At 44.3% G+C, this 72,089-nt stretch overlaps 1 long non-coding RNA gene and 2 pseudogenes across 2 annotated transcripts; 2 read left to right on the top strand and 1 right to left on the bottom strand.

The window, feature by feature from the left end:
- Window positions 1-8,205: 8,205 nt before the first annotated feature.
- Window positions 8,206-8,917, top strand: LOC131911127 (basigin-like; annotated as a pseudogene).
- Window positions 8,918-13,925: 5,008 nt separating this feature from the next.
- LOC131910747 (core histone macro-H2A.2-like) lies at window positions 13,926-15,556 on the top strand (annotated as a pseudogene).
- A 20,622-nt stretch (window positions 15,557-36,178) lies between these two features.
- On the bottom strand, window positions 36,179-62,664 carry LOC131910746 (uncharacterized). Of its 2 annotated transcripts, XR_009379211.1 has the most exons (3): window positions 62,462-62,664; window positions 58,942-59,034; window positions 36,179-36,528 (listed from the first exon to the last, which is right to left on the bottom strand). It is a non-coding gene; the product is annotated as an uncharacterized LOC131910746 (long non-coding RNA). The 2 variants fall into 2 exon arrangements; XR_009379210.1 differs by lacking the exons at window positions 58,942-59,034; window positions 62,462-62,664 and adding an exon at window positions 41,199-41,563.
- Between the last annotated feature and the right edge of the window lie 9,425 nt (window positions 62,665-72,089).

Genomic DNA, 72,089 nt, shown 5'->3' with positions numbered 1-72,089 from the left:
GGCAGATGGGGGGAGTTGGCTGTTTTCCTTAGATAAGGTATTTTGAGGTGCAGGGTCTGTGCTCTCCTTGTATCACTGTGTGTGTGTGTGTGTGTGTGTGTGTGTGTGTGTGTGTGTGTGTGTGTTGGTGGTGGTGGTGGTGGTGATGGGGGAGCTGCTTTTCATCTTCAGTCCCCAAATAGCTGCTTCCTGGAGCTATGAGGTCAGTTAGGGCCTTAGCTTTTTTGGGGATTGGGTAGGGGGCGGGGATGTTGTTCCTTTAATATCAACTGCATGATTTGATGTGATTGGCTAAGTGGTACCATGAAGGGGGGAGGGGAGTTCAGGAAATTTGGGCCCTTGTCAGGCTGACTACCTTGGGGTGGGGAGGGAACGTGTTTCACACCTGCAAGCCATATTATCTAGAATTCCATTACACATGCCACTTCATTTTAAACATTCCATTTCATTTAAAATTATCTCTGATGAAAAACATCTATTTTGTCAAAATTCTTCTTTCTTTCTTTCTTTTGAGACAGGGTTTCTCTGTGTATTTTTGGTGCCTGTACTGGATCTCGCTCTATAACCTAGGCTGGCCTTGAACTCACAGAGATCCACCTGGCTCTGCCTCCCGAGTGCTGGCACTAAAGGCGTGTGCCACCACTGCCCGGCTGCCATTTCTTTGTTTAATGCATGTAACGATCTCCAGAAATCGTTCATTTCCCCCCTCTCCCCCTCCCCGCCCCCCGAGAGTGAAGAGGTCACCAGTGCTAACTCCCCCTTCAAGCTGCAAGACCTGTTTACGACCTACCCAGAACCTGGCTCCCCGTTACATAGGCTAAGCCAGACTAAATCACGTGGGGTGGAATTTACCACTAACCCTCTAAACTATAAAAGCAGAAAACCCCCTTTGTTTAGGGTATCCTAAGACTTTTCCATCAGGACTTCCCCATCACACTGTGCATAGTGACTTCCCTCCCGCTCTCCCACATCAAGCTCTCTCCTCCTTCAGGTCCTCTGGTGTGGTGTTCATGCTAATGTTCCCGAGACGTTCTGTCCTCCCCAGCCCGCTCACCACCTCACAGGGCTCTCTCCTACTGTAGTTCACTCTGAAGGTAATGTCCCGGCAGCTCTTTACAAAGTAACCTCCTGTTCCCATCTGATAGAGGGGCTGACACGAAACGACCCTTCAAGAGCGAGTCTTAGCACGAGAGAGGGCGGGAATCCTGATTGAACTTTAAGGTGGGAGAGCATTACAGGAGGGCAGCGCATCCTGCCGGAGACAGCGTGGTGGGGCTTTAAAGGGGCGAGAGGTTTCCCTTTAAGACTCGGAGAGGAACATAACTAAGAGGAATAGTTGAGAGAGATCAAGAGCGCTGCTATGGACGGCATGGTGATGGGAGCCCCCGAGGAGGAGCCGCCAGAGAAATCTTCTGAATAAAGGAAAACCTCTAACTTTTAAATCCTCCTATGGGGTGGTGAGAAGATTCCCCGCCATGTGATTTAGTTAAGATCTCCTGATGTGAAGAGGAATATGGAGGAGCCAGGTAAGGGGTAGGACCATAATCAGGCCTGTAAAGCCACAGCACAGTGTGGCTTCTTAACTCTCTGCTCGGAGAGAAAAAGGGAGGGGGAAGGAGGAGGAGAGGAGAGGAGAAGACAGAAAGAGTGAGCTGCATGGACTCATGACCTGGTTACCTCAGGCTGTGAAACCTGGCTACTTAGAGTGACCAGCATTTTAAAGGGACAGGTCCTCTATCTAACAGAATTCACAAGTGTGTTTCACCAGACTCTTTCAGAGAACTGGATATTCTTGTTTTTCCGATCCTGTAGAAATACTGGGATAGGCCAGGATGATGATTCAAGCTTGTGACCCCAGGACTTGGGAGGTATCTGCAGAAGGGATATCTTTGGCTACACTGTGAGTTTAAGACTGGGCTATACGAGACCCCATTGGGGGTGGGGAGAGAGTATGAATATGTCCGGACAGTAGGAAGGGTTTAGGATCGTGTGACCTGGGGCTCAGCTGTTTTTCTAGCACCTGGTATGACAGTGGGGAACCTCACGGAGGGACCGTTCCTGAAGAGGCAAGACTAAAGTTCAGGCTGCAGGGCTGAGAGGGACTGAATACACACCAGCTCTGCATTCGCCAGAGTTTCCTCCTGGTGCTAGGCGCATGGGCTAAACCCTGCCCCTTGGCACTCCGGTTGACACAGGAGTTGACGGTTCTTCTGAAAGTGTTACTTAAGGTGCAACATCCCCCGTGTGGCCTTTTCTTTGCGTAGTGCCTTGAGTTGGGCTGAGACTTCACACATGATTGGTTAGCACCCCCACTACTAAGCTACATTTCTATGCCCAATCACAGATTTTATTCTGAGATAGGGTCTTGCTGTCCAGGCTGGTTTTGAACTTGTGATCTTTATGTCTCAGCCTCCTAGTGTAGCTGGGACTATAGGTGTGTACCATCACACCAGGTTACTTCCATGTGTAGAGGTAAGTGACAGGGAGGGCCAGTGTGCCTTGGGATTTGGCAGTCCTTGGCCTTTTATCTGCAAGGACAGCTTGCCTAGGGTGGTGTGTGTGTGTGTGTGTGTGTGTGTGTGTGTGTGTGTGTGTGTATGTGTGTGTGTGTTTACTTGAAATAGCAACTCTTGGAACTGAAGTTGTAGTTCAGTGTTAGAGCAGCTGCTAAAAATGCATGAGACCCTGGCTTGGATCCTCAGTACCAAAACAGAGAGCCATACTTGTATACCTACATAGTGTACCATAGCTCACTGCTTGCTGCCCTTGCAGAGGACAGGAATTCTGCTCTCAACACCCACGTTAGTCATGTCACAACCTTTTGTAATCCTAGTCCTTGGGGATCTGATGCCCTCTTCTGGTTTCCGAGGGCACCCATATAATTAAAGATAAATCTTAACGAAGCATTACAACTAACAGGATTTCTAAGTGAATGGGCATAGAAATGTGTACAGCTGGCTGTAGTGGGTGGAAGAGGCTAGCTCTGCCAGGAGATGCTCTCTGTACCAAATGCTACCCCTATCCCCAGGAGGTGGGTCTTAGGGAAACTTTTAGCCTTTTTAAAACTTGTCTGCAGGCTTCTTCGGCGGTTTGTAGCGTCTGTAGGCCGAGGCTGCCATCTGGTGGTCATATTTCAGGTTGCACCCTACAAGGACTCCAGGCTTTTCACCTAACTTTCTCAGCAGGGATGTCAGGCAGTCCTGCAGCTCAGGTTAACCTTCAACATTGTATGTCTTAAGTTAATTGTGGCGATAGTTGCATAAATTTGTGAATAAGCTAAAAATTTAAATTGTAAATCATCATCATCATCATCATCATCATCATCATCATCATCATCATCTTGGTTTTTTTGAGACAGGGTTTCTCTGTGTAGCTCTGGCTGTCCTGGAACTCACTCTGTAGACCAGGCTGCCTTGAACTCACAGAGAACTGTCAGCCTCTGCCTCCTGAGTTCTGGGATTAAAGGCGTGTGCCACCACTGCCTGGCAAATGGTTAAGCATTTTCTGGTAGTGAGGAATTGAGTCTAGCACCTTCTGTATGCTAGCAAGTGCTCTACCATGTGCTATGGTCTCAGCTATGGAGATGTTTTCTTTTTTTTGTTTTTTGTTTTTTGTTTTTTTTGTTTTTCTTTTGTTTTTCGAGACAGGGTTTCTCTGTGTAGCTTTGCGCCTTTCCTGAACTCACTTGGTAGCCAGGCTGGCCTCGAACTCACAGAGATCCGCCTGGCTCTGCCTCCCGAGTGCTGGGATTAAAGGCGTGCGCCACCACCGCCCGGCGGAGATGTTTTCTTAATTGAGTTCCCCTCTTCCCATATTACCCAAACTCCTGTCAAGTTGAAAACAAATAAACAAACAAAACCAAACCACCACCACCACCAACAACAAAAATACAAACCCAAAAACTAACCAACACAGGAGAAAACAATAAAAATCACATCTTCAAGCTTCCTGAGATAGTGTTATTGATAGCAATCAAAAGTCCTTGATCTTGTAACTTAGTGCCCATAGATCAATCTTCCCCTCCTCCCTTCCCCTTTCCCTCCTCCCTTTCCCCTCCTCCCTTCCCCTCCTCCCTTTTTCCCTCCTCCCTTTCCCCTCCTCCCTTTCCCCTCCTCCTTTCCCCCCTCCTCCCTTTCCCCTCCTCCCTTTCCCCTCCTCCCTTTCCCCTCCTCCCTTTCCCCTCCTCCCTTTCCCCTCCTCCTTTCCCTCCTCCCTTTCCCCTTCCTCCCTTTCCCCTTCCTCCTTTCCCCTCCTCCCTTTCCCTCCTCCCTTTCCCCTCCTCCCTTCCCCTCCTCCTTTCCCCTCCTCCCTTCCCCTCCTCCCTTCCCCCTCCTCCCTTCCCCCTCCTCCCTTCCCCCCTCCTCCCTGTTCCCCTCCTCCCTTTCCCCTCCTCCCTTTCCCCTCCTCCCTTTCCCCTCCTCCCTTTCCCCTCCTCCCTTCCCCCTCCTCCCTTTCCCCTCCTCCCTTCCCCCTTCCTCCCTTCCCCCTTCCTCCCTTCCCCCTCCTCCCTTCCCCCTTCCTCCCTTCCCCCTCCTCCCTTTCCCCTCCTCCCTTTCCCCTCCTCCCTTTCCCTCCTCCCTTTCCCCTCCTCCCTTTCCCCTCCCCTTCCCCTCCTCCCTTTCCCCTCCTCCCTTTCCCCTCCTCCCTTCCCCCTCCTCCCTTTCCCCTCCTCCTTCCCCCTTCCTCCCTTCCCCCTTCCTCCCTTCCCCCTCCTCCCTTCCCCCTTCCTCCTTCCCCCTCCTCCCTTTCCCCTCCTCCCTTTCCCCTCCTCCCTTTCCCTCCTCCCTTTCCCTTCCTTCCTCCTTTCCCCTCCTCCCTTTCCCTCCTCCTTTCCCCTTCCTCCCTTTCCCCTCCTCCCTTTCCCCTTCCTCCCTTTCCCCTCCTCCCTTCCCCTCCTCCCTTTCCCCTCCTCCCTTTCCCCTCCTCCCTTTCCCCTCCTCCCTTCCCCTCCTCCCTTTCCCCTCCTCCCTTCCCCCTCCTCCCTTTCCCCTCCTCCCTTCCCCTCCTCCCTTTCCCTCCTCCCTTTCCCCTCCTCCCTTTCCCTCCTCCCTTTCCCCTCCTCCCTTTCCCCTCCTCCCTTTCCCTCCTCCCTTCCCCTCCTCCCTTCCCCCTCCTCCCTTCCCCCTCCTCCCTTCCCCCTCCTCCCTTTCCCCTCCTCCCTTTCCCCTCCTCCCTTCCCCTCCTCCCTTTCCCCTCCTCCCTTTCCCCTCCTCCCTTTCCCCTCCTCTCTTTCCCCTCCTCCCTTCCCCTCCTCCCTTTCCCCTCCTCCTTTTCCCCTCCTCCCTTTCCCCTCCTCCCTTTCCCTCCTCCCTTTCCCCTCCTCCCTTTCCCTCCTCCCTTTCCCCTCCTCCCTTTCCCTCCTCCCTTTCCCTCCTCCCTTTCCCCTCCTCCCTTTCCCCTCCTCCCTTCCCCTCCTCCCTTTCCCCTTCTCCCTTCCCCTCCTCCCTTTCCCCTCCTCCCTTTTCCCTCCTCCCTTTCCCCTCCTCCCTTTCCCCTCCTCCCTTCTTTCCCTAACTTCTGGTAACCACTATTCTGTTCTCCACTTTGTAAGGACGTTTTTCTTATAACCATGTGAGAGTGGATGGTATGTGTCTTTTCATGCTTGGCCTGTCTCTCTTAACATGATGGTCATCAGTTGCACCGATGCTGTCATAAGGAATGGAGTTTCATCTTTTTTTTCTGGATGGGGAGTGTGCGGCTGTGCATGCATTTACTCTTCCATCAGTTCATGGACACTTACGTTGCCTCTGTGTCTCGGCTGTTGTGAAGTAGGGATGCGATGGACATGGATGTCTCTTCAACATCCTTTCTTCATCTCATGGCCCTTTCACTGTATACCCAGCAGAGGAATTGCTGAATCACATGATATTTCTAATTTTAGTTCTTTCTTTCTTGACAGGATCTCACTGTGTATCTCTGGCTGTCCTGGAACTCACTGGGGAGAAGAGGCTGGCCTCTAACTCACAGAGATCTGCCTGTCTTTGCCTCTCAAGTGCTAGGATTAAAGGCATGTGCTACTATACCCAGCTTATTTTTAATTTTTTAAGGTGCCTCAATACTGTTTTAGATGATGGCTCTATTAACTCCCTCTCAACATTCATTTTTATGTGTATGGGTGTTTTGCCTACATGCATATCTTTACACTATGTGTATTCCTGGTGCCCATGGAGGTCAGAACAGGGGGTTGGTCACCTGGAACTGGAGTTACAGATACTTGTGAGCTGTCATGTGGATGCTGGGAATTGAACCCAGGTCTTCTGGAAGAGCAGCCAGTGCTTTAACCACTGAGCCATCTCTCCAGCCCTGTGCAGAAGCTTTTAAGGTGGATGTCATCCCACATCTGTTTCTGTTGCCTGAGCTTTTGAGGTCGTGTCTAAAAATCCCACAGCCATTCCTGTGTCCGGTGGCCTCCGTCCATTTCCTCCCAGTAGTTTCAAGTTTCACTTAAGTCTTTGATCCACCTCAAGTTGATTTTTGTAACTCTCGAGAGAGGGAGGTGTAGTCTCATTCTTCCATGCTTGGATATCCAAAGTTCTCAGCCCCGCTTACCGAAAAGCCTCTTTTCTCCAACCTTAACACCTGTGGGCACCTTTTAATTGCAGTTTCAATTCGCTTCTCAGACAGGGCTTTTTAGGTTATCTACTTTTTCCTTAATGAACTTTGGTAATTTGTGTCTTATAAGGATGTTTTCCATTTCATTTTCAATTTTATGTTATTTATATTTAAAATATATTTTTAAAAAAACTTAAAAAAATTTAGGCATTTTTCTATGTTTGTCCATGCATAAGAAGGAGCTTGGCTGTGAGCCACCGTGTGGGTGCTGGGAACCAAACTCAGTCCCTCTGGAAGAGAAACAAGTGCTCTTAACTGCCGAGCCATCTCTCCCTCCTTCTATTGTTGATTTCTGGTTTAATTTCTTTCTAGTCAGAGCATCACACGAGTAAAATCCTTTTCATATAATTGAGATTTGATTGATTGCTGAGACTTTTGTTTTGGTACCCATCCTGTGTGCACTGGAGAACATTATCCTGCTGCTGTTGGCTTGAGTATTGCACGAGGTTAAGTTAATCAGTGGTTGCTCTATTTTTGGTGATTTCCCATCCACTTGTTCTATGAGTTATTGAGAGAGAGAGAGAGAGAGAGAGAGAGAGAGAGAGAGAGAGAGAGAGAGAGAGAGAGAGAGAGAGAGAGAGAGAGATATTAAAGTTTCTAGTAGAAACAGTGAATTTATCTCTTCTCTTTCTCTTTTGAGACAGGATTTCTCTGAGTAGCCCTGGAACTCATTCTGTAGACCAGGCTGGCCTGGAACTCTGAGATCTTCCTGCCTCTGTCTCACTGGAGTGCCAAGATTAAAGCACGCACCACCATGCCTGGTGGATTTGCCTGTTTTCGTGACTACACCTTCAGCGCAAAGATCTGGCGCCATTGCTTCTTTCTTGTCTTTGAAGCATTTTTCACTTCCCAGGTCGATCCACAAGGAGGCGCTCTGCAGCACACCTGCTTTCCCCCGCCGCAAACTTAACACAGTGTTAAGTTTCGGTCAGCTTTTCTGTCTCTTTTCTGATACAGCATTAAGTCCTCGGCTACAGTGACTGCATTTTGTCACATATTTGAGGGGCTAGGAACTAACTGATGATGTGAGAAAGACAGTTGAGACGCAGTAAACAGTTGCCATAGTTAAAATCTGGAACAAGGCCGGGAGGGACGTCTCAGTGGTGAGAAGCACGGGCTGCTTTTGCAGAGGGTCTGAATTTGGTTCTCAGCACCCACATTGGGCAGCTCACAACCACTAGTAACTCCAGCTCCCGGGGCACCCAATGCCCTTTCTGGCCTCTGAGGCTACTTGCATTCACACACACACACACACACACACACACACACACACACACTCACATTAAAAAAGTAAAAAAACCAAAAACAAAAACCAAAAAACCAAAAACCTTAGCCAGTCATCACAGTGCAGCACACCCTTAATCCCAGCACTTGGGAAGCAGAGGCAGGAGAATCTCTCTAAGTGTAAGGCCAACTGGTCTACACAGCGAGTTCCAGACCAGTCAGGGCTACACAGTGAGACCCACCCATATGTAACATATAAATCTTAAAAAACAAACAAACAGAGGTGACAGGGCGGCGGCGCTGGGCTTCGAGCTCCTGGGTGGCTAAGGCGCCTGCGCAGCGGCAGGCACCTCGTAACCTGCATGAGCAATGACGGGCCCCAGGACACACCTTACGTGCTCTCTGAACAGCGGTGGCGTCGACATCATTGGCCACCACTGGAGGAGAGGTGGCAAGGTACCGCAGGAGGACATGCTACCTGACCTGCAGACGCAGGACACGGTGGACACAGATGACCGCTCTGGGGAGTATTCCTTCATCTTCCTTCCTGAGCCTGCGGGCATGGGCAACATCCATGTGGAAGGGCCACCATGGTCGGAAAAAAGTGGGAGCATTCCAGTGAGGGAGAGAAGGTGAGACTGGTCTGCAAATGCGATTCATTCCACCCTCCTGTCCCTCAGTGAACTGGTTTAAGACCTCTGACTCTGGGGAACTAGCTGATCATCAATGGCTCCAAGAGCAAGTACGTCGTGGTATCCACCGCAGAGAGATCTAAGCTGACCGTCAGCAACCTCGACACAGATAGTGACCCTGGCACCTACATGTGTAACACCACCAATTCCCAGGGCACTGTCCAGGAGCGGATGACACTGTGTGTACTAAGTTGCCTGGCCTCCCTCTGGCCCTTCCTGGGCATCGAGGCTGAGGTCCTGGTGTTGGTCCCTATCATCTTCATTTAGGAGAAGGATGGAAGCCCGACTAGACCCTGGACGGGGATGACCCTGGTGCTGCCCAACTGAAGGGTAGCGGGCATCACATGAATGAAAAGGAAAAGAATGTACGCCAGAGGAATACCACCTGAATAGCGGAGCGGGGGTGGGGGTGGGCGGGGGTGGCGTTGGGGAAGCTCCTGACCCCAGCCAAGCCTCTACCTCCACTCCCTGTCCCATCTGTCCCATCTCATCCACCTGAGCCTACCCACCCCCCGACCTCCTATCCCAACCCGGCTGAAGACAGAGCCTCGCCTTGCAGAAAGCCCTCCTGGAAGAAGCAAGCCGCTCACAGCATCCCTGTTTCTAGTTTAAACTAAACGAGGTTTCTATGCAGAGAATCCGTTCCTTAGGGGTTTCTGTTGTTTGATTTTTTTTCCTTACCCTTTTAAGCATGTCACTATAACCCTGTGGAGTGGGGGAGTGGGGCCTTGTCCTTGGCTGGGAGGGAGAGGCCAGGGCAAGCTCTGACTTCTTGATGGAGGGGGCCCCTGCCTGCTCCCCTGTATGGGACTGCCCACCCCCATCATGGGCAACATGGCTGGGGCTGCTGGTACCCTGCAAATAAAGACCTACCCCACCAAACCAACCAACCAACCAACCAACCAAGCAACTCAAATCCAATGAGGAACAAGAATTTAGCGCAGTCAGGGAAGTACAGCAAGGACCTGCAGAGAGAATGCATGGACTTTAGAAATCCAGTTCCCAGGGAGGACGTGACTTCTCACATGATAGAAAAAAGGCAGAGTGAAAATTGATGACCACATCTGACCTTTACTAGGGCAACCCTATCTGGAGCCCGTGGATGCACATGAAAGATTCTAAACAGCAGAGATGTGAAAAATCAAAGTAAGAGGGAGATGGTCCAGAACGTGGCTTTGAGAAGGAGTAAAAATAGCCAGAGATGTTTTCTTTTAAGGCTTTCTGATATGAACATGGGCCAAAGGCTTAAAGGGACCGAGCTTGGTTCTAACAGATAAGGCACAATCTTAAGAGGTGGCACACTTGCTGTCACTCCACAGGAGTGACATAAGGGTGCTCTTCGGATGCTGACAGACCCAGCTTGACATAGCCAAGGCAGATGGTGAGCAGCATCACCGGGTGAAGGGGAGGGAGATGTAAACTCCATCCTGCTTTTATCACCCAGCTGTCTCCCTCTGTGTTCTCAACCTGATCCAAATTCTCCACGTCCCATTTCACGTCACCCGGGCTCTCTCTGTCTTAGAAGTTGACAGGCAGCAAGAATAGTTTGCGGGATATAACGGATTCAAGATGTTCAGTTCTGACTTCGCAAAGAAGGAGTCCCCTTGCTCATGTTGTTATGCTAATGTTTTCCTGCACTGGACTTCAATTTGGTGTGTTTGGTATTCTTATACGGAGACAGGAGAGCATTTATTCAATAGCTTTGTGTTCATGTTTCACCCATAAGCTCAGCTCCACTAATGCACTGATATATAAATATATTCAGAGCCTGGTAATAGAACAATTTGATGTAATCTTTGTCTTAAAGGAGCTCATGGCTTTATAGGAAAGAAAGTAGATATTTAGATATCTATACGGCAATTAATGACTTCCCATAGATGTGTGGGCCTTTTAAGGTTTAGTTGAGAGGCTCTTATGATATTCTTTCTTTTTTCTTTCTTCAAGTCAGATTTCTCTGTGTAGCCCTGGCTGTCCTGGAACTCGTTCTGTAGATCAGGCTGACCCCAAACTCACAGAGATCCGTCTGCCTCTGCCTCCCAAGTGCTGAGATCAAAGGTGCATTCCACCACCGCCTGGCTCTTCTGATTTTCTTACATGGTCTCTGTGCTGTGGGATGGTCTGTATGTCAAACGTGTTGCTGATTGGTCAATAAATCACTGATTGGCCAGTGGCCAGGCAGGAAGTATAGGCGGGACTAACAGAGGAGAATTGAGAGAACAGGAAGCTGGGTGAGGGAGACACTGCCAGCTGCCACCATGACAAGCCGCATGTGAAGATTCCAGTAAGCCACGAGCCATGTGGCAAGGTATAGATTTATGGAAATGGATTAATTTAAGCTGTAAGAACAGTTAGCAAGAAGCCTGCCACGGCCATACAGTTTGTAACCAATATAAGTCTCTGTGTTTACTTGGTTGGGTCTGAGCAGCTGTGAGACTGGCGGGTGACAAAGATTTGTCCTGACTGTGGGCAAGGCAGGAAAACTCTAGCTACATCTCTGTCTTAGTTAGGACTCTATTGTCGTGAAGAGATACCCAGACAATGGTAATGCTTATAAAGGAAAACATTTAATGGGGGCTGGCTTCCAGTTTCAGAGGTTTAGTTCATATCGTCATGGTGGGAAGCATGGCAGCATGCAGGCGGACATGGTGCTGGAGAAGGAGCTGAGAGTTCTGCATCTTAGTCCACAGGCAGCAAGGCAGCAGAAGGAGACTGTGTCACTAGGCTTAGCTTGAGCATATGAGACCTCAAAGCCCACCCCCACAGTGACACACTTCCTCCAACAAGGCCACACCTCCTAATAGTGCCACTCCCTATGGGACAAGCATTCAAACACACGAGTCTATGGGGGCCATTCCTATTCAAACCACCACAGTCTCTCTCTCCTTCCATTTTAAAGGAGTGCTTCATATACCCCAGGCTGGGCATAAACTCATTATGTGGCTGAGGATGACCTTGAACTTCTGGTCCTCCTGCCTCCATCTCCTGGGTGCTGGGATTACAGGCATACACCATTACACCCAGCTCATGTGATGCTGGAGACAGAACCCGAAGCCTCATGAATGCTACACGAGTACTCCACCAGCTAAGTTACAACCCCAGCTCATGCATCGTGGTCTCCGAAGCAGATGTGTTCAGCTGCAGTTGGGTTCAACTGGAAGACTGGTAGGGCTTCTTCCACCTGTCTCAGCGTTTCCCCACATATCTCAGCATTTCCCATGTATCTCGGCGTTTCCCCACGTATCTCAGTGTTTCCCCAAATATTTCAGTGTTTTCCCACGTATCTCAGCATTTCCCCATGTATCTCAGTGTTTCCCCATGTATCACAGCGTTTCCCCATGTATCTCAGCGTTTCCCACGTATCTCAGGGTTTCCCCACGTATCTCAGTGTTTCCCCACATATTTCAGGGTTTTCCCATGTATCTCAGCATTTCCCCATGCACTGTCTTGTTGTCCCATCACTTCAGTAGTGTTTTAGGCACTTTCCTTGCTGCTGAGGCAAAATACCTGCAAGGAGGAACTTAGGTGAGGGGGGTTCGCTTTAACTCAGGTATCGGGGCTGCCGCTCCTCTGTCATGACAGGGAGACTGGCAGCTGGCCCCGCTCTGACCCTATGAGCTTGGAGCACTGTTTATTTACATCTTGGCGGAGCAGGAAGCAGAAGAGCTGGAATAGAACCCTCAAAGGCCTGCTCCCAGGGACCCAACTCCACCAACCAGTGGCCCCCTCACAAAAGGTTTCATTACTTTCTAAAACAGTTCCACCATCCGGGACCAAGTATTTGAACACATGAGCCTGGGGAGAACACCCCACACCCAAACCCTAAAAGGAGCCTAAGGTTCTTCCTTTCTTAGATTTTTTTTTTTTTTAAAGACAAGGTCTCACATACTGCAGGGATCCTGGAACTCACCACGTAGCTGAAGCTGGTCTTGAATTCCTGTCTCTACCTCCCAGGTACTCAGATTTTAGGCCTGTACTACTTTATCCAGCTTCTCTTTAGATTTTTGAGGTAGTGTCTCATGGTGCAGCCCACGGTGGCTCCCACCACCAGGTAGTCCAATTTGCCTTTATAGAGAGATAAACAACGTTTTACCAGAGAGCAATTGTGAGTTGGCAGGATTCTCAGGAGAGGGCCAGACATGGCATCGCTTCTGCTACATTTGATTGAGAAGTAGCGTCACAATGCCAGCCTGGACTCAAGAGGATAGGAAGTGCGCTCAGTGGGTGAGTGGCATGCACTTAGGTGGATGAGGGACTCGATAGTGACCTTTTTTGAGGAGTGTTCACCACTGATGCAGCTAGCTAAGAGCCAGAGCTAAAATGTAGTGAGCACTTCTGAGTCAGATGGCAGGCCACATATCTGACACATGTCATGTAGCTGGAGAATTTCTCTCCAGCTCCCACCAAGTCCCGCCAGTCCCAGAGCCCACTTATAAAATAAACACACAGACTCTTACACTATTTAAACTGCTTGGCCATTAGCTCAGGCCTATCATTGTCTAGCTCTTACTCTTATATTTAGCCCATTTTTATTAATCTATACTTTGCCACGTGGCTTTTGGCTTACTGGTACCTTACATCTTGCTTGTCCTGGCGGCGGCTGCAGCCCATCTCCTTTTCCCTCTTCCTGTTCCCTCAATTCTCCTCTCTGTTAGTCCCGCCTATACTTCCTGTCTGGCTACCGGCCAATCAGTGTTTATTTATACAGAGCGATATCCACAGCAATGCCATCTCATGGAATCCCTCTATATGAAATCTCCATGCCCAGTTGAATTCAAGACCAGCCTCAGCTAGCTCAGGTGAAGGTTTCGTGAACTCCCCACCCCTCCATGAGAGCATGTACACAGCCTAGCAAGTGGGAAAAGCTAACTGCCTCAAGATAGCAGTTGTTTGGCTGTGAGCGAAGTCCTATATAACAGTACAATAGTCATATCAAGTCCAGAAGACAGCATTTCCCGACTCTTCCCCATCTACCTCTATTCCCAGCACACAGGAAACTGAAATGAACGGTTGTTAGTTTGAGTCCAGCATGGCTATTGTTGAGCTCCTAGTGTAAAAGATAAATAAATCCCTTGGAGTTGAGGATATGCTCAGTGTTAAGAGTCTGTGCTTATCAATGTACAGGCTCTTGGTACCATAATAAAAATACATTTTTTTTGGCTTAAGATCTAGGTGTAGCTGTGCATACCTTTAATTTCAACCCTCAAGAACCACCATCCAAGCCCTTCCTGCTGCTGTCCGTCAATCTGGATGTAGAACTCTCAGCTACGTCTCCAGCATCGTGCCTGCCTGCATGCCACCATGTTTCCTGCTACAATGATAATGGACTAAACCTCTGAATTACTGTGTAAGTGCCAGGAGGCCATCGTGTTAGCAAGCTGAGAGAGAAACTGAGGCAAGATGTCAGGCCGGAGCCGGAAGAAGAAATTGTCCAGGTTGTCCCGGTCAGTCACGGCCAATGTCTTCTTTCAAGTAGGGCGGTTGTTGCATTACCTAGAAAAAGGGACGTTCATGTATCAGATCAGCGTGGAGCTACACGGCGGCCGTCATTGAATGCCTGGCAGTGGAAATCCTAGAATTGGCTGGGAACTCTGCCAGGGACAGCAAGAAGGACCCAACAACCCCCAGACATACCCTGCTGCCCACTGCCAATGATGAGGAGCTCAACCAGCTGCTGAAAGGAGTAACTACCCCCCAGTGAGGGTGTCCTGCCTGGAATTCACCCCGAACTGCTGACCAAAGAGCGAGGAAACAAAGGTAAGCCAGAAACGATCCTCTTCCCACCCACAGAGAAAAGAGGAAGGCAACGACATCAAGCAAGAAGCGGGGTAAGAAATCCAAGGCCACCAAGCCATGGACATCCAAGATGCCCAAAACAGATGACAATGATAAAGGCAGAACATGAAATTCCACCTTGGGAGACCAGCCAGGGGATGGATTCACCGTAAGGTGAAAAGGGCCAAGAAAAAACACCCTGACCCTGACTTGAAATCACACCAACCCCTGAGCTTGCCACAGAGTCAGGCTGCAGAATCCCACCAATCCCTGAGGTCCCTGAGCTCAAAATGCCACCAATCTCTGAGCTTGCCCCAGAATCAGACCATCAAAACTCACCAATCCCAAGCCACCCTGGAAAGATCTCCCCGCCTCCAAGAAATCCTATATAAGATCTGTATGCGGTTCAGTTTGCTGCTTCTCAGCCGAGGCACCCACCCTCCTAGATTTTTTCCTTCCCAACAAATCTCTTGAGTGAGGTTTGTTGTGTGATGTGAGCAGAGCCCAGCTGTACCAACTTTTGCTGGAGCAGAGCAGAGCAGAGAACTTCTAACACTTTCTCTGGGGAAACCCTCCCCTGTAGGACCAGAGCTGTTGCTCTTGCATTGGGGAAGCCTTTTCCTGGAGCAGAGCTGTAAGTTGCTATGCTTACAGTGACTTTGTGGTATTCCTGGACTCCCGACTGCCAGGATACCTTTCCGAATCTGAGCTGTAATGCTTACATTCACCATCCTGTCTTTGAAGAGCCTTGGTTTGGGGCAGAAGCTATCCCTGACCCAAAGTAATGTCAGCCGTATCGGCTCCACGAGGGTGGAGTCCACCCGACCGCAGCTGAAATTGACCTCAAAGAAGACATAGATGGGTAAAGAAAGGGAGCTCCGCAAATCCCAACGGCCCTTTGAAAGCTGCTTGAAGCGGCCGTCAGCCAGTTCGGTGGACTTGCAGCCAAATTTGTTATCCACTGTCACATCCCCCAACTGGGTTCTGACAAATGTGAAGAATAACTGGAAGAGACCATCAAAACCTGCTTGTCGGCAGCGGAGGACAAGAAGCTTAAGTCTGTCACCTTTCCACCTTTCCCCCATGGAAAAAACTGCTGTCCCAAACAGACAGCAGTCCAGGTGACCCTCAAGGCTATCTCAGCCCATGTCAACTACTGGAGCACGTCCTCTCTGAAGAACGTGTATTTCCTGATCTTCGACAGCGAGAGCATCAGCATCTACGTACAGGAGGTGGCCAAACTGGACACCAAGTAGCTCTCCAGCGGGGATGGAGAAGGATCAATGTCACATCACAAGAGTAGGGATGGGGTGGGGTGGGGTGATGGGGTGGGGTTGGGGTTATTTTTTAAAAGAATTGGGGAAGGGTGACATGGTAGGGAGGCAGAGGGCATCTACGAGGCATTGGGAACAGGTCCTGCCTGCCTGGAGAAGGGGCCCAGCACATTTTGTATTCTTTACAAAGGCCTCTTCTGCAATTAACCAGGTCTTCACCAGAGTTTTCCTATTGCTTTAGAACTTTTAAAAACAAACTAACGGGTTGAGGATTTAGCTCAGTGGTAGAGTGCTTGCCTAGCAAGCGCAAGGCCCTGGGTTTGGTCCTCAGCTCCCAGAGGGGGGAAAAACACAACAAAAAAAACTAACATAAAAATAGACCCCGTTTAGATTTATAACATTGACTTTTACACACTCTCACACACACGACAACCCTTTCAAATTTCTCAAGTCTTTGGTTCCTCTTTTTTCCAAGTGAAGAGCATATGGCTGTCTCCCTCAGTGAATAGAAGATAGGAAGACGTCGTGGGGTGCTTTTCTCTTCTGTTGCAGGGTCTCCTTCCCGATCCCTAAAGCATTTGTAGCCACACCTAAAGAAGTCTGCTTCTGGATTTTTGCTTGCTTGTTCAGTTTTGTTTTCAAAGAAAAAGAGAAATGAAAGAAAAAAAAATCACCTACGTCCCTCTCTGCCCTTGGCCATCACTGACCTGTTTCCTGCTTCTGTGAATTTTACTATTTTATATTTCACATTCAAGCAAGAGCTTGTAATATTTCTTTTTCTGATAATATTCTTTAAAAAACTTTAAATTTATTTATTTTTTATGTGTGTGAGTGTTTTGTCTGTGGGTATGTCTGTGGACCACATGCATGTCTGGTACCTTTGGAGGCCAGAAGAGGTTATCAGATCCCCTGGGACTAGAGTTACAGATGGTTGTGAGCCTCCTTATGGGTGCTGAGAATTCAATCCAGATCCTCTGGAAGAGCAGTCAGTGCTCTTAACCACTGAGCCATCTCTCCAGCCCTGTAACATTTTTTTTTTTTTAATGCCAGGGTTTGGTGACTGGATCAAGGTGGATGGGTAGGAAAGCAGAGAAACTGTACCTTTAACAGTATCTCAGATGTGTGTGTGTGGACCCAAGGAAGAAGAGAAAGCATGGGAAGCTATGTAAATTTGTAGGGAGAGAGGGAGAAGACGGCACAGACAATCTGAGTTGTGGGACTTCTGGATCACTTAAGGAGAGATGCCCTTGAGTAGTGTATATAGGATTCATGACTCTGAAGATCGGGGACATTAGCTTTTATTTCACACTTAGAAAATTTGAGATTCAGAAGAGGAATCCTTTGCCCAGGGTTCACAGATCTTGCCCATCTGCCTGGTGCTTGTTTATTCTTCACACATTATATTTGCCTTCTCGTGGGTAAAGAGATTAATGAAGAATTCATCAGCAGAGTACAGCAGTCCTCCAGACTGCGCTCAGTGTGCAGCTCAGCTCTCCTTCTGGTCACCCTCGACTCTTAAGAAAGAATGGAAGCTATATTCAAGCGACTGTTCATTTTCCTCCATTATTTGTGATGCTGGAAATTGAACACCAAACCTGGAAGGTGCTGGGTAAGCATTCTTATATTCCTAGCCCTAAGACAATATTACTTTAAAAATTTTAAAATCATAGGCCGGGTATGGCGGTGCATGCCTTTAATTCCAGCACTTGGGAGGCAGAGGGCTGGCAGATTTCCATGTGTTTGAGGCCAGCCTGGTCTACACAGTGAGTTTTAGGATAGCCAAGACACATATATTTAAATTAATTAGTGCATGTGCTTGTGCATGTGCATGTGTGTGTGAGTGTGTGGCAGTCAGGGAAACTCGTAGGAATTGATTCTCTCCTTCCGTTATGTGGGTCCCTGGAACTTATACAGGCAGGTTCTGTGTCAAGAACCTTTACCCTCCGAGGCCTCTTCCTGGGTTAACAATATTATTTTATTTTAGATTTCTTTATTTTAGTTTACGTCTATGTATATTTTGCCTGCATGTGTCTATGTGTACCTCATGTGGGCCTGGTGCCCACAGAGGTCAGAAGAGGGGGTTCTAGGCTCCTCTAGATCAAGAGTCAGGAGTAGTTGTGAGCCACCAGGCGGGTGCTGGGAAACAAACCTGGGTCCTCTGCAAGAGGTTCTTAACCGCTGAGCCATCTCTCCAGCTCTGACAAATACTATTATAAAAACGTAGAACCCTTTGGCTGCATATGGTCATTTAGTGCCACCTCTCCCTTTTTATGTGTCCTAGGGTGACCTCGGATTGGCCATGTAGCCAAGGACGATCTTGTACTTCGATATTCCTGCTTCTGTCTCCTGAGTGCTAGGATTATAGGTTTGAACCACTATGACTGGCTTTCTGTGGGGCTGGGTATTGAACCCTGGGCTTTGTGCGTGCTGGGCAAACACTCAGCCTCCCTGTGCCCCAGCCCCTTTGCTGCTGTTTACACAGGACAAGTCAAATGAAGAGAAGTCAGATAAATATTAAATACACAAAAAGTAAAAACATAAAAATCCCAGCACACCTGAGGGGACACAGAAATGGAAATGGTAAGACGCGGCCACCGGGCACACTTTCTCCATGCTGCCTGCTTCCACCGGGCACACCTTCTTCACGCTGCCTGCTTCCACCAGGGCACACCTCCTCCACGCTGCCTGCTTCCACCGGGCACACCTTCTTCACGCTGCCTGCTTCCACCGGGCACACCTTCTTCACGCTGCCTGCTTCCACCGGGCACACCTTCTTCATGCTGCCTGCTTCCACCGGGCACACCTTCTCCATGCTGCCTGCTTCCACCGGGCACACCTTCTCCACGCTGCCTGCTTAGCTGAGCCTTGTGTCGTGGCACATGCTCGTAAATCCCAGTGCTTGGGAGACAGAGGTGGGAGGATCAGGAGTTCAAGGCCAGCCTTAGCTACATTGCTAATTCAAGGCCAGCCTTGGCTACACTGCTAATTCAAGGCCGGTTTGGGTTACATGAGACCCTGTTTCAAAAACCTGAAGATGGGGCTGGGGATAAAGTGCTCACCATGCAACCCCATGACCAGAGTTCAGACCCCCCAGAACACACATGAAAGCTGGGCAGGCATGGCAGCTCTCTGTAGTCACAGCGCTTGGGAGGCAGAGAGGAGGGATCCCTGTGACGAGCTGGTCGACAAGCTGGAATTGGTGACCTGTGGGTTCAGCAAGAGCCTGCCTGAATCAATAAAGCAGAAAGCAATTGAGGAAGACTCCCGACGTCAACTCCTCATATATCCTCTGCATATGTGCACACCTGTGATACACGTGCAATGTGTGTACATATACACATACATATGCAAATCCGCACCAAACCCACAAACAAGCAACCTCCCCAGCCCCCAAACAACACAATATGTTCTGCCTAGCCCTACTGTCTGCTCCTTGTCTCTTATGAGATCCATTTGTCTAGTAATGGTTTAAAACTTAATTCCTGCAAAGCCAAATAAACTCACTTGTTGGATGCAGGGAACTCGGGGGGACAAGGCAGCATCTCCCAGATGAGGGGAGGCATGTGGCATGGGGACCGCCTATACTCAGGAGGCCAAAGATTATGCCCATTCACACATATCTCTTTCTCCACCATGGCTGACATGTTACTGACTACACATGTGCATGACCATGTGCACAGCATACATGGACACTCATATGCTAAACAGAGCAGTCCACTGTGAATCATTGAACATCATGCACTTGCTCTCTTGGGACCTAGTTTTTCTTCTTGGGGCAAGCACACACTTCACTTTTTTTTCTTAAAGAAATACAATTTTTTTTTTTTTTTTGAGACAGGGTTTCTCTGTGTAGCTTTGTGCCTTTCCTGGATCTCGCTCTGTAGACCAGGCTGGCCTTGAACTCACAAAGATCCGCCTGCCTCTGCCTCCTGAGTGCTGGGATTAAAGGCGTGCACCACCACCACCTGGCAAGAAATATAAATGTTGTGGTAAGATTTGTGCTATCTCTCTTGAGTCTCCTTAAATACTTTAAATTCAGTCAATTACTTAGAACTTTTCCATTTTGGTACCTTTAAAAAACTTAAAATTTCATTTTATTCATTTTTATGTACACACACAAAGACACATGCATGCAGAAACTCATCAAGTCAATAAAATGTAGTTAGGACAATATAAAGGTGCCATGGTAAAGACCAGAGGACAGATTTCAGGAGCTGATTCTCTCCGTCCACCGTGTGGGTCCTGGGGACCAAACCCAGGTGCTCTGGTTTGACAGCAAGCCTTTTCCCACTAAGACACCTCTTCATCCCAACATTTTGGTGCTTTTCCCCCGAGGCACAGCTTTCCAGAATTCAATTCATTTATTTATTCGCTCATTCATTCTTTTTCCTGGGGCTTGAACCTAGGGCCTTAGACATGCCAGACAAGCCCTCTTCCTGAACTATATCCCCTGGCCTCTGCTTAGAGTTTTTTTTTTTTTTTTAAAGAGTCTATGATGGATTTTAGTATATAAACATGAAACGAAATCTTAGTCAAATGTATTCTAACTCCTCTGTTGGCTCTGTCACTTGCTGTGTGGGACTCGAGGATGCTGTCTATCTGTCTGTCTGTCTATCTATCCATGTAGTAGAAAGTCTATCTATCTACCTAGTAGAAAGTCTTGGATTAAAGTTTCCCTATGTCCCCTTGTGGCTTATGAGTAGACCCAGTGAGTATGGAGAATGAACATTAAAAATTATAATGATTCCATAGAGGATTATAGAAAATGATTACAAAGGACTTAATCCAACACTCCCTTGTTTTACATATAAGGAGTTACGAGATTTTAAAAAGCACCATTAAATGTAAAATCAAAAGTAGAAACTTCCTCTCTAGACTGTGTTCTGAGCCTGTCTCCCAGACATTTTAGAGTCACAGTTACGTGTTTCTTTCTCCATCTTACCTACCTTGTCATAAAAAAGCAGAGCATATCAACTCTGTTTCTTTTCTATTTTTTTTTCCAGTGCTGGGGATAGAACCCCAGGCTTCATGTATGAGAGGCAAGCCTTCTACCACTGAACTACATCCCCCATGCTTGACACTTTGAGACAGAGTCTTGGTCTACCGCCCAGACTAACCTCAAACTCATCCTCCTCCTGCCTGAGTGGTGGGATGACTGGTGTGGTCCACTATGCCCACTTTGAGAACAGCTTTTGAAACAAGACCATGAATGTTCAAAACTGTCTCTTTCTTTATGGTGTCGGAGAGGGGTTGCATGGATACACACACAGTCCTTCCCTGAAAGGACTCAGTCAGGGAAGCCTCTCATGATTGTCGTGGTTTGGTTTGCAACCTTGAGTGCTAAAAACAGAGTCTTGAGGCTTGGAAATGGAGATTTCACTGGGATGGTAGCCTTCATGTAGATAATGGCACCTGGTGAAATGATCTACGGGAATCCTTACGATTGGGATGCACTTAGTAATTGACACATCACCAAGGGGCGCTATCTACTGGGATAACCATTTCCTACCCCCAGTGTGTGAGTTTGAAGGAGCCTAGTTTTAGTGTTTCATCCTCTCACAAAAAGAGCTGTTCTGCAGATGGTTGAAATAAGCCTTCTGAAGTCTTGCAGATTTTCATTCTAGATTTTAATTGTTAATTCTTACAAGGCAAATGGGCAACTATCACTAGCTATGGTCTGATCCTTAAGCTCAGCATGAATTACCCACACTGCCTTAAGAAAAGCTTTATATGTAAAGAGTTTTAAAAAGGTATTGTAACACATTGTCATTGTGTTGGATTTTAAGTTTCCTTTTCATTGCTGGGAATTGAACCAAGTGCTCTACCACTGAGCTATACCCTCAGCTCCATGTGAGATTTTTAGATTGATATCACATAGGAAAAGAAAATTCCACCTTCTCTAAAATGTTTTGCCTGAATACCTAAAACAGTATTTTTACAACCTGAACTTGTCTTTTCTCAACCTGCCCCACCCCTACTGCTGATAGTCTCCTGAATCACAGACTGGCCTGGGGATGACCTTGAATTTTTGATCCCTATGCCTGCACCTTCCAAGGGTGGATATGCTACCACACTAGGTTTTGTAAGGTATCTTAGTTACTTTTCTATTGCTATGATAAGTCACAGTGACCGGGGCAACTTACAGAAGAAAGAGTTTTTTGGGACTTGAGTTTTCAGAAAGTGTGTCTTTGCCCATCATGATGGGGAGCACGGCAGCAGGCAGGCAGGCATGGTGCTGGAGCAGTAGCTGAGAGCTTACATTCTTATTTGTGAGCACAAGGCAGAGAGCGAAGTGGGGATGGTGTGGACTTTTGAAACCTTAAAGTCCACCCCCCATGACACACTTCGTCCAACAAGGCCACACCTCCTAATCCTTCCTGAACAATTCAATTAACTGGGGATCAAGCATTCAAGTATATGAGTCTATGATAAACCATTCTCGTTCAAACCACCATATACGGTGTTGGGGATCTAACCCAGAGCCTTTTGAATGCTAGGGAAGCATTCTATTAACTGATCTACATTCCCAGCCTGTCTTAGTTAGGGTTTCTATTGCTGTGAAGAGACACCGTGACCACGGCAACTCTTATAAAGGAAAACATTTAATTGGGGCTGGCTTACAGTTCAGAGGTTGAGTCCATTAGCATCATGGCAGAAAACATGGCCATGTGCAGGCAGAATGGTGCTCGAGAAGGAGCTGAGAGTTTTACATCTGGATTTGTAGGCAGCAGAATGAGATTGTAAGCCACACTGTGCATAGCTTGAGCATATGAGACCTCAAAAATCTGCTTCCTCAGTGACACACTTCCTCCAACAAGGTTACACCTACTCCAACTAGGCCTCACCTCCTAATAGTACCACTCTCTGTGGGACAAGCATTCAAACATGAGTCTATGGGGGCCATTCCTATTCAAACCATCACACATTCCTAAGAATCTGATATAATCTGTAGTTGGAATTTTCTTTGGGCTGCCAGCCAGCTCCCAAATAAAAGCATGGAGACTTATTATTAATTATGAATACTTATTATTAATTATGAATACTCAGCTTTAGCTTAGGCTTGTCACACTAGCTCTTTTAACTTAATTTAAGCTGTTTCTATTAATCTATATTTTGTCTTGAGGCTTTTTACCTTTATGCCATTTTATATGTCCTGCTTCCTCTATGTCTGTCTGTCTATCTGGCTCCTGGTATCTCTTTTTCTTTTTTCTTTCCTTGAGCCTAAATTCTCCTCCTACTTACTCTCCCTGCCCAGAAGTCCTGCCTATACCTCCTCCCTCATTATTGGCTGCTCAGCCTTTTATTAGACCAATCAGGCAGGCAAAGTAAAACAGCAACACACCTTTACATAGTTAAATGTTCTGCAACATAAACAAATGCAACACATATTTACATAGTTAAAGGAATGCAACACATCTTTGCATCGTTAAACAAATATTCTGCAACAATATCCTTTTAAAATATGTATTGTTTTAGGTGGTGCTAGAGACTGAACCCAGAGCCACTGGCTCACTGGGGTAGGGCTCTACCATTGAGCTACACCCCAGCTCTACCATGACTTTAGATATTTCTTTAGATTTATTAGCATATGCTTTAATGTTTAAATATGATTTATCTATTTTTTTAAATTGTGTGGGTATTTTGCAACATGTGTGCGCGTGTGCCATCTGCATGCAGTTCCTAAGGGGACCAGAAGAGGGAGACAGATTATCTAGGAGTTAACAGACTATTGTGAGTAGCCATGTGGATGCTGGAAATCGCACCTGAGTCCTCTGAAGAGTAGTTTAATACTTTTTGATTATAAGATAATATGTGTGGCCAGCTAAATGGAGTTAGAGGTAGAGGTGACCTGAGTTCTGATCCCTGGAACCTGCAAGAAGCAGTTCCTACAAGTGGCCCTTTGGTCTCTGCCTGTGCATGTTGGCATGTGTGCACCCATATGCACACCTTCCAACCCACACACAGACAGCAAATAAATAAATAAATGCAAAGTGCCCATTTTTTTGTTGAGTTATAATTCATATAAACTATGTAATCTAATAAACTTACAAATAATTTTTATCTAAGCAGTTACCACTTCTAATGTTCTTTCTCTAGAAAGAATTTCTACATATTAATTCTTTCTTGTTGAAGGAATATTCTACATATTTCCACCTAACATCATTTTCCTTTGCTTGAAGGAATGCTGGTAACTATTTTTAGCTTTTGTATTTCTGAATTTTTTTAAAAGTTTTTGGTTTGTTTATTTCTTTGTATGTGTGTACACATGTGTGGATGTTCATGTGCCACAATGTGCATTTGGAGGTCAGAGGATAACGTGCTGGAGTCTGTTCTCTTCTACCATGCGGGTTCTGGGGATCAAGCTCAGGCTTGGCGGCAAGCACCTTTACCTGCTAAGCCGTCTTGCAGGCTCTTTACTTCTTTAATTAAAAAAAGCATATTGACGCCGGGCGGTGGTGGCGCACGCCTTTAATCCCAGCACTCGGGAGGCAGAGCCAGGCGGATCTCTGTGAGTTTGAGGCCAGCCTGGGCTACCAAGTGAGTTCCAGGAAAGGCGCAAAGCTACACAGAGAAACCCTGTCTCGAAAAACCAAAAAAAAAAAAAAAAAAAAAAAAAAAAAAGCATATTGAGACACAATGCACATATTATATCATTTCACTTCTTTGAAGTATACAATTCATTTTTAGTTTATTCGGTGCAATCGCCATCCTAGTTAATTTCAGACTTTTTAAGTCTGAAGTTGTAAGTTGTATTTATTATTATTATTTTGTGTGTGCATTTGCACACGTGTGTGGGTGTGTGCACATGCATGGCATGCATGGATGTTGGAGGATTAATTTGCTGAGTCGGCTCTTTCCTTCCATCTTTACTTGGGTTCTGGGAGTTGAACCCAGGATTTCAGGCTTTCGCAGTGAGTGTTTTTTACTGGCGGAACCATCTCACGTTCATCACCTCAAAAAGAAACCCGTAAATAACCCTTGGTTACCAGCCCCGCCCCCTTGGCCCCCTTGACCTGAGACACCACCGTCCACTTGCCCCTGTGGTTTCTCTCTCTCGGACGCTCCCGTCTTCACCGCTGTCTCCCTTCGCTTTGAAGCTTTCACGGTTGTCTTCGCTGACTTCCACTCATTTTCAGCAAGATGCTCTTCCTTGGTACAGAATTCCACACGGGCATTTTTCTCTTAGTGCTTTACAGATTTTGATTTATTGTTTTTTTCTCTTGCATTTATTACCAGTGAGGAATATGCTGTCACAGTTATCTTTGTTTCTTTCAACACAGCATACATTTTTTTCTCCGATTGAACTTAGTTGTCTTTTCACTACTGGTGGGAATTATCTGATTACATATGACTTGATTTCAATTAAAAAATTAAGATCAACATTAATGAATGAGTGAACATGTATGCTTGTACAGACATCTACACAGGCCAGAGGACAACTTTCAAGAGTTGGGGTTCTCATTTTTCAGCTCGTGGAGGCAGGGTCTCTCTCGTTTCTGTGACTGCCACACTTCCTGCTCTGAGCTAATTGGCCCTAGGGCTTTCCATCCTGCAGCAGGAGTGCTAGATTAAGATGCACCACTGACCTGTTTCTTACACAGTTCTGGGCTTGGAACCAGTCAGTCAGGCTTGCGTGGCCAGCACTTCTGCTTGCTGATCTATTTTATACTACCTTGCTGCCTGCCCCTCTTAAAATTCATGTGTTTTTTGTGTTTGGGGTTATTTGAATTGCTTGATATGTGAGTTTGTGGTTTTTACTTAATTTGGAAGCAGTTTAACCATGATTTCCTCATATAGTAATGAAAGTTTGAGGCCAGACTGGACTACATAGTAACTTCCAAGCCAACCTGGGCTACGTATTGAATATTTGAATTCATACTCTTCTACTTTGAATATTCCAACATTATACACACACACACACACATATACACATATATGTGCATATACACACATATACACATATTATATACACACAAATCCACATTCACACACATACACATATATGTACATTTACACATATACATATATATCCACACACATATTTATACACATACATACTCAGATAAATACATATACATGCATATACACACATATGCATATACATACTTATGCAAATATATACATACACATATTCACACATATATACATATAATTAAATATATATGCTATACACATATATGCACACACATATGTACATATACAGATATACACATGTAAGCATATACATACATGTATAAATGCATATACACATAGCACAAATGCATATGCATATATATATACACACATACATATCAACACATATGCTCACACATACATATACATACACAGGTACATATACTCATTTAACTACCTGAAGTTGTCCTACAGCCCACTGACACTCCTAATTTTCTGGACTCTGTCTTTTCTCTCACTGTGTTGCTCTGAATCCTCTGTTGCTCCCAATTCACTGACATTCTCTCTGCCATGTTCAGTCTGTTCCTCCTCCCGCCTAACACTGTTTTCCCCCAATATATTCTGTCTTTTTCTTTTTTTTTTAAAGATTTATTTATTTATTATTATGTATACAGAAGAGGGTGCCAGATCTCATTACAGATGGTTGTGAGCCACAATGTGGGTGCTGGGCATTGAACTCAGGACCTCTGGAAGAGCAGTCAGTGCTCTTAACCCCTGAGCCATCTCTCCAGCCCCCAATATATTCTGTCTTGTTGTTTCTCAATGTGTGATTTGGATTTTTTTTTTTTAAATTGACTTCAGTTTGGAAGGACATGGAATGCAGGCATAATAACCATTCTGTGTCTGTTAATTCTCTTTCTTTTCTTTTGAGATAAGGTCTTAATATGTAGCCCAAGTTGGCTTGGATGTTACTGTGCAGTCCAGCCTGGCCTCAAACTCATGGTGATCCTCCTGTCTCAGTCTCTCCAGTTCTCAGATTACAAGTGTGTGCCACCACACCGGGCCTTGTCTGATAATTCTAACACATTGTGGCTCTTGGTTATTTTTTTTTAAATAATGATTTATTTTTATGTGCATGTACATCTGTGTGAAGGTGCTAGATCCCCTAGAATGGGAGTGACAGACTGTTGTGAGCCATCATGTGGGTGCTGGGAATTGAACTCAGGTCCTCTGGAAGAACAGCCAGTGCTCTTAACTGCTAAGCTGTCTCTCCAGCCCCCTCTAGGTTAGTTTTGATTGGTTGTTTTTTCCCTCTTTCTCTGGTGGTTCAGGTTTTACTTTAAAATCTATTCATTTATGTGTGTGTGTGTGTGTGTGTGTGTGTGTGTGTGTGTGTGTGTATGGTATGTATGTGCTTGGTGTGTAATGTGCATGATGTGTGTGTGTATATGTGCATGGTGTGTATGTACTTGGTGTGTGTGTATATATTTGTATGTGCACAGTGTTTGTGTGCATGATGTGCATGTGTGTGTGTATGTGTGTGGTGTGTATGTATTTGGTGTGTGTATGTATTTGTATGTGCACAGTGTTTGTGTATGTGCATGGTGTGTATGTGCATAATGTGTATGTGTGCGCATGTGTGTACACATGTATGCAGTGGTGCACATGTGAAGCTCAGAGAACAATTTTGTGGGGTCAGTTCTCTCCTTCTACCTTTGAGTGGGTTCTGGGGATCAAACTCAGATTTGCACAGGAAGTGCCTTTACCCACTGTGCCACCTCCCTGGCCTTCTGGTCTTACTTTTAAAATAGTCTTTTCTGTGTGCTTCTATTAATTTCTAATCTGATGCCAGATATGAAATTTACCTTATTGAGCACCTCAGTCTGTCTGGACTGCTATAATAAAGTTCCTTAGCCTGGATAGTTTACAAGCAACAGAATTTTGTTCCTGGTGTTTCTGGATGCCGAGAAGTCCAAGGTGAAGGCGCCAGCAGATTGTCCGGTGAGGGCTCCCTGCTCAAAGAAAGCATCTCCTTGCCTAGTCTTCACATGGGGAAAGAGGAAGGGGCTCCCTCACATCTGAGTGGCATCACAGATCCTTCCAAGGGTTCCCCAGTCAGCTTCCTAAGTGTTCCATCTCTTATTAGCAAGTGGTAATGGAGTTGTGGCCTGAGTGTGGAGAGACGCAATCATTCAGAGCATTGCATTGCATTCTGGATACAGCTGTTATTTCGTTTTTTTGTGTCTCTAGAAATATTTAGATAAATGTTTGTTTGGGAATACATGTAAGTTACTTGTAATTAGTATAGTCCTTTTGAGTATTTCTTTTTAAGAATTATTAAGTGGCTTTGGATCAGAGCTCAGCTTGGGATAATTATTTTCAGTTTGTGAGGCAAGGCTGTTTACTCTACTCAATGGCCTGTGAGTCCTATGGTCTTCTGGTCTGCATGGTGGGGATTAGGCTTTATTCCCAGACCAGGCTGAACCTCTTTAACCCTGTCTGGTGGTTCTTTAGCTAGGCCAACTACCTTCCTGCCTCACACATGCTGATGGGCTCTTGTCCAGGTCCCTGTGAGGCTCCCTGGAGTCATCTCTCTGTACTTCCCAAGTCACTGGTACTTTGTGTGGTAACTTCTAGTCTCCCGAGTCTTCACTGCATTCAGATTTTACTCTTCCCTTTCAGAGAGTCTGCAACAAAGCACTCACTTCCAAAACAAACCCAGAAACAAGGCTGGCAGACTGGATCACGAAGCCCGTGGATCCAAAGACACACACCTCAAACCACCGTGGTGCAAATTTGGCAATGGTAGTTTTTGCCATTTACAACCTTGGCACTTGGATTTGGTGGCAGTTCTGACAAATGTGTAGTTGGCTTGCATGGGAAGTGCAGTTGGGTGGAGGAGCCCAGCAATCAGCCCTGAAGACATGTGGGAATGGGTGTCAGCCTGCCAGAATGACTGTCCCAGAAAGAGACATCAGAGGCTGAGTATAGTGCTACATTCTGAGTCCCAAAATCCAGGGAAGACATCAGGCGTGATGTCCACATCTGTAATCTCTGTCCAAACGGGTGAACTGCGGGCTTATTGGCCAGCTAGTCTAGCTGCAACAGCCAGCTCCCACTCCAGTGAGACGTCCTATCTTTTTTTATTTATTTATTTATTCATTATGTATACAGTGTTCTGTGTGCATATACACCTGCAGGCCAGAAGAAGGCGCCAGATCTCATTAGAGATGGTTGTGAGCCACCATGTGGTTGCTGGGAATTGAACTCAGGACCTCTGGAAGAACAACCAGTGCTCTTAACCGCTGAGCCATCTCTCCAGCCCGAGACGTCCTATCTTGAAAACTGAAGTGGAAGGCTGGAGAGACAATGGTTCAGTGGTTAAGAACATGCGATTGCTGCTCTTCTAGGGGACCCAGGTTCAGACCCAGCAATCTTGTTGGGTGGCTGTAACTCCAGCCTCATGGGATCTGATGCTCTCTTCTGGCTCCCATGGGCACTCTCACATAAACAAAAATAATAAATCTTAAAAGAAACAAATTGGAGAGAGATAGAAGACACTTGATGTTGACTCTGACCTCTGTGTGTGCACATATATAGCACATGTGGAGGTAGGAAGGGAAGGAGAGTATAAGACAGAGGGAGAGAGAGAGACAGACAGACAGACAAAGAGAGAGATAGAGACACAGAGACAGAGACACAGAGACAGAGACAGAGACACAGAGACAGAGACAGAGACACAGAGACAGAGACAGAGACACAGAGACACAAGAACAGAGAAAAAATACAGAGAGAGACAGAGACAGAGAGAGAGGAGGAGGAGGAAGGTCAGAGCTTGGAGGGATGATGTAAAGTTTTCTCTAAGCATCTCTAAAAATAAAACCCATTCAGTTTCACACACAGGTAAAAGCCAAGCCCATTCAGACATCCTGGCTCCACTGGACCTGTTCTTCGGTTCTGGAGTTGCTGGTTCTCTGGACAGAAGGGAAAGGGGAAAGGTTGTTTCTAATGTGAAAGGACCAAGCAGACAGCAAATGCAAGTGCCTTTTAAGCTCTAAGAGCCGTATGAATAATACGATTTAGCTTTTTTTTTTTTTTATTACCCTTGACTGGCTTCTTTTTATCATCAGATCATAATTGCTGTTGCTACTAGTGACAACTTCAACTTCCTATCTTGGCCGGGCCAGTCCTGGTACAGAAGGTGACTCAAGGTCAGCCATTCGGTCTGTGGCTCCTAAGCTATCGCTGTGTGGTCTTTCTTCTGTAGATAAAAGGGGCCCCAGAGCATTGTCGTGTGTTGAGTGACTTTCATTTATGACTTTGAAAGAGGTTGTCTGAAGGCTTGAAAGTTTCCCAAGATGGAGATTTTAATATTCAGAGATGCAGCCTGCTTCTGCAAAGCTGAATTCTTTTGTTGCTGATAAAAATCCTTTAAAAGCTCTAGACGTTGGCAGAAAAGATTCCTGTTTTTAAAATTTAAAATTCCCGAGTTTAAAATAAAATTTTGAACTCATGTGTTATTGTCAGGAAAATGTTGACATGGTGGATAATGGGGGTAGAATTTCCATCCCCCAACTTGCCCTGTCCCCAGGGGCTCCCACCTTGTGTTTCCAGAAGTGATGGGATCTTTGTATCATCTTTCTGAGATAGGGTCAGGCATACCCAAATCTCTCTTTTTATTCAACTCAGTTGCCCTGTGATATATCTTTAAAAATTATCTGATCACCACCCTAAACTCCTAAAAGACAAAAATCAGACACATGGAAGCCTCCCTCAGGCTTTAGGATCAGGACAGGCATGCCACCAAGAGTAAGGCCTGAACAAAGCAAAATGGCGCCTCATCTTGGAACCTTTCCTCCACACCTCCTGGTCGTATGGCATCACGCGGGGTTAGGTAAGTTTGGTAACGTTGACACGTCTGCTAAGGCCCTTATTTTTATTTCTCATGCTGAATATCTATTTCTGAAGACATATCATTTATGTCAAAATAACAGAGAAACATTTCAACATGAATACAATGATCTATAGTAAATTGTTCTAATACAACCAGAGGCTTTGGAGATACACAAGAGCATGAAGAAAAAAGTTATGCAAGAAACTGATGTGAAAATATAAAATCTAATAGTATACATTGACAAAAACATGAAAAACAAACCATTTTACTAAAAGATACTGTCATGGTTAGAGTTTCTATTGCTGCGAAGAAACACCATAACCAAAAGCAAGTTGGGGAGGAAAGGGTTTATTTGACTTACCCTTCCACATCATAGTCCATCATTGGAGGAAGTCAGGACAGGAAATCTAACAGGTCAGGAACCTGGAGGCAGAAGCTGATGCAGAGGCCGTGGAGGGGTGCTGTTTATGGGTTTGCTACTCATGGCTTGTTCAGCCTGCTTTCTTATAGAATGCAGGGCCATCAGCTCAGGAATGGCACTACCCACAATGGACTGGGCCCTCCCACATAAATCACTAATCAATAAAATGTCTTACAGCCAGGTCTTGTGGAGGCATTTTCTCAACTGAATTCCCTCCTTTCCAGTGTGTCAAGTTGACATAAAAGTAGCCAGTACAGCCCTGAGGTCATAAGAGCGGGAGAGCTGCCCCTGTTCTCAACCAGCTGCAATATTGGGAAAGCAGGCCCTGCACCTCGTCTGGACAGCACAATAGAGCCACCTCATTGGAGGAGGTGTGGGTTAGCCAGCCCGGAAGTTGTAAGCATGGGAGAACTGTCCCCACTACTCATCTGTCATGTGGTGGCATGGGCAGGGGAGAAATACAGCACTTGGGAGAGTGGCCCCTACACCTCACCTGGACAACACAGTAGAACTGGCCTTGAATGTGTAGGTGTGGAAGAACTGACCCTGAAGACATGAAAGCAGGAGAACTGACCCTGCCCCTTGCTCTTCCCTGCAAAGGGTGAACTCGCCAGGACAATGCAGGAGGGCTCACCCTGATGGTGAGGACAAGGGAGAGCTGGCGGGCTGATCAACCCTGCAACTACCCAGGCCCAGAGCCAGAGGTTTGAGTTGAGCCACCCCAACACCCACTCCATTTTGATCTGCTGGAGCACATGAAGGGATGGATCCTGCAGATCCAAAGCTGCAGAATCTCCACGACACAGAGCAGTAACAGGATGACCAATAGGAGTTCCTGTGAGGGCCCAGCATCGATAGTGTAGTAGAAACCAGAGGCCTCAAAGCAGACCAATGACTCTTTGCAATGAACACTTGGAAATAATATATATATATATACACATGGATAAAAGGGTTTCCATACTACAGCTTCTACGACGAGGTTGATTTTTCTTTTTCTCTTTTTTCCCTCTTAAATTTTATTTTATTTTATTTTTTTTTTGGGGGGGAGGTTACAAGGGCAGAAGGCAGATATGAAGGGACAGGGAAATGAATGGGATGGAGATGCATGATGTGAAAGATACGAAGAATAAATAAAAAAGAAAGTTAAAAAATTAGCCATCACAGACACTCTAGCTAGTGATGCCTCTTCATTTCACATAAGAGTGGGTTTCGCAGATGTTTTCCTCCAAGTGCTTTGACCATATTCACCTTCCCATAACCTCTTCTTTCTCCCCCCTCCACTAGTCTCTTTGTCAACATTTTATTCTAGAGAATTTCATACATGGACACAGTGAAATATGATCACAGCTACCTTTGTTTCCCTCCACTGTATGAATGCTCCCTCTGTAATATTGCTTCGGTTCCCTCCCTTGATCTCTAACAACGTCCGTCAACTTCTGCTGCCCCACTCTTAAAGCACTCAGAATATGTTGATTTGTTCACTAAGATGTGATCTTTTCTTTCTTCTCTCTTTTGGCTTTCAGAGATGTTCTCAGTTTGTTAGCCTAAGCTGGCCTTGAACTTGTGATCTTCTGCCTTAGCCTTCAGAGTTCTGGGATTATGAGCATGTGCCACCATGCTCAGCCTGATGTCAGTTTTGGTTGGCATCGTTTCTGGCCTATGACATCTCAGCTGGTAGCTACTTTATTCCACTGACAGGATTTGGGCATGAGAAGACCCGGATAGCATTTGTGAAGGCCTGCTTAAGTTATCCAAGCTACCCTCTCCATCTCTTAGAGTCCCTTGTATTCCAAGGACTAGGCACGCACATGGAAAAACGTCAGGAGGACAAGAACAAAACATTCAGTTTCCTTCCTTCCCAATAAGACTATGAGAAAATCTGTCTGGAGCAAGTTTTGAATAGGAGTAGTGAGTTCCACTCCAGAGTCAGCATTAGAACCCAGTATGAGCTCCACAGTCAGCAGGGGAGTGAGCAGTGGAGAAGAATCTGACTCATCGCCTCCCCAATGTGTGCTTCTGACTTTGTTGCGGCATTCCTGGCTTGTGGCTGTCACCTCTTCCTGAATACTTTCATAGCTGTGGCTATTGCCATGTTCTCTGTTCATTTCATACCAAGGCTTGTGGGATGCTTCAAATGCGACGAGGGACCAAGACAGACTTGCTATGAACCACCACCTCATGGACCGTCATCGTCTCTGGAATTGCATTAGACTAAATCTCAGAGCGATGACTCCCTGTGGTCAGTGTCTTTTCAACAAATCAAATCTCCCTTCAGACCTTTCTAGGGTAGTCAGTGTTCTCAGGACATAGTCCTTCCAGATGTGGAGGTCATATTCCAGCTGTCTGAACAGCTGAGAGTGCCTTCAGAAATGAAACCTGCAACTTAATTGATTGTCCCACAGACAAAGTACAAGACTACATTAAAATGACCTCATATATTTAGCTCTTCCCTGCTGAGAGCTTTTGGGCTTCTTTCCAGTTTGGGGCAAGATGATAGAAGCTGTGCAAACATTTGTGTGTTTGGCTTTTGTGTGATCACAGGCTTCCGTCTCGTTTGGGTAAACTCCTCTAAGTAGGAGTTCTGTCACCTGAGAGTACACGGCTAAATTGATAAAAAAAAACTACTAAATTTCATGCCAAAATTCCAGTGCCATTTTGCATGTCCATCAGCAGTAGAAGACTTTTAGGTGCTCCACGTTCTCAGCCACTCTGGTACCATCACATTTTCTTTCCTCTCTAGATGTTCCAAGAGAAGTGTGGCAGTTTCTCACCGTGGTGTTGATTTGCATGTACTCATTGGGCCTTCTTCCATAAAGCATCTGCTAAAATATTTTCCCGTCTCTTTAATTTCATTGAGGTCTTTTGGGCTGTAACAACCTATCACAGACTGGCTCACTGTGTGAGCTTCTGGTTGCTGTGACAAAATACTTAGGGAAAACAGTTTAGAGGGGAAAGATTTATTTGGAGCATGGTTTCAATTTCATTGCCTTGTCACTCGGCGCTGATGATCTGTGGTGAGGCAGAACATTGTGGCTGTGGCACAGCAGAGATGCATCATAGAGTCATGAAGGAGAGGAAAGGAGAAAAGAGGGAAGGGGAGAAAAGGGGAGGAAAGAGGAGGAGAGGGAGCGGGGAGAGGAAAAAAGAGAATATGGGATTAGGAACAAAACATATTCTTCAGGAGCATGCCACCATTACTTGCAACTGGACCCTACCTCCCAAAGTTTCTGCCACTTCTAATAGCCTTTTAAGTTGGGAATCCATCAATGAATGAGACAGTTTATGAAATCAGAGCCGTCAGGATTTATGTATCTCCCAAAAGCCTCGACTGAGAACATGAGCTTCCTGGGGATACTTCAGATGCACAGGCCCTGTAGCTTCTGGACGTTGGTAGTTTAGTGGATGAAGGCTGCTTTCTGGTCCACAGTACCTTACAGGGGTGCCCTTACAAGGCAAAAGGAGCAAGACCTGGGTCTCTGTTGTTGGTTTACTAGAGACTGCTCTTCCTTTGTTGCCCAGACTGGCTTCAGACTCATTCTCTTCCCTTAGCCTACCAAGTGCTAGATTATAGGTATGCACCTTCATGCTGGATTATTTATTTATTTGTGCATTTAAAATTACATGTGTGTATGCCATACCTGTGGGTATGTGTGCATGTGTATGGGAATGCAGGTATCTGTGGAGGCCAACAGAAGGCATCAGAATGCCTGGATCTGGAGTCACAGGTGGTTGTGACTGTCCAATATGGGTGCTGGCAACTGAACTCAGGTCCTCTGGAAGAACAGCAAGTGCTCTTAACCTCTGAAGCATATTGATAGTGCCTGGTGATAGATACATCTTTTACCCAATCTGTATTTTTAATGTAAACTTGCTCCGGAACTTGCTCTGTAGGCCAGGCTGGCCTTGAACTCACAGAGATACTCCTGCCTCTGCCTCCCAAGTGCTGGGATTAAAGGTATGCACCACCACGCCTGGCTTGTAAAGTCAGTTTCTTATGGAAAGCATACTATAGGTTTTACTTTTAAATCTTGTATTATTAGCCAGGCATGCTGGCTCACACCTTTAATTCCAGCCCTCAGGAGGCCGAAGCAGGTGGATCTCTGTGAGTTCAAGGCCAGCCAGGGCTATGTAGAGAGACCCTGTCTCAAACAAAACAAAAAACAAAACAAAATAAAAAACAAAAAAAGAAATCATATATTACTATCTCTATCTTATAGCTGGTGTTAAGACTTTTCATATGATCGCCCCACACCTGTGTGCATGGGATGCATGTGTACTGCAATGTGTGTGTAGGTTTGAGAGTCTCTTCGGCTGTTGCTTGCCTTGTTTGAGTTGGGGGGGAGGGGTCAAACCTTGTTGGGGTCTCTGTGTTTGCTGCACACTCCAGTCTGGTTGGCCTGTGAGCATCCACAATTTCTCTTATCTTGCTACCAGAACACTGTGATGATAGATGCATACTTCTCTGAGGCTTCCCATGGTCCTGGGGATACAGCTCAGGTCCTCCACTAGCAAGACAAGCTACTTTATGGACTGAGCTATCTTCCTAGACCCCAGATATGTTGCTAAATACTATAATATTGTTTCATGTGTAAAAATCTTAAAATGATCTATGCTGATCCCGCCTCCCATCCTTTATCAACAAGCATTTTAGTTTGACACATACTGTTTTATAATATTACTTTTGCTTTAGGCAATCTGTTTTCATCTGGACAGTGAAAACAGAACCCTAATTACATATTTACCTTTATTTATTTGATTTCTGTCGGTATCACATTTATTCTGCCTGAACAACGTCCCTTGAAAAGTCTTGCAGTGCACGTCTGTGAGCAATGAAGTTCTTTTGGTTTTTGTCTGAGAAAACTTTCCCCTTCATATTTTGAAACGTTTTTTTTTCTTGGAGTATAGAATTTGGTGGGTGTCTCCCCCACCCAGAAGCCCCTTAAAATGTTATATCACTGTCCTCTAGCTTGCGTGGTTCCTGTCAGGAAGTTTGCCAGAGTTCTTATTTGTGTTCCTGCCTGTGTGATGTGCCTTTTTCTACCAGCTGCCGTACTGTATTTCCTCTGTGCTCACTTGAGTAATTTGTATACTGTGTATGTAGATTTGCTTTGCTTCATGTTTATCTTGTCAAACAACAGGTATTATAATGAATTCTGGAATATTCTGCACCATTATTACTATTATTATTATTTTGGATTTTCAAAACAGGGTTTCTCTGTGTAGTCCTGGCTGTCCTGGAACTCACTCTGTATACCTCGAACTCATGGAGATCCAACTGTCTCTACCTCTCGAGCACCAGGATTAAAGGCATGCACCACCACTGCCTGGTTTACAGTATTATTTTATGACTATTTTTCTATCTTATTTTCTCTTCTCCAGGAAAGGAAATCGAATCTCTTTCTGGGATTACATGTTTATTAGACTGTTGCCTTTCAGCTTTTGGTGTTTCATTCTGCTTTCTTCTCCTCATGCTGAGTTTGGGTAATTCCTATTGACTGTATTCCAGACTTACAGACAGCCCCCACTCTAGGACCATGGGAAAGACAGGCACACCTATTCCCAAAGATGAGGCTGTTGTTCATAGTTAGTTTCCACCATTCCCTTCTGTGATGATCAGTCTTCATTGTTAGTTTGCCCGGATTTGAATCACTAGAAGACAACTCTGGGTGTATGTGTGATGTTTAACTGGGGTGGGACGCACCTTGAATGTGGACAGCACCATCCATGGCCGGGTTAGGTTGTAGGCTGAGGAAAACAGAGAAAGCAAACTAATAAGCATTTAACTTTGTGCTTCCTGACCACGGGTACAATGTGACTACCTGTCCCTGCTCCTGCTGCCATGCCTTCTTTGCCGTGGTGGAGTACCTCCTCTGGAGCTGTGCCAAAACAGACCTCTCCCATCTTAGGCTGCTATAGTCAAGTCCTTTGTCATAGCAACAAGAAGAGTGGCTTTCCCCCTGTGTTCTGTGAGTGCCACAGACAGGCCGTGGCAGTAACACTAGCGGCTCTACAGGAAGTCTTATAATGAAATGGTATGATTTGATTTTAAAGCACCATACTCATAATCGAACAGACTGTTCTTACTGCACGTCACTCAATAGTTCTGTCCCTCTGTGTTCACGCCATTTATAAAGGCTGAGTTCCTACTTTCACAGTTCCATCCAAGTCACTACAGGTGCTGAACATAATGGCACGTAAGTAATTTTCAGACAAAACCAAATCATCTTATTGAATATTCTACTCCATTGAAATTCTCTTTAGCATTAAGTAATTTGGAGTGAATGTTCCAGAAAGCTTTTCATGGTGGCAATTCTCAAGAGCAATTTTGGATCTAGTGGAATATTTATAAGGGAAGTGAAACCGGGAAAATCCAAATTACAGTTTAGAGTAGAGGTCATAAGTAGGAAGCCGGATCGCAAGGCTGGAGGCTATTGAAATAAAAATTCTCCAACTGCAGGCAGCACACATAGGAAAACCAATAGCGTTAAAAAAACATGTCTTGAACGTTTTGATGATCCTGTGACTGATTTAGTTGAAACGTGTGGTGTTAGGTGGTAAGGGAAAGTCATTCTGATGGTAACAGAGAAGAGTGACTATCTACCATGATCTATGCTTAGAAATTTTGGGTCCTATCATGTCTACTTCAAGGATATGAGCAAACCCAACGTGACTCCATGTTTTTTTCCCCCCTTAGTACTGTGGACTGGTGTACAGAATGGGGGCCTGAAGAGGAATGGGAAGGGCATGGTGCACAGTGAGGGAGAGGGCATCTTTCTCTACTATGATGCATGAAAGCATCAGGCTGCCTTAGTGACGTTCTCCATCACTATGACAAAACACACCACAAAAGCAACCCCAGGGAGAAAAAGCTCAGCCCAGCTCAAATTCCAAGGCATAGCCAGTATGGCAGGCAAGCTGGGGCAGCAAGAGCTTGGAACGGCTGGTCACCCCTCCTCAACAATCAGGAAATCAGGATAGAGGGTGGGATGAATTCATTCTGCTGTTTGGTTTTCTTAATTTTATACAATACAATCCAGGATCCCCCACCCAGGGAACAGTGCCACCCACAGTGGGCAGATCTTTGCCCCTCAATGAATACAATTAAGATAATCCCCCACAGGCATACCTAGAGGGTCAGCTCCCAGGATCTAGATTCTGTCAAGGTGACTTTCAACTCTAAGCACCACAGAGATCTACCTCTTGATTGCCTAAATCCCTACTGGAAAAGGAGATTAATCATTTCTAGGTAATTAATAGGAGCACTGAACCCTTTGTTCACATGTATACATGTCATTAACAGAGCAAAGTACCAGCTGGAGGCAGGTGATTTTTTTCTAATTTCTCTGGAGGATTCTTTGGGTATGAATAATTTTCAGAATTTCAAGCTTCACCGTTACTAAAAAGGAAGGTAACTGTAACACCTATATTTGGTTACCTCTGGTGTTATACTGGTGTCTTACTACAGTGTCCAAGTGATGTCTTTCATGGATTATATGAGTCTATTCATTCTTTAGGGCATGTCAATCCTTTCTTTTTAAAGATTTATTTTTATTTTTAAATTATGTATGTCTACGCGTCTTAGTGTGCATGTGTGCATGTATAATTACAGTTGCCTGTGGAGTCTAGAAGAGGGCGTTAGATCCCTTGGAGCTGGAATTACAGGTGATTGTGAACCACCCGATGTGATTGCTGGGAACTGAACTCAGCCTATGTTCTTAGTCACAGGGTTGCCTAAAGCCATCAGAAAACGCAGACATTTACATTACAATTTATAACAGTAGAACAATTACAGTTATGAAGTAGCAATGAAAATGATGTTACGGTTGGGGGTCATCACAACCCGAGGAACTGTATTAAAGGGTTGCAGCATTGCGAAGGTTGAGAACCCTGCTCTCACTGCTCTAAGCCACCACTCCAGCACTGCTGCTTCAATTATTCTGCTGCCCATTTCACAGATTTTCCTCTCTATTATATCTCTCTACTATTTCCCACAAACACCGTGGTGAGGATGGCCAGCTTAGTTCCTTTATCTTTTTCCATATCAGATTCACGCTCCTGGCAATGAGGTCATCCCTTGGGAACAAATGTGCTCTCCCATACTTTGGGCCCTCTTTCCTTTATGTTTCTGCTGGTCTCCAGGTCTGGTTTGATTGAGAAAAACGCTGTTGAACACTTGAGTCAGTTGCTTGTTAAAACTTCACCTATAGATATTAAGACTGTTTGTAAAACATTATTTCTATAGATTATAATTTGAGACTACAGGTCCACATACTATATACAGTGTCTATATAGGCTCTTTATGAACTTGTGGCCTAACTTATAGAAAGAACTGTTCTGAATGAGGTGGTCTCCACTGCAATCTAGCCTTTCTATGGTGAATGGTAAAGTGTAGGTGTTTTTCAGTAGTGCCCTGGTGACTGCACTTGGCCATAAGTGGGTCACCACCTATGAGGTTCAGTTAAATGGCCTAAAACATTCTCTCCAGCTCTTTCTGTTGTTCCTTGGTGAATGTCCTAGCTTCCCATCATGCGGTCAATGCTGTTGTAGACGACACATAAACAGCTCCTCTTTGCCTTTGTTCCGTGAACTGAGAATTTATTTACTCACATTTCAGTCTATTGGAATCCCCCCCCCCCAGTGTTTGTTTGTTTGTTTGTTTGTTTTTTGAGACAAGATCTTAGGGTTGAGGGTGATTTTGAACTTCTGACCCTCATTTCTCTGTCTTTTGAGTGTTGGAATCACAGGTGTATGTGAATAATTCCAGTTTATGTGGTGCTGGGGATGGAACCTAGGGCTTCATGCATGCTAGGCAAGCACCTCCCAGGTGAGGTACAACCCCAGCTACTGACCTTTTAATTTACCTTCATCTGTAAGACTTTTCTTCATCTATTTCGGGAGGCTCTGACAGAATATTACAGACTGGGTGTTTTATAAAAACAAATTTAATTCTCACAGACCAGAGGGTGGGGAGTCTAAGATCATTGCCTTGGCAGGGTTGGAGTTTGGTAAAGGCCTTTTCTCTGTTCCTAAGACCGCGGTGGCCTTGAATGTGTTATCTTGCAGAGGGGAGGGACAATGTCCCTTACACAGCAGAAAGACAGAAGAGCCAAGGAACAAAAGGGGCTCAGTTCATCTTTTTGTAACAGCAGCAAAGTCACCATTGAGAGCAGAGCCCTCCTGGGTTAGTCATCGCTCAGAGATCCTGCCTCTTAAAAGTGTAACAATGAAAACTAAAATTCCATTTCTGTTTTAGGAAGGACATGCAAACCAGAGCAAAAAACCATCTCAGAACCTTTTGTAGCGTGTCGTACTTTTCCCTCTGAGACAACTGAGCTTCCTAGTGCCTTCATTTCCTCCTCTTCTCGTAGCTCTCATTAGGAGCCTCCTACATGCTGCAGAGACTACAGACATGAACTTGCGTCTTCCCTAAAGGATCCCACTGTCTTCTCTCAAAGACACATCACTCACTGTTACAGTTAGGAGCATTTAGTATTTATTATCTTTCCTCGCAGACCATAGGGATCTTGATACCATAACTCACACTCTAATCACCTTTGAGTCCTTTCTCAACACTTAATACATCAATCATCTTAGAGCAGGTGCTAAAATATTCAACAAATGGATGAAAACAGTAGCTAATGCTGCATACTCAGGAAGCCAAGGTTCCTAGGTTAGATATGGGGTGGAGCTCACAAAAGAAAGATAAGATGAGGTCCTTAGTGTTAGGCAATCACTTCTGTTTTGTCTTGTTGCAGACTGCTACAGAGTACTTTAATATTCCAAGGCTTTATTGTTCCCTAGATGCATGTATAGGATGGGGATGGGGGTGCCAAGAGGGATGCAAGACTTTGCAGGGTGACTACTTCAAAAGTAGCAAGGCTCCTTCAGATGCCAGCTCTGGTCTACTTGTCGTATTTCCAAGGGTGGCATGCTACAGTTCTAAAGGATTCGTGCGGGTGAGGATAGGGCTTAGTTGGGGACGATGTTTATATAAATAACCAGTTTCTGTTACTTCAGAAGACAATGCTAAATAGTCTGAGGAACAAAGCAGAATTACAGACTAAGGCGAGTGCAGTCTTAAAGCACAGTCAACACTCGATAAGTAGGCTATGGTAAGACAAAAACAAGTATCACTTGTCTGAATAACAGAAGTCACAAAGTAGGAGCGAGACCACAAAGGGGTCCACCAACGCGGGACAGAACGGGAGCCCAGCAAAGCAAATGAGATATTGCTCTTATAATGGTTATCTTATTAACAATACTATAACAACTTAATGTGTTTTTCTCCTTGCACTAGGCACCTCACATATATTAACACATTTATTATTCAGAAGAGCACTTAATTATAGCTACCATTATTATTACTTTATGGATGAAGAAATCAGAGTTCAGTGAGAAAAGCTGCCAAAACTCACCAGCTAGCAAGTAGCAAATGTACTGTGTCCCCTTTAGAGCAAGGCGTCTCCAAATTATTCGCCACGAGAGCCTCCTTTGAAGTTAGAGTCCTGCTGGAGCCACTTCCCCCGGATGTGTCTTTCCAACTTAGTTTGAGGTGGACTTTAAACGTCGGCTCCATGGTTTCTTAGGTGTCTTTCTCATTTCCTGCTTCCAGACTTTTCTAAAGCCGTGAAGGGAGACAGCTGCTTCTTAAAAGCTCAGACCAGGTGCCGAAAAGAACGGTCCTTAACCAAGGCGGAATGAGAGCTGGCTGAACAATGCACCAAATTTCTGCCCTGCAGACAGACACTTCCGAGATGCCGGGCGGATTCTCAGAAGCCCTCTGGGGCCGGGGCTCCAGGCACCACACGAACCCATCCCTGGACCCCTTTGCTTTTTTTTATTCCGACCCTATCCACTCCTGCTTCCTCTCCTGCTCCTCCCCAGACCCTCCCCTCCTTTCATTTTTTTCCACTTTTTTTTTTTGAGATAGGGTCTTCGTATCTTGCTAAGTACCCCAGGATGGCTTGGAACTCACTGGATACTGCAGGCTAGACCACCTGGGAATATCCCGTCAGCTGCTGCAGTGCTTGGGATTCTGGCGTGCCCCACCTGGCCACACTTCTGCTTCCTGACATTATTTTCACTCAACTCCTTGCCTCAGGTTCTGATCTCAGGGGGGTCTGACATCCAGACACTGGGTAATCAGCTTCATGGGTCACATTCATAGCAAGATCACGCTCCCCTGGGCCCCTAGAGGAACAGCAAGTCTCTGAGTCCATGAAGCTGTCAACCTGGGCATTGTGATAAGAGACAGCCCTGCTCGAGATGCTTGGTCAGAAAGAGCGTATTTTATGTAAAATATATAAGGCAAACCTGGATAGAAATAGCAACCATTTTAATAATTGTAGTGATGTATGTAAAAACCGAAACACCAGCAACCAAACAAAAAGAAAATAAACTCAAGAACAAAAACAAGCAATCGAACACAAGCTCTTTGAGGTGGAGTCACTATGTGGCTCAGGTTGGCCTCGAACTTTTTGTCCTCCTGCTTCAGCTTCTTGAGGTGAAAATTACAGGTGTGTAACTGCTCTAATAAACAAACAAACAAACAAACAAACAAACAAACAAACAAGCAAACATGTTTTTGTGGGGTGCGTGTGATGGTTAAAGTAATCTGGAATTTTCTCCTCTCCTCATTTTTCGAGGTTTCTGTAACGGGGACTCATGGGATTAACTTCTAGAAAATTGCGCTTCTTTGAGAAAAAAATAAATGTTGGGAGAAAACAGAGGCAGATGAATGCTTGCAACTTTCTTTAGAGGTGTGATTTCGGAATGACTCTTGGGTCATGAACGAAGGACGACGCGAGGGGGCAGCCTCACCCCGGGCTAGATCTGGGTTTCCTTCTCTAGCCGCACAGCTCAGTGACACTTGACAGCTGTGTGCAAGCGCCCCGCGTTCTCGGGTTCTCGGAAGGACCAGCGCTCCCTGTGCAGCGCCTCACAGTGATCCGAGCCTTCGCAGCTGCCCCGAGGGCCTTACGATTACAGGACAGACGCTCCAACTCCAAACCCCACGCGAGCTGCTGCTCTTTTCAAACACTGGCGAGAAAGAACTACTGTGTTTGAGCAAGAGCGGACGAGCCCGCTTCTCCCTCCTTCCCCTCCAAGGCCCCAAAACAGCTCTTCTGCAAAAGGACTCCCTTTTGCCTGGCACCTCTCCCCGATCTCTCCCCCCCCCCCCCCGGTCATTAAATGACAATCAGGGCGTAACTCTCAATTTGATCTGAACCTTCGGGTTGAATATTCCTCATCCATCTGTCTAGTTAATTTTTCTCATGGATATTCTCCATCCCTTAGGTCAGGGTGAACTTGGACTTGGGATCCTCTTGCCTCCCCAAGGTTTGATATTAAACGTGTGTGTGTGTGTGTGTGTGTGTGTGTGTGTGTGTGTGTGTGTGTGTATGTGTGTGAGAGAGAGACAGAGACAGAGACAGAGAAGAGAGAGTTCACGTCTTTCCCAAGCCCGTTTTTCTCTTCCAATGACACATACGATTACTTATCCTGAGGCTCAAGCCGAACCCCCATCCCAAGGCCTTCCTGTCTCTTTTCTCAGCCCCACCCACATTCAACCAATCCACATGCAAGCCTGTTGACTCCGCCTCCATGTTTTCAGGAGGCTGTCATCTCTTCCCTGCTCCTCCAAAGACACCTCCTCCCTGAACTCCACCCTGACTCCACCCTTTTGGTCCAGTCTACTTTTTTTTTTTTTTTTCTCAGTACTTACGCATCTTCCAGGATAATCTTTAATTTTTTAAAAGGTTTATTTTAGGTGCGTGAGTTTTTTTGTCTGCACGGATGTCTGTGTGTGTGGTGCCTTTGGGGGTCAGGAGAGGGAGTCAGAGCCCCTGGAAGTGGAGTTACAGATGATTGTGATCCACCACGTGCGTGCTGGACACCAAGTGCAGGGACTCTGCAAGGGCAGCAAGTGCTCTTAATCCCTAAACCATCTCTCCAGCCCCACCACAATAATCTTTAAAAAATGAGTTTTTCTTTGGAATTGACACATAGAAATTGTACATATTTAGGAGGTACTGCTTGGTATTTCAATGCAGGTATACAACATATACTGACTAGATGGGATTTGGATATCTCTTACCTCAGGCAGTTTTCATTTCTTTGTATTGAAAATATTAAAAAGCCTTCTCTACTAGCTATTTTGAAATATACAATTAAGCCGGGCCTGGTGGTGCAGGCCTTTGATCCCAGCACTCAGGGGGCAGAGGCAGGATAATCTCTGAGTTCGAGGCCAGCTTGGGCTACAGTATGAGTTTCAGGATAGCCAGAGCTACACAGAGAAACCTTGTCTCCAAAAATAAGAACAAAAACAAAATCAAAATACAATTAGTTGCTGTAAACTCTGGTCAGCCTAGCAAGCCACACAATGTTAAAGTTACTTCTCCTCGACTGGAGAGATGGCGTTTGTTGCTCTTGCAGAGGATTTTACTCCTGTACTCTGTCCTTTCTCCATCCCTCCTCCACACCCTTCCCAAACTCTGGAATCCCCTATGCTGTTCTCTGCTTCTTTGAAATCCACCGTTTCGCCTCCATGGTTAAGTGAGAACACGTGCTACTTGTGTTTCTGTGCCTGGCTTATTTCACTTAACATAATACCCTCCAGTTCCATCCATGTTGAGAATGACAGAATTTCATTCTGTTTTAATGGCTGCATAATATTCCTGTATTAAAAAATCTACTTGCAGGATCTTTTGTCTTTCTTTCTTTCTTTCTTTCTTTCTTTCTTTCTTTCTTTCTTTCTTCCTTCCTTCCTTTCTTCTTTCTTTCTCTCTCTTTCTTCTTTCTTTCTTTCATTTTTTTTGACAGAGCATTGTTATGTTTCTTAGTCTCTAACATGTGATCCTCCTGCCTCAGCCATCCAAGAGCTAGGACCACAGGCATGTATTCTCATACCTGGCAATGAAATGATCTTTAAAACATTTTTAAAATTAAAAAATTATTATGGTATATGCATGTGTGGTGGTGGTGGTGGTGGTGGTGTGTGTGTGTGTGTGTGTGTGTGTGCACATATGTGTGCACATGCCGTGGCACAAGTAGAGAGGTCAGAGTCAGTTTTCTCCTATCTTTGAGGCAGGGTCTCTCTTTTTGTTTCTGCCACAGTGTACTCTAGACGAGCTGGCTCATGAGCTTTGGGTAAATCTTCTGCCTCCATTTCACTACAGAAGTGCTGGGATTACAGATGTGTGCTGCTTGTCCCATCTGGCTTCTTATATGGGTTCCAGGGACTAAACTAATTTAATGGTCAGGCTTGCACAGTAAGTGTTTTTACCCGCTGAACCCTCTTACTAGCTGCAGAATGATTTTTTAAAAAAAAAAAACTTTGAGTTAGTTCTTGACTATTTCATACCTGTGTTCAATGCACTCTGGTGACTCACCTCCTCTACCCCCTTCTTTCCCTGCCACCCCTGTGATTCCATATCCCCACCTTTTCCAGGGCACGACTTTGTGCCTTTACTTTATCTTATTTTTATTTTGTGTCTGTGTGTGAGTGTGTGCTTATGAGTGTGAATGCCCCAGGAGGCTGGGAGAGAACATCAGATCCCCTGGAGCCGGTGTTACAGGTGGCATGAGTCGCTCAACAAGGGTGTTGAGAGCTGGATTCGGATCATCTGCAATAGCAGTCCATGCTCTTAACTGCTGAGCCACCTCTCCAGCCTCCAGAGTGGTCTTTGAAATGGAATTCAGATTTCTCTTCTGGTTAAAATCCCTAGTGGACTCTGTGTTGTTTGTGTAGAATGCATAGATTCCACCGCTAATGTGCAAGGTCCTCTGCTCCCATCTCCCTTCTCACTCCTGGTCCAGACACCCTTCCCTTGTTTGTAAGCAGCTGTGCCCCTTTCCCCAACAACATATTCTGCTGCCATGCTCTACCCTCTAGCCTTCTTTTTGCTAACTTCTGCGCCATTCAAGTCTCAGTTGAAACGGTTTCACTTAGGGTGAGTTTCTCTGATCATTCCAACTTTAAGAGCCATGCAATAGCTATTATATCTGCATTATCTGGCCTTTCACCATTATAACAAATACCAGAAGCCATCAACTCATAAGAAAAAAGTTTACTTTGACTCAAGGTTTCGGAGGGTATTGATCATGATAAATTGGTCCTACTAATAATGCAGCACATTCTTATGAGGATTTTTTTTTCAGAGCTGAGGACCGAACCGAGGGCCTTGGGCTTGCTAGGCAAGCGTTCTACCACTGAGTTAAATCCCCAACCCCCCTTATGAGGATTAATGCAAGAACAAAACAGCTCATCTCATGTGAGGTCAGGAGATAAGAGACGGGAGAAGGAGGAGGAAGGGACTGGTGGCCCAGAGTCTTTTCAAGGGCATGCTCTTCGTGATCTAAAGACCTTTGGCTAAGTCCTGAATCCTGGAGTTTCTATCATTAACCAACAGTGCCAAAAAATTAACATAGGGACCTTCTGAGGTAGAGCGTTCAAATACAGCACCAGCCCTCCGTTTTGATCATCTCCAAACAGTGGTGCCGGGTTCATTTTTTTGCATTTATTAATTGATGTATCATCTCTCTTCCTTTACTAGAATAGGAGCTTTGTGAGTGGTAGGATCATGTCTGGTTTGGATGCTTGATCACATCCTGCAGACAAATAAGACTGAACACATGCAAGGTACTCAACAGAAATTTATGGGATAAATAAACACATAGGTGGAGAAGCCCGTGGCCTGTTGAGGAAGGGTTGCCTGCTTCCTGTTGACTTTAAATGAGTCACTTTGTGCCTTTGAGCATGTTTCTTCTTTCGTATCCTGTGATGTGCTTGTTCTAATTCTTGAGCCGATTTCTCACCTTGTTCTTGTGCGTTTGGTTAGAAACTTCAGAAGTTTTTGAGGCGTTATGAGTGAAAAGTCTCTTGCTGTCTAAAAGTTTTAAAGACCCTTGAAACTGGTGGGGAACATTAAGATTTAATGTCTCTCATCATTCCATCCACTCACTTTCATGTAATGAATCAAAACCTGAACTTTCCTAAGTTTTTGAAGCCCTCTGTGAAACTGGTCCTAGGTCATGGAATGGATGAAGTCAACCCTTCCAAGATGGTGGCTCCCCTCGTGGATGCATAGAGGGCCAGGCTGTGCTCACTCTCACTAAGCCTTTGGCTAGTGCTAACCTGGTTTGAAACCCTGGACCTGTTATTTCAGAAACAATTTAAACACAGCATATCTATTCTGTGTCCACATACTTGAGGGTTTTTTTTTTTTTTTTTAATCTAAACGAGGCAACAATTACAGGCTCAGACTCTTCAGGATGTCAAAGTGCTATTCATAACTAGCCTAGAAAGGTCACCAAATAAATACTTTGATGTCTGCTAAGAAGGACGATTAGCCAGAGTCTTGACTCTGTGTTCACCCAGATCCCAGGATGTGGGAGTATTTTTATCTGCTCTCAGTTTCTTCTCTGTGCTGGGATTCTGATGTGCTACCAAGCTTTTATTTCTTGAAAAGCCCTTTCATCCACCCTGTTGACTGTACTCTTAAGATTCTCTCCTCCCTCCTCCCCTACATCTGGGTCATCCTGTACCAAAGGAGAAGGTTATCTGGGCTGTTAAACCTTTGACTTGGTGTCTTTTGAAGAGTGCATTTTGCATTTTGTTATGTCAGGATTGTAATTAGAGCCGTTCATTAAGGGAAGAATGAACTTCTCCCAAACTCCGGACCTCTCTGAATTTTTGATAAGTTTGCTTGGGCTGCGGCTGACCTTCGCTAGGGGCTGTGCCACCGCTCATTAATTGGCAAATTTTAATGAGGAGAGTTTATGAATGTGCTGGCCTTGACAATAACTAAAGCTGGCTACCAGGTCTCACCTCCTCCAGTTGCTTCAAAGTGTCTGGTGTTTCTTGACTAGTGACCTTTAAATCTGGCACACTCAAATCACATTTTACCATATGACTGAGCCAGAGCCTCCTTACTCAGGCCTTGGCCTGGGATGACTTTATTCATTTTGGTCTTTTAATCACCTCATGGTGCCTGCTGTATGAAAGGGTAAACTGAGGTACCTGGAAAGGAGTAACTTGAAAGTTAGTATGAAGATAGTAACCTGTAATTAGTTACTATTAAGAGTGGTGAACAATAATGATAATAGCCACTATGAAATTGAGTTCTAATTATGTGCCGGGTAATCTCCCAAGCTCTCCACATGTGTTGTATCATTTAATACACAACAGTACCCTATAAAGTAAATGTCAGTTTTGTTCTTATGTGTAATGAGGTACTGGAAACAGAGAGGAGTAATTGTTCAATTTCACACGGGTGAGGAGTGGTAGAATCAATGTTTAAACTTAGGGAGAAGGACATTTTCTGCAGTTTGGATCAAAACGGCCCCAAAGCTATGTGCAAATGCCTTGGTTGGTTAGAGTGCTAATTTGGAAGAGGAGCAACCTATAGGGGGTGGGGCCAAGGTAGAGGAAGTAGGTCACTGTGGGTGTGCCTTTGAAGAGTATATTAGAACCTCCACTACTTCCTCTTTCTCTCTCCACTTCCTAGTCATTATGAGACAAAGAGCTTTATTTCACCGTGATCCCCGCTCCCAACCCCATCATGTCATACTGTCTCGCCATAGGCTCAGAAATAACGGAGCCAAGTGCCCATAATCCCAAACCCCTGAAACTGAGGGAAAGAAAACCTCCCTTCTTTTAGAAGACTTCTTTTCTTTGTATTTTACACAGTGATGAAAAGCTCATTAACACAGCCCTAGAAAAGAGACTCTCAGTTTTCCTAAGGGACTGACAGGCCTGAATTCCAACCAAGTCTGATTCATCCGTTCTTCTCACTTTATCCATTTGCTTTATTGATTTGGATTTATACTGGGGGTTGTTCTATGTGTGAGAATCTAATTGCATTCTTCTAAATGAACTATTATGGAGTTATAACAGTGTCTACAATATTTCTTGGGAATTCCAAGCATTTAGAATACAAAGGATACTGCAGTTCAGACTCATCCCCCACATATGCTCACGGATTCCTCTCCTCAAATACAAGCATTTCCGTTGACCCTGGTCTTTACATCGAAGCTCATGCTAAGGGCAGTCTTAGCTAACCCTCCTCAGTACTCCTTTAAGTGTCCTCCAAAATTCTAGAACTTGTAGTTATTATAAACGGTGGTGCTGACGTGATTTTGCTCCTCGCTTACCATGGGTACTCCTTCTAGTAGTGAACGACAATAATCCTAAGAGTTAGCAGCTACTCAGTAATGTAAAGCATGAACTGGCATCCCAAGTTGCTGGAAGCTGGAAACTTTCCTTTTTTTTTTTTCTTCCGCTAAAGACATCCTCCATCCTTTCTTGCAAAATGTCACCACTTTTAGAATTTCTGTTTTTGAACATTGCCCTAAATGACTTCTTAGAAATTTCTTCCAACTGTTGTGAGGATAATTTAGCATCACTGGGCAGCTGGTTCATTTGGGGGCGATTCTGTTCAAATTTCATCCTTATCATGATTTGTTTAGTATGTGTCTTTACAGAGAGGATACAATGAAGAATAGAGAAAGTGGGTGTTTTGCCTAGGGTAGACTTAGCAGGTATTTTTTAAAATATAATTTAAAATTTTCTTTTATTGAGACAATAGTTACATCATTTATGTCTTCCCCTTCCTTCCTCCAAATCCTCCCATATACCCTTCTTTGTTCTCTTCCAAACTCATGGCCTCTTTTTTCCATTAATTATTGTTACATGCATATATGTATATATGTATACATTTCTAAGTATAACCTGGTTAGTCTGTATAATGCCACTAGTGTGTATATGTTTTCAGTGCTGACCATTTGGTATTGGAAAACCAATTGGTGTGCTCTTTCCCGAGGAAGACTGTTTCTCCCACTCTCAGCATTCCTTAGCTGCCTGTAGTTCTTTGTGTAGAAGGAGGGGATGCTCTAATTAGGGAGGGGAGAGGGAGATAAATGCAGAAGAAGGAGAGAGAAAGGCAAAATAACAATAAGGATGTCTGAAAAAGTCATAAGCAATCATACTATTAATTATTTACCCCCAAAACTGTAACACATGTAAGTCTGTGTATAAATATATATATGTAGATTAAATGAAAAATTTTCATTTGGGTTGACAATGCTCCCTCTAAGAGTGGAAAACCACCTAACAAAAACCCCAACACCAGGCATGAGAAGTCCTCTTTTGAGTATTGGTTAGGGTTGTCTAAGAGATTTCCCAAACATATAGGCTATTGCTATTGCCCTTTGTTGCCTCATAGGTGGGAGGTAAGGCCCTATTGATGAAGACACCATACACTTCAGACACAGGGCCCAGACACCCCTGAGCTGCAACTGACTTGCAAACCTCCTCCCTGAGGACTAGCTTTCATGGTATCAGAGGGTGCCATGCAAACTTCCAAAGGAGGGAAGCAACCAACAGTCCTACCAGGGTATGACACCTATGGACCACAACAATCACCAGCATGACACAATACACCTAAGCGTGCAGCAGTGGCACACAGACCTTGGTAACCAACAGCTCTCTAATTGGACTCAACACCCACTCACTAAGAGAATAATCACACCTATTACTGGAAACCAAACCAATTTACCCAGGGCTAATGAAATGAAACCAAACCAGCTACCTAGGGCTAGTGAAATCACGGTTCTTGGAGGAGATCTTACAACTATAACTTTACCAAACTAACAGATTTTTAAAAAAATGTACTCATTGTGAATCCCCAAATTAACCCGTATATTTGAGGACACATGCCTTATGAGCTGTTAGCACACTGAAAGCTCCTATTATCCTGAGCATCATGTATATAGACTGTCTGATCTGGAAAGAGATCATTTATACTCTGAGATGAAGAAGAACTTACTCGAAGACACACTTCATATTAATGTCAAGGACATATCTGTAACTTAGGCATCTAAGTCTCAGGTTGTAGCATTTTGATGAAAATATCTTTCATCAAAAATAGCTCATGGAAAAAGTTTTCATAAACTGAGATTTCAGGAAGACGTGAAACCCAATTCCTCTTTAACCAGGCATGCTGTGCTCTTTTTCTTTTGAATACTGAGAGAAGAGTGATGGGATTGTTGGGGGACCAGAGGCAGGAGTGGTAGCGAATAGTAGGAAGCTATACAATGAGGGGAGTGTTTACGAGGAGACTTGTAAAATGGATTAGATTCCTGTTTATTTTTAAATGAACTTTTAGAGATAAAATTTATCTGTTTAAAACATTTCGTTAATTATTTGGGAATTAATACATCATACAATGCGCTTGATCATATTCATTCCCTCTCTTCTATATCCTCTCAGATCTACCCTACCACCTACCCACCCAACTCTATGTCTTCACTTAAAAAAATTATCAAATCTGATTTTTGCTGCCCATATATTCTTGGGTGTGTGGGCTTCCACTGGAGTGTAGTCAACCTACCAGAGGCCATACACTTCAAGAAAATGGACCCTTCCTCTCTCAGTAGCTATCAATTGCCAGTAGTTACTTCGTGCCCACCTCCTCTCTCCATGTTGGGATTTTGACTGGCTTGAGTTTACGTAGGTGTTGTGCATGCTGCTACAGCATCTATGAGTTTATATGTGCGACAACCCCGATCCTTGGGAGAGAATAGTGATATAGATATCCCAATTAAGGATGAGAATTTTGTAGTCTTTCCTTCTCTGCACCTTGACTAGTTGTGGGTCTCTGTGTTATTGCCATCTATGGCAAAAGAAGCTTCTAGATACACTAATCTGTGGCTATATTGATAAGCTATTAGGAGTCAGTTTAAAATATTTTCCCATAAAATTATTAAAAAGATCTTGAGAATTTCTTGCTTTAGTGGGTGGCCTTATACCCATGTACCACTTGCTCAATTCTGCTAGGAACCCCTGAGGAGATGACAGAATGCCTCTCAGGATTTTTCATCTGAAGAGAGAGAGAGAGCATTCTTGCCTTGGTGGCCAAGATGGGTTCCCAGTTCTATCTCCAAAATATTGGTTGTGATGACATTTCCAAGGGCATAACGGTTTCAGTGTAACTCACCATCAGAACAGATAGGCTCAGATTAAAGTGGTGCTGTCTGATTCTGTCCAGGTCATCGAAGCCCTCAAAGGTGGCTGCAGACATAGCTGCTGTGTGGTAGAATTCTTACACAGCATTCGGAGTCCTTGGTTTATTCCCTCGCACTACAGCAAACCATAACAGGACAAAGAAAAATCCCTTTCAATCAAGCAAAACCCATACTCCAAAGCATATGCTCACATTTGAAAGCCCTCCTGAAAACCGCACGAGACTGGATAAAACAGAAAACAACAACAGCAACAACAACAACAGCAACACCAAAAAAAGAAAAACCACACTGTGCACAGTGGATGCATTGCTTTTGATGAGACTGTCAACACTGCTGTGGGATGGTCTGTATGTCAAATTCCTCTGATTGCTCAATAAATAAAACACTAATTGGCCAGTGGCTAGGCAGGAAGTATAGGCAGGACTAACAGAGAGGAGAATGGAGAGAACAGGAAGGTGGAGGGAGACACTGCCACCGCTGCCATGACAAGCAGCATGTGAAGATGCTGGTAAGCCATGAGCCCTGTGGCAAGGTATAGATTTATGGAAATGGATTAATTTAAGCTATAAGAACAGTTAGCAAGAAGCCTGCCACGACCATACAGTTTATAAGCAATATAAGTCGCTGTGTTTACTTGGTTGGGTCTGAGCGGCTATGGGACTGGTGGGTGACAGATTTGTCCAGACTGTGGGCAAGGCAGGAAAACTCTAGCTACACAACACCATTGATCTTTAGCTGGAGAACTCTCTGGAAGCATAAAACAACTTTGTGGGGACTGTTGTGTCTTCTGTCTGCCAGGTGGATGGCTGCCAACCTCATGATTTCAAAGATGAAATTCATGATGAGATGTCTGAATACCCAGCTAGGTAAGACGTGCACAGGAAAATGTTCAATAAAGGAACATTTGACACTCAGAAGATAAAAGCAAGTAACAAAAAGTACAGAGGCTGGCTGGACCGAGTTGGGAGGGAGTGGAAAAGTTAGGGTATGGTGGGAATGTTTATTACCTTGATGGCAATAATCATGAGTGTATACACTAACACTTGTTGAACGTTACCTCTTAAGTATGTGTAGTTTATTATGTTAATTTTATCCCAATAATGTTATAAAATTAATCAATTGAATCAAAATAGCTGTTTTATCAGGGAAGCTTGGCATTTAGCTACTCCACACAACTTCTAAATCAGAACTATATATTAATTTTCATAAATTGCATTTAAGTTAGAACTTAAAAAAAGACTATTTAATTGTATCAGTCTTATTTTCCTTTATGCTCAAGAGTCCATAGATAGAGAAGGACCCCATGAATATTTTATTGCAGTGTGTATTTCTTTATGAAATTGATGTCTTATCTTTTACATCTTTCATTAACTGTGACTCCAACTCTAAAAATAAATCCGACACTCAATCATGTTGGTACTTAGCCATGCATAACCAGAGCAGCTGAGGCCCAGACCTCTCCCTTAGTGTGGGAAGGTGTGCAGAAGTCAAGTAGAAATCCTGTGTCTGTTCAGGAGGTTGGGCAGTTTCTGAAAACTAGGTTGTCACTATCCTGAAAGAAGTAAGTTCAGCTTTGAGTTTCTTAAAAGGAGTCTAACATCCAGCTAAAAGAAGCGGCAGGTCAAGGTGTACCCAGATGACCTGGACCATGCCAGCTGTCTTCTTAGACCTAAGTTTTCCACCCCACACCTTTTTTTTTTTTTTTTTTTTTTTTGGGCCAGGTGACTGTGTAAACCTGGCTGTCCTAGAACTCTTTGCAGACCAGAATTACCTTGGATTTACAAAGATTCCTCTGCTTCTGTCTCCCCAGTGTTGGGATTAAAGGTGTGCTCCACCACACCCAATTGGGTTAGATTGTATCCAATAGTTCTGCCTGTACTGCACTTCTGAAATTAGGTGCTAGAAGCTGGTTTGCATCTCACCGTTAACTCACCAAATGTGGCTATATTTTTGTTCCAAATGTTAAATATTTAATCAACTCTAAGATGAAACCCAAATGCAATCCATTAAGCAACTTAGTGTTGAGTCAGATGTAACGGACATGAAAAATGCCTTCTCATTAGTGTCCGTTGGCTTCAGTGGTTCAAGAATTCGGCTGATGGAGTGAACAGCACAATTATTTTCCATCCAAACAAACTGAGTGTGTCTGAATAAAAATAAAATAAAATAATAAAATAAAAGCCAAGAGGTTTTTTCCAATTGCCTTTTTCTAATTGTGATGTATTGATTTCCTATGCTGCATTAATGTTCACAAAACTCTCCTTTGGTTAATCCGAAAGATGAATGTATTTAATGAGAGTTTTTATTTCAAAGTGCGCGTAAAAGTAAAGGCTGGAGAAAGGCACATGGGAGTGTGCACATGCACACGCAGAGGTTCACAGAATGTGGAGGAACAGATAGACATGCTGCAGTTTTGACATAAGGAGAGTTCATCACTGAGGACCCTTCTGAGTACTTGCTTTTTTATTTTGAGAGAAAGTCTCATGTAACCCAGACCAGCTTCCAGCTCTCCATATCCTGGGATGACCTTGGCTCTCCCCAAGTGCGGGGACCACAGCCATCCACCTCTGCTCCTGGTTTTACGTGGTGCTGGGGCTCGAAATCAGGGCCTTATGCATGCTAAGAAAGTCCTGTCTTTGGCTCCTCAATACTGGCATTGTATTTTTGTCCTTTGTCTCAGGAGTGAAAAAGTAAATCTCTTGATATGTAATAAATAATTTAAAAATAAATCTGTGTCTTAAGTAATAACAGTTTGGCCTTTCTATTCTTCTAGTAGCAGATCTAGAAAAAAAGATCAGTGGTGAAGATATGAATTAATGTCACTAAAGGCCAAACCTGTGGACATGTTGGTGTCTGAGTGCTGTGGGATGGTCTGTATGTCAAATGTGTTGCTGATTGGTCAATAAATAAATCACTGATTGGCCAGTGGCTAGGCAGGAAGTATAGGCGGAACTAACAGAGAGGAGAATTGAGAGAACAGGAACCTGGGTGAGGGAGACACTGCCAACTGCCGCCACCATGACAAGCCGCATGTGAAGATGCTGGTAAGCCACGAGCCATGTGGGCAAGGTATAGATTAATGGAAATGGATTAATTTAAGCTGTAAGAACAGTTAGCAAGAAGCCTGCCACGGCCATACAGTTTGTAACCAATATAAGTCTCTGTGTTTACTTGGTTGGGTCTGAGCGGCTGTGGGACTGGCAGGTAAGAGAGATTTGTCCTGACTGTGGGCCAGGCAGGAAAACTCTAGCTACATCTGAGGGCCAAGCTACTGGAGCCATGCCAATCAGAGTGGCCTGTGCTGCCACCTGGGGCCATGGTGTTGTCTGGGCAGGCTGCTGCCAAGGGCGACCATGTCTGGGCCCATGGTCCCACAGCAGCTGGGGTCTGTATTAATGTTCATAGCCCGGTTACCACGGGGATGGGGGCATAGGAACCATGCATGTTGAAATCTGAGGGTCGTGCTGAGCTGGCCCCACATTTCACTGACCCTGGGATAGCTGGTCCTGCCACACACTGGACATTGCAGCAGGAGAGCTGGCCCTGCTCCTCGTGGGAGAGCTGTCCCCACTACATGAGAGAGATGGCCCCACCCTTCACCTTGGGTGTGGGAGAGCTGGCCCCAATTCCATGTGCATAGGAGAACTGGCTCCACCCTATGACTGAGTAGGACAGTCCTAACAGCCTGGACCAGCTCAGTTATCACCCAGGCACACATCCTGGGCCTTGGATTGGCCCACCCTAACATCTATCCCATCTATGACCTCCTGGAGTGTGTGAAGAGACTGGTCCTGTGGAACAATAGCCGAAGGTTCTTCATGACTTGGGGCAACAGCAGGATACCTGAGAAAAGTTTTGGTGAGGGTCCAGTGATGATGGTGTACTAGAAGCCAGAGGCCTTGAACCAGACTAATGACTCATAGCAATGACTATTTTTGGGTGCGGCTAATTGGACAAAGGGTTTACTGTATGACATACCGCAGCTCCCAATGCCATGAGGCTGAGTGAAGAGGTGTTGGAAAGACTGAGGAGTGAGGTATTTTTTTGTTTTGTTTTAAATTAATTTTTTTGGGGTTTCTGTAGGGGTGAGGGGTGGATATGGAGGGACTGGGAGGTGAGCGGGATTGGGGTGCCTGATGTGAAATTTCTAAATAATCAATAAAGAATTATGTTATAAAACAAACAAAACCCTACTTACTAATAAGGAGAGAAGTTGTTCAAAAAAAGATATGAATTAAGCATAATCACACAAAGTTTTTGAAGCTAAAAAGTCAATAAAAGGAAGGAAGGAAAAAGAAACAGCATGAGAGTGTGTTCTGTGTTTTAGGCACATCTCAGGACTATATCGGTAATAACCAATTTTCAGCAGGGTGGTGGTGGTACAACAAACCTGTCTCAAAAAACCAAAAACAAGCAAGCAAGCAAACAAACAACAACAACAAGAAAAAAAAAACCCACCCAATTTCAGTAGCATAGGAGACATCATTGCTTTTGTGTTGGCATGCTAAAATTCAGACAATGTGGACTTGATTAAATTGGAGAAAATTGGTCATGCCATGGAACATGGCTGTCTTTTTTGAGATAGTGTTTCTCTGTGTAGCCCTGGCTGTCCTGGAATTCATTCTGTAGACCCGGTTGGCCCCAAACTCAGAGATTTCTCCTGCCTCTGCCCCAAGAGTGCTGGAATTACAGGCTTGCACCACATTTTTTTTTTTTTTTTTTTTTTTTTTTTTGGTTTTTCGAGACAGGGTTTCTCTGTGTAGCTTTGCGCCTTTCCTGGAACTCACTTGGTAGCCCAGGCTGGCCTCGAACTCACAGAGATCCGCCGGCTCTGCCTCCCAAGTGCTGGGATTAAAGGCGTGCGCCACCACTGCCCGGCTTGCACCACATTTTTATGTGAGCAGTGATACATGGCTGTGATCCCAGCACTTGGATACGGGAGGATCAAAAGTTCAAGTTCATCCTGGGATGCATAGAGAGTTGGAGGCTAGCCTGGGTTACATGAGACCCTCTCTCAAAAACAACAAAGAAGTACTCAATGGGCTATTGGCTATCTTTTGATGGTGACTGTTGGAGTGAGTTTCCATTCTCAAGTTTCCAGAGAAGGGCAGAGATTTTTTTCTCTTTCACTACCTTTCTCCCAAGAAGACATGTCATCCTCCTCAATTTCCTAGAGCAGGGGCTGGCAAACTCTGACCCATGGTTCAAGCCTGAAAGCTGCCTGTCTTTATATGAGCTGTAAATTAAGAATAGATTATGTATTTTTAAATAGCTTAACATTTCCTGTGAGAGTTATATTATTAGAATTTCAGTGTATATAAATAAGGTTTTATTGGGACATAGTTACCCTCATTTGCTTGCATACTACAACGGCAGAGCTAAGCTCTGTGACAGAGAGAGCATGACCACAAAGCCTGAATTATTTACAGAAAATGTTTGCTGAACTTTGCTCTAGATCATAACACAGATTTTTACTGAAAATTAATAACAACAATTAAAAAATTACCACTATGTTGTAACCTTAGATGTTCCTGTTGGATTGGCTGCTTGATTATTTCTGGGACTGTGTCAATATGGCTTAGAAATTGTCAGCACTGGATGAACTCCCTCAGTCCTTATCCTCAAGGAAAGGGACATAATTTCTTCTGTCCAAGGTGGTTCTCTTGAGTCCTTTCTTATTGTCCCCAAAGGAGCTCTTGCCAGGATGGCTGACAGTGAAAATATTGGTTCATTTGAAGAGAACTCTAGGGTGTAGTCTGGACCTAGGATTACTCTAAGACTAATTATATAATAGTTTCTTATCATTACAGTCCCCAAAGTCTGGTTCTCCAATTTTATAATCTAGATGAGATGCAAAAATTTGGTACCATTATTAAAAACAAAGCCTTTCCAAATAAAGTTACCCCAAATCATGCATACACTCACATGTACGGTTACTTTTATGCAGCGTGTTCATCTGAAAAATGGAGATCATGTCACTTGTCTGAGTTTATTATAACTCTACTAATGTATTGAAAAATGTGCTCAAGGTTATATAGGACACAAAAGAGAGCTGGGATGTAAACCTAGGTCAATACCAAACTCTCTCTTTTAAGGATTTCTTCATGAGTAGATGTATAATTTCTGGAAAACGTTCTGGGTTCATAGCTTTCCATATAATAATATTTGGGGACTTCAAAGAGTAATTATGCACTTATTCTCTGGAACCAGGGAGACCTGGACTGAGTCATGAGGTTTTTTTCACTTGTGAAATAAGTCATGTTAGCGTCTGTTAGTGTCTCTGTGGCTTCAGATGCTATAAAAAAAACTAAGATAACAACATATTTGTTAGCATCTCACACTTGACAAGTGCTCCATCACCAATAGCTATTATTTTATTCTAACTGGATAATACAAGAGTTTTCAAACAGTAATGGTTTACTCTACCCACGAAGAAGCCTCCATTTCTCTAATATGATTTTAGGTTTAAGTTTTTTTTCTTAAAGCTCAGATGTGCACTATTGAATTTCCCTTGACCTTTGTTGTACTTTGGAAAGCCACCAAATGCATTTAAAGGTTGCGTTGGGTGAGGGACACTTGGGGAACAGCATTGTGACAACCACTGCTGGTTTTTTTTTGACAAGGTCTTGGGAGTTGATGATGTTCAGGGAGAAAAGGAGGCTTGGAAATGCTCTTCATGATCCATTAGGCACAAATCATTAGCCCAGCACTGAAGCACACTGAGGCATTTGTAGGTGACTGTGCTATCAGCAGCCCACAATGAGCCCATTCTTGTCACCACAGACTCTTAACATCTCATTTCTAAGAATTGCAGAGATGGTTGACACTTCATTTCAAAGAACAGGCTGAACACTCTGCTCTCAATGAAGACATTAGCAAATGTACTTTTAAAGTTCTTAAATGTTTCCAAGTAGGACAGTGATGCTAAAAAGGCATGGTGGCGTTAATGTGCTGAGGAACAGTATTAAATAGTGAGATAGGTTCTATTAATTTCCTGTTTCCATAATGCTCTGACAGACATTTATATCCATATACACAGATATCTAATTTATTAATGTTGTATATTTATGCCACATCCTGTGGGACCACCAACACATTATAGTCACATCAGTGTATCCTGGATAATTTTCTTACCTTTTTTTCTCCATTCTCCAATGAGGTCATTTTCATGTAGTTTTCTTTTTGTTGAACAATGACCTGTGACGGACTCTAGATGGAGTTATCATTCTATCTCAAGATACACATGAAGGAAAAAAAAAGTTAGAAAATCAAACTAATTTCTCACATTTTCCTAGGTAGAATAAAACGAGATTCACAACTATTAAACAATATTTAAGTTATGTATATTATATATAAATGTCATATAGTTTATGTGAAGTGCTGAGGCTAGGCTGGAAAAGCCATTTCTTCCTTAATAGTTTTGTTATTTAGTATTTAGCATCCAACAGCCAGGTTGTAAGGGAGAGTAGAGGAGAGGTCTTTTTCAGACAGAGTCTCATGCTGTGGTCCAGGCTGGCATGGAGTTGCTATGACCTATCTTGAACTCATGGTCCTCATGCCTCAATCTCCCAAGGGACGGTATGACAGGCATTCAATCACCACACTTGGCTTGGTTACTGTGCCGATTGGTGTTATTGTCAACGTGACATAACCTAGAGTCATCTGTGAAGAGGGACCCTCAACTGAGGAACTGCCTAGATCAGACTGGCCAGTGGGTATGTGAATGGAGGACTGTCTAGATTGCTAAGTGACACAGGAGGGCCCAGCCCACTGTGGGCAGTACCATAGCTGCCGGGCAAGTGGGTCTGAGTGTCTAAGAAAGGAGCTAAGCATGAGTCTGGGAGTGAGGCAGAGAGTAAGTCAGCCAACAGCCTTCCTCCAGGGGTTAGGCTGCAAGCTCCTGCTTGAGTGTCTGCCCTGACTTTTTCCAGGGGTGGATTCTCACCTGGAAGGGTAAGCTGAAATGAACCATGCTTTCCCCCAAGTTGCTTTTGATCTGAGTGTTTTATCACAGCAATGGAACTGGGGTCTAGAGAGACACTGCAGTTGGTTAAATGTTTGTCACACAAGCCTGGGGACCCAAGTTTGAACCCCAGAAGCCACCTGAAAAATTCTAGGCATGCTGGCACATGCTTGTAATCTCAACACTGGGGAGGCGGAGACAGGCGAATCCCTGGGTCTTCCTGGCAGAGCCGGGTAATCTAGTAAGATTCTGTCTCCAAGCAAGGGCTGGAAGTACAGCTCAGTGGTCTGGCAACTGACTAACAGGCATTAGGCCTTAGCTTCAGCCACCAGGACTCCACTACAGCAACAAGAAGGAGTGAGCAGGCAAACAAATGAGTCCTTTATCAGCAAGTCCCTCCTAAGAAGCAGACCAGCCTTGCTATCGCTTCCTTGGAGATTGCATTTACTGGAACCAAGACTCCTTTCAAATAATGAAAAATGTGTGACTATATATGCAGCTGTGCCATCAAAACAATTTAGGTCTTCGTGTTTATTTTTAATCTGTAAACTTGCCATTGGAAGATAATTAATTTTCCACATGCAAATAGCAAAAGCTTGTTTGTAACTATCTGTCTTTGTTAAGTCAATGTTAGCTTGGGATTTTAAAGATTACATGTCTACCTTAAGATTTTGTTCTAAAATGTATTTGGGAAGCCCTTTAAGACTCTGTAGTGCTTATTTAGTGTTTTGATATAGTTTCCTACTTATGGCAATACACATGCTAACACTTAAATTTTTATTCGTTGCATATCTAAGATTCATCTTAAGGATTACACATAGTTGCACAAAGACCATGGTACTTCTGCTTAAAGAAAGCTCTGGTTGTAGTATAAACCTTGCAAAGCTGTCCTTGGGGTGAGGCCAGTGGTACTGTGTTTAAGTGTTCCCAGAATTTTGCAGCTGGGAGGAACCAGACCACTGGGTTCCACGACTCCATTTTCTCCACTGGAAACAGCTGCACAGAGTCTGAACAACGTCGCTGGAGCACAGCGTGGCAGTATTTCCTCAGACAGAGTCAGCGTCTTAGCCACGTGCTGTCTCTGCCAGAATGGACTTGCTGCTTTCCTGGGTGTGGAATTTTTTGAGTCAGTCTAAGCCCAAGATTATTTGTGGGTGCACCTTAGAAGAAACCCTCCTTTATGGGATGCTGTAGATCAAAGCCAGGACCTTGTATACACTGAGTAAGATCTCTGCTGCCAAGATATATCCCCAGTCTTCCTAGATCACCTTAAATGCCACATTCTTTGTGCATGTGAGTTCTTATTGATATAAACTCAGGTGACAACTGGTTTCAGAATGCTGGGGTGTAGCTTGGTGGTAGAGCACTTGCCTGGCAGGAAGCTTCTTAGCATGACTGAAAACAAAGCAGAACTACTGAGGAGGTGTCACGGATGGTCATCCCTACAGATACCTGAGACCCTCGAGCCAAAGAAAAATTGCTCTGAGGTGTGATAACCACGTGATGAAGACAGCACGTCCCCGCTTCTCAGGTGAAGCAGCCGGAGAGCAGTGAGCTTAGGATGTGCCAATTGTAAACTCCATTTCTTTTTCTTTCAGAATTTCCCTCCTTCCTCCTGTCTTCGACTGTAACTTCTCCTTTTATTTTTCTGGAACAAGTGAAGCAGCCAGGAGAAAACTCAATGCGGCAGCTTCCCAGCGACATTCAGACATATGTCCTCCTCTTCTGCTGCTGTGATCTTCACAGAGGTGCTGTGGATACCTTTTCTAGACTCCCTCATAGCCCTGCTCTTCAGGCCTCACAACTGTATCCAGCTTGGGAACTTAAAGGCAGCTTCTATGACTTTCTCTCCAATCATCTGTAATTCTTCTCCTGGCTGGACTGTTCTCCTCAGCACAAGAACATGGCCTGATGTATTTTCCTTTAGAAACTTGTGCATTTTTCTTTATGTCACTTATGGTGCTGTCTGCTCTCTGTTTATGCATCTGCAGGGCTTCCTCTCTCCTCAGTCCACTTCTGCCCTTCCTTTCCTGAAACCTCACCTGACAGGGTCGTGGGTGCTGTTATTTGGCTAGTTCTGATACTGCATGTCAAACCCCATCTCATGTGGTCTTTCAGTCTCTATGGACAAGCTGACTACTCTTTTATTGTTTAAGCACTTCCCCCTCAAATATTACTTGTAGTTGGAGTTTTCTCCAGTCCCGCTCAGACCCGCAGCCACTCAGACCCAAATAAACACACAAATGCTTATATTATTTAAACTGTTTGGCCTAGTGGCTCAGGCTTCTTGCTATCTAGTTCTTATATCTTAAATTAACCCATTTCTATTAATCTGTAAGTTGCCATGTGTCTTGTGGCTTACTGGTACCTCACATCTTGCTTCTCATGGTGGCAGCGGTGGCTGGCAGCATCTCCTGACTCAGCCTTCCACCTCCCAGAATCCTCCTCTCTCCTTATCCTGCCTACACTATACTTCCTGCCTGGCTACTGGCCAATCAGCGTTTTATTTATCAATCAATCAGAGCAACACAGTCACAGCATCCCCAGCCATTACTTATTTATTCATTCATTTGTTTGTTTGTTTTTAATTTTTGTGAGGCAGGGTTTCTGTGTTACTTCCGTGCATCCTGAAAAATAAGCTAAGAAGGCACACATTTATTGTATAGTTCAGAGGATTTAGTTCAAGATCACCTGTGTCCACACATCTGAGCAGGGCATCACGGTAGTGGAGGTGGGTAGAGTGTTCATTTCATGGCAGACAGGAAGCAGAGAGAAAGGAGCAGATGGGGGATCCATTATAATCTTCAATAGCAGAAAGCCAGTGATGACTTCCTCCAGTGAGGCTCTAATCTCCCCAGTGCTATCAGTTGAAGGACAAAGTATGCAAAACATGAACCTGCTGGGGACATTTACATTCACGTTATAGCAATCCCTTTAAACAGCTGAGGCTAACCTAGAACTTGTGACCCTCCTGACAATACCCCTTAAGTGTGAAACTTGCAGACATGTGCCAATGTGCCCAACTCCCTTATGTAATGTAATCCTAATATACTTAATATTTTTGTTTTCTCTTCTATACTATAGGCTTGTATATGTGTGTGTGTTTTATGTGTATGGTGCCTGCACACAAGTGTACTGGTGTGCACAATCATGTGCATGTAACTGGGATTCCACATGTCTTTGTTGCCTTCCACCTTGTTGCCCTGAGACGGGTGTCTGAACCAGAAGGTATCTGGCCTGCCACGTGCTTAGGATCCACCCATCTCTTTCTCAAATGTGGGTTGTAAGTACACACAGTTTTTATGTGGGTGCTGGGGATTCTAACTCAGGACTTCATGTTTGTGAGCAAGTGCTCCTACCCACTGAGCCTCCTTCCCAGTGCTATAGGTTACTTTGAAGCAGAAGATTTTGTCTACTAGCATGCTTCTCCTTCCTGCCTTGACTTTGGCTCGGATTGGGCCCCATTCACCTCTTCTTTCATCTTGAGGATCTCATTTGACCACAAGGCTCTTATTTCTGCAAATATACCAAGGGCTCTTCACTGTACACATCCTTGATTTTGCCTCAGATTCCAGGTTGTGGCTATGAATGAGTGACCAGTACAGTTCTTGCCGTACAGAAAACAAAGGAGCTGTGTGTGATAGGAGGGTTTGAAGGAATCTCGTACCCAGCTCAGCTATACTGTCTTGTGTTGTTCTCATTACTTTCTTTGTGATTGGAAAGATGCCCTTTTTAGAGGACCCAAAGTCCACAGCCTGTTGGGTTGGGATGCAGACATATTTTACATATAAATGTCCCTCCCCAAAGGGTCCCTCATGAGCTACATTGGAATGCCACTATGAGTGCCAAGACTTCAAACAATTTTATAAAAATTTGAATTAAAAGTGGGAAATGAAAGGTGCTCATTGCAAATTGGCTTCTCTGCCTTCCTAGGAGTCAATTTCTGCGTTCAAACAGGAAAATCAGGAGTATTACATTTTGGATATTAAACATATGAGTGACACTGGAATTTCAGGTTGTGTTTACAAAGGTTCGTGGTTTAAAGCCTCAGATACTTATTATGATATACTCGGTTGTTTATAATGAATAAAATATCTGAAGAATCATTTTCCTCCTGGGAAAAGTAGTTGAAATCAATTGGTATACACCAAAACACACCATGGCCAGGCTTTTGTGGATCATCTACAAGGCTGATGGAGGTGCTTCCTCTTTTATTACACTGTAAATTTCTATTGGTTGTTTAGACTTGTCCTTTTCTAACTTTGGTGGTAGTATCTACTGTGGCTTAGTATATTAATGGTTTATAAGAATACTAAAACTTAAGTGTTAAGCTGGGCATATATTTCCAGGGCCCAATTATGAAAGGAACACACACACACACACACACACACACACACACACACACACACACACGCCATTAAAATACCAATACCAACAAACCAGGAATGATCGTATATTATACATATGATTACTGGCATACAATATCTAAAGGACGTTTTATACTTTAGCTATACATGATTTCCTTGACACTCCCAGACCTGGGGTCATAACATAGTGTTTGAGCTAAATCTTCTGGGTGGGTCACATTGAGTAGCATTATGTTTATTTGTTTTTCTTTGCTAGTATGTAATAATTATACTTGCTAATGAGGTTGAGTGTGATATTTAACACTTGCACACAGCATATCCCGGTCAAATTAGGAAATCACTTTTATTTTCCTTACCTTTTTAAAATAACATTTTAAGGCTAGCATACAAACGAGTGGGTTTCTTTTGACATTTTCGTTACCCCGTGTTCTTGATTTTCTTCTTCCTTGTCCTCGCCCTACCCCCTGCCCTGCCTTGACTGGTTCTTTTACTTCCCTTACACTCCACCCTTTCTGCTTTCTTCTCATATCACTCTGTTTCCTCCCTAAGATTTCTTCTACCCCGCCTATGATCCTCTTTCTAGTTTCATGATCTTTACCATTTTTTGTGTGTGTGCTTTGAGCCTTTGGGATCCTCTCCTGTACACCTCCATAGAACTCACAATGGGTTATTGTGACCTACAGTCACCCTGCCATCTGTGGAACACGAGAGAGAGCTTATTCCTTCTGTCCATGTTTTGGTACCCGTGGTCCAAGTTCTGCTGGCTTGTTCTTCTCTCTATCCTTCCCAGCTTTAGTCATCATAATTATACACTCTGATATAGAAGAGAAGGTGCATTTATCTTTCTCTGAACAGATTAACTAACATCTTGCCTTCTAGTCCCATCTATTTCTCTGAGGACAACAGAATCTTACTCTTCTTTATGGCTGAATACTATTCCATTGCACACACATACATTTTCTTTGACCTTTTATCTGGTTACAGGCTCTTAAATTAATGCCATGTTTTGGCTCCCAGGAATAGTGCTACGGTAAACATGGGTGTGCAGGCTTGTCTTTGTCATGCTGACTTAATTTTCTTTTGATATTTACTCAGAAGTAAGAGACCTGGATCACATAGCATGCTTATCTTTAATAAACTCCATTTTCCCTCATACCAGGGACTAGAGCTTCGTTCATTTTGTGGCTTAGCTAGCAGTGCTGTGCTTGTCTCGTAGAACTCTAATGAAACTTACTCACTGGAATGGGACATCACAGAATGTAGAAATTTCAGGAATAACTTCTAAGGCAATGACAGAGTGTCTACAAGTATGGATGGGTCCTATTGTTCTCAGGAAAACATGACTTTCCTGATTCTTGAATGGGATTGTGCGTTACTTATTTATTTATTCCCTTCTTTCTTTCTTTCTTTCTTTCTTTCTTTCTTTCTTTCTTTCTTTCTTTCTTTCTTTCTTTCTTTCTTTCTCTCTCTCTCTCTCTCTCTCTTTCTTTCTTTCTCTCTCTCTCTCTCTCTCTCTCTCTCTCTCTCTCTCTCTTTCTTTCAATTTCTTTCTTTGAGACAGGGTCCCCCTGTGTAGCCCTGGTGTCCTGGAACTTACTATGTACACCAGGCTGGTTTTGAACTCACAAAGATCACTTGCCTCTGCCTCCTGAGTGCTGAGATTAAAGGCATGTGCCACTACCACCCAGCACAGGATTTTGTTTGGAACTAAAATACAGGATTTTGGAATTTCTGGCAAGGAAATTCTGTGACCTCTGTCAGAACAGTCCTAGAACACTACTGAAAACTTACGGGAATCCCAAGTGTGATGGAATAATATCAATAACTGGGGAACTGAAATAATAGTAAAATGGACAAATTCATTTTTACATAGCAGATTCATATTAGCAAGGGGTGTGTGTAAACAAATTACAGTTACATAGGATCTCATGAATTTGGAGCTTCTTCTTGTCTCATTTATAAAGCTACAAAAAGATAGACAAAAATAACGTGATGGGAGGAGTAATAGCATCCGTGTTGTAGTTGTCTGTGGCAGGGCAACTTGCAAGAGGCACCGAGGGGCCTTGGGAGCTGGGCGATGCAGTGTTTCTTTAATTGGATACTGGTTGGACAGAGATATTCAGCTGGTGGAACTCTGAATTATGACATGTGTACTTTTCTGTATGTGTGTTATCCATCAAAAAAATTAAAAATAGTGAATCAAACAAAACAAAACAAAACAAAACAAAAATAAAACCCCCAAATCCCAACAACAACAATGTCGATGATGATGAACTGTGATCTCAGGCTACAGAACACCTTGGATTGCTAAAATCTCCCTGGCATTTTAGAGACAGTGTCCCAGGGGTCACTGAGTGGGAGCAGGACAAAGTGTGCTGATACAATGCTATGTTTCTTGCAGCTCCCCTCTGCAGGAGACTCCCAAGTTTCCATCAGTTTCCAAGGATTCCAGCACCAGGTGAATACTAAGGGTTGGACTTAGAGGAACTCAACGCAGAGAGCCTTTTACAAGTTATTTCAAGCAACAGTGCAGACTTTGAATCTTTCTACCTCTTCCTACCTGCTTATCAGGGAGGGCCAAAGTCTGCATTTGGCCTTGAAATTGCCCTCCTTTGCTATTTTTTTTTTGGGGGGGATATCAGGAATTGCTGATCACCGCTGTTGAGACAACACTTAAATAATTGTGTGAACTCTGACAGTTGCTAAGAGTTATCCCTGGTTCTGCCTGTTACTCCAGGCAAAAGGTGGATGTTCATCCTCTTCATCCTTTTATTTCTAGCATGAGTTAGAATTAATCCCTCTTTATATGTTAGGTGATGTTCAAAGGGAGTGAAAACTACTTTTCCTCATCCTTAACATAAACTCAAAACAACATAGGATTTGTGATATTTACATGGGACTAATTAATTATTTCATAGGCTATTGTAAGACATTCTTCCTACTCTCTCTTTTTTTCCCTCTCTCTTCTCTTTCTCTTGTGTGTGCCTCTGTGTGTGTGTGTGTGTGTGTGTGTGTGTGTGTGTGTGTGTGTGTGTGTGCTGGGTACTGAACTCTGGAGCTTATACCTGTGAGGTGAGTGGTGTACCACTGAGCTATACCTTGAGCTCTTAAATAATCATTAATTGTGGTGAAATAGATATAGCACAAAACTTACAATCTTAAGTATTCTATTTTTTTTGTTTATCACCTTTAGTTATTTTATCTTATTTTTTGGTTTTTCCAGACAGGGGTTCTCTGTATTTCCTTGGCTGTCCTGAAACTCGCTCTGTAGACCAGGCTGGCCTCAAACTTGAAGAGATTCACTTGCCTTGCCCTAATCTGCTGGGATTAAAGGTGTGTGCCACCACTACCCAGTTTGTTTTCTTTTTTCATCTTAGGTATCTTAAAGTACACAGTCTAATAGTGTTAAATACTCTCATTGCTGGGCAATCATTCTCTAGAACTTTTTCTTTTGGCAAATCTGTAACCCTGTACCCATTTAACAATTCCTTTCCATACTGTGCCTGCAAACTACCAATTAACTATGTTTCTTTGAGTTTTTAACCACTCTTGATGCCTCATATAAAGGGGATCACCCACTAAAGCTTTGTTTACTCTTCATGAGCCAAGGCTATGCCTAAGATACTTTTACTGGTTTTCTGGGCTTAGAAAGCTGACTGGCTATGCTGTAAAACAGAGGAAAAAGCATAAAAGATCAGAATCATAGTGAAACCGAGTATGATTCTCAGGCGTCTCACTGTCCTCCAGCTTTAGATGTGAGATTAACGTTTTCTTGAATCGTTGGCTGACAACCGTTTTCACAGAAGAAGCAGGAACAGGAAAGTAGACACTCCAGCCAGAGGACATGATGATGTCCTCCGACACACAAGCTCCTTCGAATGAAGAGGTGAGCAGAGGCAGCGATCCTGGAGTGGGCAGAGGAACACATTTGCTGTCTGCGTAGGAAACACCGGGCACTTCCCATCTGTCATCTGGTTTTAGTCTTCTCACTGACGTTATTAAGCTGGCAATGACTGGACTTACCTTACAGTGAGGCACCTGGGACTAGGATTGTCTTGCTCAGGATCCAGCCCAACACTGATGAACGGCCGCAGTGGCGTTTGACTGTTTTGTTCTGCCCTTTCTGTTGTGCAGAGACGACCGTGGCAATACACTTGGGGCACATACCATCCTTATCACAGTTAAGTTAGGCTAATTGATGATTATAACGCTATACATCTATCAATAAGGAGTAAAATCAGATTATCAGAAATAAATCCCAGTTCCCTCCGACTGGGGCTCTACTTGCACAGAGGCTCACAAAACTGCAAGGAAGAAGATGCAGGCAAGCAGGAGGTCTGCACATGCACAAACAGCACATGTTGTGACATATTACAAGGTTCGCCTCCCAAGAGACAAAGGTCGGGGGTCATTTCACAGAAGCCCTTGAATGACCCACCTAAGACTTTGTTCTTAATTCGGTGAGCAACCAGGGGGTTTTGAAGAACCTTGATTGAAGGTGATCAGAGCTGTGCTTTTAGAAAAATCAATGCATACATTAGAAGGTGAAGCCCTGAATGTGAGCACTCTCTCTCCACACTACTAAAATTGGAATGACTTTATTGCCTCTCTGCATCCCCTTGACCCTTTCTCAATATCAATTGGGAAACCTACTGTTATTTAACATTTAATAGCAGGCATTCTTTTTCCTTAAAGATGTCTGGCTAGTAAGGCTGAGATTTCAAACTTTTGCATGTGCTGTACAGAAGAACACATTTTAATACTCGGAGTCAGAGCAGCGTTTCGGTGCAAGGTGAAATGTGAAATCCTACAGGCTGTTTCTTAGGTGGACTTTTTTCCTTAGGTGACTTTTCAACAGACGGAAATAAAAACTATGTTTCAATGATATTATATGTAAAATACACATTATATCTATAATAGGATTTTTTTAAAAAAGGTTTCTGCACCATGGGCGATTTCTGTCTCACTCTATTCTCCTTCCTAACACTAGAGGTCACTCAGACCCTGTCTTTAGCCTTTTTCCCCATTGTTCATCTTTTCAGTGACATCCAAATTCCTGTTGAGGACTTGTGTTTTTCTTTATGGATAATATAGTTCCCCTCTCTTAACCTGCTAATGTTAGTTTGTAACATCCCCTATTACACTGATAGTTGAATTGACAAATTAACTTGTGTTAGTTTGCCAGATACTAGCACAAAGCAGATTTTTCTTCATCACCTCAGTGGTTGATGTCAGCAATACAGAGGGCAGGTTGACTGGATGCAGAATGATTCTAATTTCAGAAAAATCGATGTTGTAGCCGCAGTGTCCAGCCTTCACTTTTTCCAAATGTTATCTGTTCAGTCATATGAAGTTTGCTTGATTTTTAGCGTATGTAATGCATCTTTTGTATATACTCAAATATTAGTTTATCCGTCTCAATGATTAGGTCGCCCATTCAGTTGTTACTTTTTTATTTTGGCATTTTTTGAGATAGGGTCTCAATATATACTGTAGGGGAGCAGTGATAAAAATTTACTATGTGCCCACAGTGACCTGAACCCATGATCCTTCTGCCTCGGCCTCGTGAATACTGAGATTATATGTGTACATTGCCACATTCAGTCCAGTTATCAATATTTTATTAAATGTGTATGTCATGCAATAATTGAAGAGAACACGGAGGTGAATAATAGTAAAAATGAGTTTGGCCGGGGCGGTGGTGGCTCACGCCTTTAATCCCAGCACTCGGGAGGCAGAGCCAGGCGGATCTCTGTGAGTTCGAGGTCAGCCTGGGCTACAGAGTGAGTTCCAGGACAGGTGCAAAACTACACAGAGAAACCCTGTCTTGACCCCCCCCCCCCCAAAAAAAAATGAGTTAATAGACTTTTTATTCACATCTGCCCGAACGCTAATAGGTTGTAATGGTAGAATGAGGTCTACTTGGCTGGGTGTGGTGATATACACTTGTAATTCCAGGACTTGGAAGGCTGAGGCAGGAGAAGCCACAAGTTCAAGGCCAACCAGAGCTATGGAATGAAAACACATCTCAAGGGAAAAAGAAGCAAAAGAAAAGAAATGAATTTTCTTAATTTCTTTACGTCAGGCAACTCTAGCAGGAGCACTGGAAAATGTCTGCTCTTGGATTTTCATGTAGCTAGCTGGCACTTAGATGACGTGGAGGAAAATGAGTTTCCTGGCCACCCACAGCTGTGTGGCTGCTAAGGTCTGCCCATCGCGTCACCTGGCAAACTGAACGTCTTCATAAAGTTTTCAGAGTACTTCGTGATAAATGCTAGTGATGTATGCAAGTTCATAGCAAGCATTCAGACTGTTGTACTAAAGAAACAACCTTTCATTTTCTTTTTCTTTCCTGTATAGTCCAGAAAGGCACATTTCAGTGTGACCCAGAGCTGGCTGCAGAGTGTTTAGACACGCATTTCTTTCTTTTTTCAAACTTTCCTTTTAACGTATTCTTTGTGTCTTTCACATCTCCATCCCATTCATTTCCCTATCCCTTCATATCTGCCCTCTGCCCTTATAATCTCCTCCTCCAATAAAATAAGATTTAAGAGGAAAAAAAGAAGAAAAATAGAAAACCCAGTCTCGACATGGAAGCTGTAGTGTGACACAGTGAGTCACATAGTTTACCCTTTTATCCATATATCTTTACTTGCAAGTGTTCGTTGCAGAGTCATTGATCTGGTTTGAGGCCTCTGGTTTCCACTACACTATTGTGGTGATACTTTATTTGTGCTGAAATGCGATTTTATTTGTATGTTAATAAAGTGGCCTGGAGATCAGAAGTCACAGCAAGCCATAAGCGGGAGTCAGGCGGTGGTAGCACACACCCTTAATCCAATCACATGGCAGGCAGAGTCTCTGTGGTCAAGGACACATCCAAAGCAAGGTGACCTGAACTTTTATTTATTTATTTATTTATTTATTTATTTATTTATTTATTTGTTTATTTATTTATTTATTTATTTATTTTTCGAGACAGAGTTTCTCTGTGTAGCTTTGCACCTTTCCTGGATCTCGCTCTGTAGACCAGGCTGGCCACGAACTCACAGAGATCTGCCTGGCTCTGTCTCCCGAGTGCTGGGACCTGAACTTTTAATCCCAGTAACAACCATAGAGACCTGGAGGTCTATATAGACAGGCAGTGACAAGGAAATCATGTGGTTGGGTTTAGAGCCAATGAGAAGGCAGACAGAAAGGCAATAAAAAGACAGGACACAGGAAGAAAGTCTCTCTCTCGGGGAAGGATGGCAATGAGTGGTAAGGTAAGGTGGTCTTGGCTACTGCTGTGATCTCTGGGCTTTTAACTCTCCTTTGGCTCTGTGTTTCTTATTTAATAAGACCATTTAGAATTTCATCTACACACTATCGCTGATGGGTTCTCACTGGAACTCCTCTTGGTTACTCTGCTGTTGCTCTGTGTTGTGGAGATCCTGCAGCTTTGGGTCTGCAGGACTGGTCCCTTCACGTGCTCTAGCAGATCACAGATAGGGTGGATGTTGGGGTGGGTCAACTCATAACTCTGGTTCTGGGCCTGGGGAGTTGCAGGGTTGGTCAGCCCACCAGCTCTCCCTTGTCCTCACCACCAGGGTGAGCTCTCTGGCATTGCCTGGGCTAATTCCCCTCTTGCAGCAAGTGCAAAGGGGCGGGGCCAGTTCTCCTGCTTTCACATCCCCAGGGTCTTATCTCCCACACCTACACCTTCAGGGCCAGCTCTACTGTGTTGCCCAGGTGTGGCATAGGGGCCACTTTCCCGAGTGCTGCAGTTAATGAGGGGCAGGGCCAGCTCTCCTGTTCTTACAACCTCAGGGCCAGCCTTCTGACCTGCCTCAAGCATTGATGGGCGGTGGGTGGGACGTTATAGATAAGTAGTAGGGCAGCTCTTCCATGCTCACAACTTCTGGGCTAGCTCACCCACACCTCTGCCATCAGGATTGGTTGTATTGTGTTGC

This window comes from Peromyscus eremicus, chromosome 5 (assembly GCF_949786415.1).
Source record: "Peromyscus eremicus chromosome 5, PerEre_H2_v1, whole genome shotgun sequence".
Classification (NCBI taxonomy): Eukaryota; Metazoa; Chordata; class Mammalia; order Rodentia; family Cricetidae; genus Peromyscus; species Peromyscus eremicus.
Note: the sequence above shows the minus strand (reverse complement) of the source record. Positions and strands in the feature narration are given on the sequence as shown.